At 39.6% G+C, this 61,905-nt stretch overlaps 2 protein-coding genes across 2 annotated transcripts; both read right to left on the bottom strand.

Moving 5' to 3' along the window:
• Nucleotides 1–5,722: 5,722 nt before the first annotated feature.
• Nucleotides 5,723–22,852, bottom strand: LOC137983125 (proto-oncogene tyrosine-protein kinase receptor Ret-like). Its single transcript, XM_068830308.1, has 13 exons — nt 22,786–22,852; nt 22,333–22,373; nt 21,615–21,711; nt 21,144–21,243; nt 19,825–20,020; nt 16,820–16,927; nt 13,858–14,048; nt 12,117–12,239; nt 11,396–11,466; nt 10,835–10,875; nt 9,533–9,629; nt 7,676–7,775; nt 5,723–6,470 (listed from the first exon to the last, which is right to left on the bottom strand). The coding sequence occupies exons 3-13, from the start codon at nt 21,665–21,667 to the stop codon at nt 6,408–6,410; spliced, it is 1,143 nt and encodes a 380-aa protein (XP_068686409.1). The 5' UTR covers nt 21,668–21,711; nt 22,333–22,373; nt 22,786–22,852; the 3' UTR covers nt 5,723–6,407.
• Nucleotides 22,853–23,299: 447 nt separating this feature from the next.
• On the bottom strand, nt 23,300–27,546 carry LOC137981942 (tyrosine-protein kinase SRK3-like). The gene is made up of 4 exons (XM_068828970.1): nt 27,443–27,546; nt 24,832–25,022; nt 23,731–23,859; nt 23,300–23,359 (listed from the first exon to the last, which is right to left on the bottom strand). Exons 1-4 carry the CDS (start codon nt 27,498–27,500, stop codon nt 23,300–23,302), a joined length of 438 nt encoding a protein of 145 aa, XP_068685071.1. The 5' UTR covers nt 27,501–27,546.
• Between the last annotated feature and the right edge of the window lie 34,359 nt (nt 27,547–61,905).

The following is a 61,905-nucleotide window of genomic DNA, read 5'->3' as shown; positions in this document are numbered from 1 at the left end:
CTGGCAACGAAAGCGGCTGTGCCGTGAACTTGGAATTGGTGGCCGTACCTTCGGTGAGCACGGAAACTTCATCCTGTACCGACGCCTCTACAACCTCCGTAGTGACCGGAGTTGGTACTTTGACCTGCCCCAGTGCCTGCTGGACAGCTTGGGTGACAGCGAGAGATATAGTTGCGGACAGAGCTTGCACGTCCACCGTCATTAGGTTCGGGGGAGACGTTGCAGTAACTGATTCTGCTGTTTCCTCGGTGAGCTCTGAAGCCCTTGGCCTTTTGGATTGCGATCGGGTGGTGGGTGCGGAACGCTTCTTGGGTGGCGATAAGAACATGTCAGTTAACTTCCTGAGACTATCAAGGTCTAAGTTAAGATTGCTCCGAGGGGCGGCACCATAAAAACGCGATGGCAATGTAGGAAAATTACGTAGCCAAGATAAAGGGTGTGAAAAGCCAAATTCGAAGGAAGATTAGAAATATAGAGCACGCACAGGCTACCGAGTGAATAGGGCACACCCTATAAGAAGTTAGGGCGGCCGGATAAGGATTGTACAGTCGTACGGCAACTGGGGGCAAAAAATTGCAAAAAATAGTGCTTAAACCACATAAAAACAAAATCATAATATTCTGGGTCCTGTCAGAACCAAACAACTAAAACAGTGTACAGCCAGTGTCATGATCAGATAAGCTGCAACGCTAAACAGTAAAATCAAAGGCTGACACGCAGCCAGTGTCGCACGCAAATACGCAACGACTAAACATTAAAATCAAAGGCTGACACGCAGCCAGTGCCGTGCGCAAATACGCAACGACCAAGCATTAAAATCAAAGGCTGACACGCAGCCAGTGCCGTGCGCAAATACGCAACGACTAAACATTAAAATCAAAGGCTGACACGCAGCCAGTGCCGTGCGCAAATACGCAACGACCAAACATTAAAATCAAAGGCTGACACGCAGCCAGTGCCGTGCGCAAATAAACCGCAACGACTAGAATAAAACGACAAAGGCTGACACAAACAGAATTGGGTTTGGTCCACAAATTAACATTACTGCATAACATTTGAGCGAAAGGAATAGTAGCAACAAAGAATTACTGGTTGCCATCGCTAGTAAAAACTCGAAGAGATTTAAGTACCGCTCCCCGAAGACTGCGGTATAACTTAAATTGCCCCCTACTATTTAAGTGAATGCCATCCGCAGAAAAGAAACTATTGCATGCCCTCCAAAAACCCCTATGGCCCCAGTATATGGCATAAGGGATAGGCTCCAAGACCACCCGGAGATATCGTGTTAAAATATCGACTCTTTGGTTGAAAGCCACAGCTGCACGTCGACGGATAGTCTGGCATACGCATACACCCCTTACGCCGTACGAATCATGCAGCAAGTGCACAAAATCCTCCAAGGCAGAGCCCACTTGCAAAGGAGGACAAGATGTTAAATCATTAGTGCCAAGTTGCACAATAACTATATCTGGGCGAAACGAGTGAAGGATGTGTAGATCGAACTTGACCGTTTTAGCGATTGTGCGCCCCCCAATTCCATGCCAGCTAATGAGGGCGGACGCCGACAAATGGAACGTTAAATCCAAATGCCCGGAGTCACTTTCAATGAAATCATGTAAGCGACGAATAAACGAATGGCCTAGAATTAAAACGCGAGGTGTACCCATATTAGACTACCCGTCGGAAGAGCTCCGGAATTAAGGGAAAAGAAATCAAAGTGAATGAACTCTAGAAATAATGCAAGACAAAATAACAAAGGAACTAAACGGAACTTGCCTGAAAGAACAATACAACTGAACGCTAAAAGGCAGAGAAGTTCTTCTTGCGATGATGGCAACGCCAGCCCTTTTATTAGTAAAAATATTTAATTAATGCTTAGTTTTGCAAACCAAAATGATGTCGTTTAAATCCAGATTGTTTTACAAATAAATGTAAGAAATTAAAGGGAACCTTCAACCAATCGTATTTGTCATATCAACATAACGAAGCGTTATTGGTTCTGCAGATGTTGAATCGTGTTGGCAGTTGTGTGAAAGAGGACGCAATAATGATCAAATGACTTGCAGAGTATTATGGGAAGGATACGACCCATAAGACTTTGTAAACTTACAAAATTTGGCTGCCATCTTGTTTTCAACATGTTCTGCGTTGCTATCTCCATGGAGACCCTATGTAATGCACGTGCGTGGCTCCAACAACGTTGGTAGAGCTGTGGAAACGGATCCAACATTTTTACGCTACGCTTCGGTGATGACGGAACAAAAGAAATGCTGCTGGGAGTTGTCGGCTGAAAAATTTGACCAGTTCCAAACTTTTGCGCAACAACTCCTAACAACGTGCAACAGGTTGTGCAAACAGACGCAACATGTATTAAACACCCAACAATGTTGGGAGTTCTTCGCCAGCAAAGTTGCACAGGCCTTTGGGGGCTAGTTCCAATCGATAACGTAAGAAGAAACAAAAACAATATTAAGTGAAGCTATGATCCTCGCTGCTGTGAACGCAATTTTAGCAATTGCGGAGAGAAGCCTGAAATTTTCAGGATTTCAACAGGGTTTCAACCTGCGACCTGGCGATGCCGGTGCGACGCTCTAACCAATTGAGCTATGAAGCCACTGTCGTTGGGAGCTGGTCATTTGGGGATTCATATATTCAGCACGGGAACATATGAACCCACAAATAACCAACTCTCACCGTCAGCTCTTACGTTGAACACTCAACAGGCGAATTTTTTTGTCGTAATTCAATTCAAAAGGAAGACTATTTATTTTAACTCCACTTTTTTTCATTTAACGGTCCGTTATTAGCTTGGTGCAGTTCCGACCGATAAGCTTCAGGAGAAAGTGACGTCATTTACTCGTTAGTTTACAAAAGTGTGAGAAGTCGGCTTAATTAGTATGCAGCACGAGAGTTTTTTGGCTTTCTGATTGTCTCATTCGTGTTCTGCATACTAATTAAGCCGCATTCACGCACTGCAATTTTAGGCTAGTGACGTCACTTAGCTTTCTTCTCGATCAAGCTCTCTGAGGGCTTTATATCTGACAAAACCACGCCAAGTAATGACGGACAATTGCCGTAAAAATGAATAGTTTTTCTCTTGAAATGACTGCATAACATCTCGCATTTCGAGTATTCAGCACAAGCATTTTCGAAATGTGAAGAAAAACGAAAAATGATTTTTGATCGTAGTAGCACTTTAAGGTGACCGGCGTTGAGTTACTTTTTTCTTGTTAATAGATATCTTTGCAGTGTTTCTGCCTTACAGAATCTCCCTTTCTTAATTTTTTTCCACATCCCAAATAGATTTCTAAAAAGAAAAGGAACAGTCGATTTTGGTTTTTTTCGTCAAATGACACTAATTTTACTGCTGTTAAAGAGTTTTGATAGCATTGTTTGGAGAATAATAATTATTTATCAATTTTTGTAGTCGATGACGAACAATGTGAGAAATGCTTTTCAAACCCTCAAGTCTAGACAACATAATATTTGTTTATAATACTCATCCGTATTCTTGTATTTCTTTGAGCGTAGAACTTAACTCCCCTCAGTTGCAACGGTTTCTGATGCTGGCTCTTTTGCATTGTTTCTCGCTAAGTTGAAGTTTTGAACGCATTGGTTTTCAGTCGATTACATTGTTGGCATTTCGAATACGATATCTTTTCACAGTTAACCTTTTCAAAATTGACTGGTAAGCTACCTTGCCTTCTTCAATGCGAAAACGATGGCTGGAAGTGAAGTTTTGATCCTGTTCAAATATGCGAAAGTAAAACACGTGAAGACATGCCTGCAAACTTAGTGCACGAGGGCACGTGCCAAGATTACAGCGTGCATAACAATAGCGATTTCAGATAGCCTGCGTAACGGGCGTTTCTGTTGTTGCGGAACGCAAGAGAACTCGAGCGGTTTTCCCGGGGGAAAGAAAGAACCCAAGAGGAATTGGAAACAATAATTATGCAAAAATTTGGAGGAACAAACAAAGGGTGTTATGGTATTTTCGAAAAATGGCTGATTTTGATCCATCTCGACGTTTCGCTCTAGTGTAAAGCACTTACTCCCTATTCCCAACAATGAAATAAGTGTAAGGCTTATCCTTTATTTTTTGGTTAGGGGAAGTGCAGCTGTTAATCTTTACTTGAGCTCGAGAAACCGACTTTAAGGGAGCCTTTGGGGCGTTAACTGTCTGTATTCCAAATACGACTGATGTAGGGAACATATCTGTTTACAAGCATGACTTTTGTTTTTTAAAATGTGCCAGCCACAGGAACAAAAGACCCCTTGTTTCGACGGCCAATGAGGCTCTTGTTGGCACATTAGGGAACTTTAGCAACGACAACAGCGACGGCAACGAGAAGGTCACAAATTTGCATATTTTAATAGTGGGCAAAAACAATAGCTTTGCACACCCTGAACTTGCTTTTTTCGCTTTTGTCCACTTCTTTGTCGTCGTCTGCAAAACAACAAGGTGAAATAGCCAGATTTGAGGTTTTTTGAAGAACGTCAACACTTGAGGATAAATTTTCATGTTCTCCCCTAAATTAACCGCCCTTCCGATCAGTGTCATTCTTGGGGAACTACCACACCTTGTCATATTAATGAGGCTCGAAATAATTTTTTTCTTCTTTCAAACAAATAAACATATTATGTCTTTAGATACAGTTAGGGTAATCATATCAAGACTAAATTTGGCCAGGGTATTAAGTACCCATCATAAATTTCTTACATTACATTTTCCTTAAAAATAACGTTACTATTGCAACGATATAAGGTATTTCTTTGAGCCTTATGGGACGGTGAAATCTTCCCAGCGTTACCAGATAGTGTTAGAAAACATTTCTAAAATACTTAAAATTCAACAAAATCTTTAGGCAAGTTTTTCAGAAAAATTAGGTCTTTTTTTGCAAAAAAAAAAAACAAGTAAAGTTGCAAAATAAGGAAAAACGAGGGGGGTTTCAAGATCATCATTTACGCATGCGTTACCCGCTCAATCGAGTCCGCGCGCGAGTGCAGCTGACCTGAGCATCTCTTAGAATTACTTGTGTGGCTTACGCGCGCGCGCTCAGCTGAAAACCCTTTCGAGCCTCCTTAAAAAGGATGAAATAATAACGAAGTGATAGCAATAACAGGAATTTATATTTTGAGATGACGTTCTCGTTGCCGTCGCCGTAATCGCTGCTTAAATTCCCTATTAATGACAATAAGTGACGTCAGCAATATCTTTCCTATTGAAGTTAGGTTGAAGAGCAAGGGGACACTTCGTGACGCTTATTGAAATCGTTGAGCATCTAATCACGTGCGTTTCTGGGCATAAATCACGTGTTCTAAAAACGCATGCGTTAAAAATGCGAAAGATTCTAAATGCAAGTTTGCTTACCAAAGAAAATGAACAAAACGAGACTTTTAACCTGTCCCGCGCATGCGTCTTTCAAAATTCGCAAGAGGATATTCTCGACCCCAGTGCTTACGCTGCTGACTCCGCGGTCATGCGCACAAGAGCTCTGGGATCGCGATTGATATTGCAACGTCAGTAAAGCGAAAAGCTAAAATAATTAAAACAAGACACGAATAAATTTATATGATTTACTTTAATTAATATGATGTGCATTCAGTTTAGTGACATCGTTCTTCAATCGGTGTCAATACTTTGTATAATAAACTAAGAGTTTTCAACTCTATATACTATTTAAATTTGAAACTTTATAAAATTCTATCTACTAGGTACAATTGCAACTTGGCAGAAAAGCAGACTATCTCTTGAGAGTCTTTGAACAATATATAATAACAATGACTACAGTATAATAATAAAAAAGGTACGAAAAGGAAAAATATTGAGAAACGAACAAAATGTGACATGAAGAGAGTTACACACACCTGAAAACTGGCCATGTGCTTTAAATTGGAACAAAAAACAAACAAACAAAAAAAAAACAAACAAAAAAATAATAATTGGGAAGGAACAGAGTTCATTTTACGGAAAATTGGTTTGGGAAATGGCCGCCATTTTTTTGCCTTGGGATACCAAAATGGTCGCTTTGACGTCCTGCGCTTACACTGTATTTAACAATTATTCGCCAAAGGCGAGGTGAATAATTGTTTTAGAATAATTACATTGGTGGTTATTTGAAAAGTGTGCATTTTCTTTAAAACAAATACTGTCTTCGTTTGTCACCTCGACAAAACGGCTCGCGGCCATTTTGAAAAACTGCGTAGGTGATTATCACGTAATAATCACCTCAAGGGTAACAAATCAGCGCAGAGGATTGTCAATAATCACACATGTGATTATACTAAAGTTCTTTACTATATGGCTCGCTATCTGTAGTCCCTTTGCGTGATCACTTATTCGAGATTCCGATTTGAGCTTACGAACAATCTGCAGGGTGAAATCCTCAACGCAAAGTTGTACTAATTCAATCAAGGTCCTCTACATTGCCATACAGATTGTCATCGTATACGTTCATGTAGATGATTTCCTGAAAGCAAAGATAAGAATAACTATCTTTAGATAAAGTTTCACAGCAAAATCTAACAACTGGGTTCGATTCCCAGATCCGGAGACATATGTGGGTTGAGTTTGTTTGTTCTCTACTCTGCTCCGAGAGGTTTCTCTCCGGGTACTCCGGTTTTCAACTCTTCTCAAAAACCAATATGATTTGTTAGGTATTAGTTTGATTTGATTCAATTTGTACACAACTCCACAAGCTATCCAGCTTTCAAGTGAAGCTATGATCCTCGCAGTTATGAACGAATTTTTTGCAATTGCGTAGAGAAGCCTGAAAAATTCAGGACTTCAACAGGGTTTGCATTTTTCAGGCTTCTCTACGTAATTGCAAAAAAATGCGAGGACCATAGCTTTACTTGATTTAATATCCGCACTTCATATATGATCCATTTCATACATCATTTCATCTTTTATTCAGCTTTATACATTATCGTTTAAAAAAAAACCATTATTATTACTATTATTATTATTAATATTATTATTATTATTATTATTATTATTATTATTATTACTAGTATTATAACTGATAAATTAAGTTCTAAACTGTTATGTCACAAGTGGCTTTACACCAAACATTGGTCTAGTAACCTCGATAGAAACTCACGAGCATCAATATTTATAATTTACCAAATGGATTTAAGCAGGACGTTTTATCCAATTTAAATTAACAATGACAATCTTTTGAAACCATCTAGTCCAAATAAATGAAAAAAAAAAGTCAACTTTTAGAGCGGTAAAAATACTTAAAAATAATTTTTGTGTTTATTTTCATTGGTGACAAAATAATCTATCTCTTCACAGTTTCTCGTGGCATTACACGACACTCAGGCTGTTCCAGTCCTCTGTAACCATGAATTCTAACTATCTGAAGATGATAGTAGGCAATGTTCCTCTCTTCACGTGACCTCTTCCCGACACGTAAATTATGTTAGTGTTACTAATAATTCTATTTCTAACAAGACCTTTTTAAAATCTTTAGAGGATGGCGAACTACCCCTTTAGCACCGGGGGATAGTCTGGATACAGCCGTGAAGCCACAAAGAAAATAAATAAATAAAACAAATAACAATAATAATGAAATAATAATACCGAAAGCCTTCATAAAATTATCTACCATAGTGATGTGATTTCCTTAAGGAGGTTGCTTTATTAAAAATGAAATTAAACGATTCTGACCTTATGACATCGCTGCAATCTCCTGATTGTAGAGCTGATGGCTTCGAAGGTTGGTCGATCATTTGGATCGTTTTGCCAACACTCGCACATGAGGGCATAGCTGAGGGAAGATCAAACCAGAAAATCCAGTTTTGCAATTAATTTGAGACAACAGTATCACTGTGTTCGTCTCATACCGAGTTAAAGAACGTCACAATTCGTTAATAGCTAACTGTGCATGTTGACTGCTTCGAGTGGAGTAAACTCGACGCTTTTATGCTTAACGTCGTCTGATTGCCATCTTACTACGATTCTCAATTAAGTAGGACACTAGGGAAGTTTGGTGTGAAAGTTTCAGCGTTAAATGTACCATGTTGTCAAGGGCAACTTGCTTCATTTCCAAGAGTAACTTTTAGGGCTTTGACGTCATCAGCAATGAGGCCCTCCAAAATCTAGTATTGGAAATGGTTAAATTCAAACTGGTTATCGTTACCAGTTAAATGATGTCAAACCCCGAAAAGTTATCCTTGGAAACGAAGCAAGTTGCCTGGAAAACATGGAACTTTAACGCCAAAACTTTGTCACCAAAGTTCCCTAGTGTCATACTCAACTGAAAATCGTATTATGAAATATGTCCAGGATTGACCCTGCTAAGACGGAAGCGGATTTCAATGAGCGTCACAAAGTGTCCTCTTCATCTTGCCCCCAACTTCAACATCGTTCTTGTCTTGGAATACAGACAATTAAAGTCACAAATTTTGCCCCATATACTACTCCTCAAGTAATATAAGAATAAAAAACAGCATTTACCCTAAGCTAAAAATAATGCTAACCTTTACCATTTCCTTATTGTTGAAAATAGGTAGCAAAGGCTTAGACTTAAAGGGACACTTCGTGTTGGATATCACAATTGGCTGTGCATCTAATTAGAGTCATTTCTGGACGTAAGAGCGTTCTACGGGGACTACAATTGTAGATTCCAAAAATAACGGGACCTACGGCTTAAGGTCCAGATTAAAGATTGTCAAAAAGAGCCATCAGTTGAAGAGACTTAACTACACGAACAGGAAGCCGTTGACACGCCGTTTAATTTAACTTTAAACACCATCGCGAGAAAAGTTGCACGAAACATTGCCCAATGCAAAACTGCTTTCAAAGGGCAAAAAGCTCGCAAACTCTTGTCCTGTTGCGCAGAGTAACAGCCAGTGTGCAACTTTTTTTGCGATGTTGCTTGGCAACTGAGGGCGCATTTTTCAATGGCTCCGTTGTTCGGGCTCTGGGAACGAGAAAAAAGCAAAGAGGGAGGCAAAGTATTTTGCCTTTAAAGCCCCGGCTAAACGTTCAAATATTGTTATAAAACATTTCTTGGATCAACAATGTTAGAACGTGTAGCATACATGTTTGATGACGTTTTTTCAAAATTATTGTTGAAAGAATGTTTTGATTTCACTCAAACATTTCCTCCAACATACAAGTAATGCTCAAGCGTGTAGCGGCCCTTTCAACAATGTTGTATTGCAAAGACCAATCACAGTTAAGGGCCCAGTCTCCAAAATACAAACAAAACAAACGCCATCATTAGGTTGCGTGACTAAAGCGACGTGTTTCCAACAATTTTATGTGTGTATCCAACATTGTTAGAAGCGTTCTTATAACAATGTTGATACGTGTTTTTCTAACAATGTTACAACGTGTAGGCAGGACTTAACAAGCGTAGATTCCGTTGCGTGAAAATTTGTACGAAAAATTGCAAAGCGTAACTGTGCGCCTTACTGGCCAAAGGATGGCAAAGATAACTATGCATCATCAAAAAGAGCAACACCAATCTCTTTTTGAACAAACACAAAAGCAAACGATCGAGATCAAACAGTCACTTACATTTCATCATCCAAGTGTACCGGTTGAGGCATTCGGTAATTTTCCCTCAACATATGGGGAATCCGACGACCTTGAATATCTGAATAAGGTTTACCACCTTAAAAGTAATGTGAAAACATCCATTGGCACTTTTTTTTTCACATTTTGTGGTTAACAGACTTTACCATTTTTACAAACGACTTGAAAACAAAACCTTCGTACGACGTTCAGACTCTAGGAATTGTTAAAATACTGGCTGCGCTTTCCTCCTAAATCCTGCCTGCCTGCTTGCCTATCTGCCCTCCCAATATTCAATTCCAGAATGGTCTGCACACATCTACAATGTTTCTCCAAGCTGCTATGCCATGACAGAGTTGACACGGCACCTCTGCTGAGAGGTGACTGTTACCTCATAAATCCTACACATTTCATATTTGAGGGATTTGAAGTGGCACGAGTAGGGTAAATACTCGCTCATATTTTATGTATCTAGGAAATCGTATGAACGCGAGTGCATTTTGGGATTTATGGGAATGAGTGATGTTTTGAATGATCTCAATCGAGTGAGATTTGAGAACTTTCAAAGCATCACGAGTGACCATAAATGCTATTTTTTATTCATTTAATATTCAACAAAATTACTTCATCTCTGTGTTTCCATAGCCACTTCAGTATTGCGCTATATAACCTCTATTGCAACCTATTCATGCATTCGTCATTGACCAATCAGAAACGGGATACTATGTTGAGTACATAATAAGGATAGATACAACATAAACACTTTGCAAGGGGCTTTGCCAGAATTGTCTGGGTCTAAAACTGTACCTTTTGCACTTTTGACCACCAAAATGGAGTTTAAAGTTGTTCCTTCTCAAAGGAGAATAGCGACCCTCGGATTGGAGTAGGAGAACGACTACGAGGTCTTTATACTGAGCACGCGGAGTACGTTTAAAGACCGAAATTTTTTGAATTGCGCGTGCTCAGAACTGAGATCTTGTACTCCAATCTAAAGGTCGCTAATGACATGCAAGACAAAACAGGGTACCACATCTTTACTATGGCTGTATTGAACTGTGTGTCGCTAAACGCCCAATGATATACATCATAAAGAGTAAGAAACTTTGCAAAGACAACTTCGCAGTAATGAAGTGCGACGGCTCTAGCTTTATCAATTCCTTCGGATATAACTAAACCAAGGCAAAAAGCCTAAAGGAAGTGTAACTACTTACAGATGCTTTTAAATTGAAACAAATGCGAAATCCAAGAATTAATATAATGGTAAGACAAAGACAGAACAAAGAAGTTACCATAACATCAACCTACCAATAGTGAAAATTTCGTAAAGGACAATACCATAGCTCCAACTGAAAATAGAGTCAAAACAGAATACAAGAATTATTCTAATCATGATTACTCTGATTTCATCGAGTCTTTTCACGGGAACACACGAGCTGAACAAATTGATCTGCTCCAAACTGAGACGCTTCACAGCTCAATTGGTGGAGCATTGCCACCGGCATCGCAGAGGTCAGGTGTCTTTAAGAGACAATTGCTTAAATTATCCATTGGATAAGAGCAAGGATCAATTCTCCATTCAGGTTTAAAAAAATGCTTGTCACAGCAATGGAATAGCTAATTTAGGGGGGTGGGGGCTTCTGACGAGGTGAGCGACCATAAGAAGATCTCAATCACTAAGATGGAGAGAATTGTTTTTGGCTGACGAAATTAGTTAACGTAACAATGGATTGAGATGGATGTGCACAGCTCACTTGACAACCTCGTAACCTTGTTCTGGTAACGAGGTTAACCTGTTGTCGCATATTCGTTCTGGGGTCGATGTCCTCCATTTGCCATGAGAACGAGTTTGATGTCTGGCATACTCACACATCACTTTGTGTTGTGCATATCCCATAAAGTAACGACTCTATTGCAGTCCACTTTACTGGTAACCGACCCTGCAAATGAAATTTCACTTGTTACAAATTGATGCGATAAATCATTGGCAAAGCTCTTTCAGAAGTCAGCTGGAAGATATTCTCTCTCTCGCATCACATTAACGCAAGCATTGTAGATCTGACCATTAAATTTATTTCAGCTCTGATTAAAGTTAAAGTTGACTTTTACTGCTGAAGTTTCAAAATTAATTGGGAAAAGTGTCTTCCAACCTCGTTCGATCAACCGTACTCGGGAATAGGAATACATGGAATAGAAGTTAGAAATCCTTCGTTTTTACGGAGATTCACACTAAAATTGTCAACCACCTGCTAAAATTTTCTTTCAAATTCAACTTTATTATCCTTGTTGCCTCACAACACCAAACATACCGATTAAATAATCACTCCACGTATTCTTATTCTGGAATAGGGTCAATCGAGCGCTCCTTAATGGAATAATTTTCAGCCTCAAAGACATCATTACGACCTCATACAATTTTCTGTCATACGACAGAAAATAAGACTGCGAAAATGGCCAAAAAATCTATTTGTACTTAGACAAATTTTAGATGACCGAATGATTAAAAAAATTGACGTTTTTGTAACTACAAAGCTTAAAGTGTACACTTCCCCTGCGAACAATCTGTGGTGACCAGAAACCTTACACATACCCTCGATCGTTTAAAATAGATATCATTTTGCTGCACGTCTCTTGCCATTCCAAAATCGGTGATTTTACATGTTTCTTCTTCTCCTACAAGCACATTCCTGGCTGCCAAATCTCGGTGAATTATCTACAGAGACAACAATTTGAAGTAATGATGCGTCAAAGATCCAATTTTGATATCCAACACAAAGTGCCCCTTGAAGTCTTAGCATTTGCTACATATCTCCAACAATAATGTTAGTGTCAGTCTTATTTTTAAATTGGGTTAAGTTGGGTGGCTCTTAACTACAGAAAGACAATGGTTGCTAAGAAAGATTTTTAGTCAAGGGTCCTACAAAAAGGTTTGCACTGAATGGTTCTTTGAAGTCACTTTTCCAATGGAAGTCTGACATCACTTCAATCAGAACGCGCATACGCAACTAGTCCCAGTCCTCTGTCGTGCGTTTCAGAGAAAAACATGCAAAAACTCACAGGAAACGAAACGACGAGGCGGTTTTTTCATCGGATGGAAACCATCCCATGATTTTTTTCGTAAACAGTAGCATGGAATTTCTATTTGCAGAAAAAATGGAAGTGATATTTTGAAAAGTGTAACAAAGGAGGGCCTTATGACGTCATAATTTTTTTGAAAAATAACCTTTTTAAAATCCATGGCACAGATTTTGTGTTAGAATGTTCTCGTACTGGGCATTTCTGTTTTGGTCGCGCGATTTACCAAATATGGTTGTGAGTCGAACCAGAAAAAGAAATGTTAAATAGAAAACACTTGGCAAAAAAGGATAACTGTAGAGTTAAAGGGACTCGAGAAATGACAATTTGGAGGAGTCCATAGCAACGGTTTTGGTAGTTAAGTGCCACCCCTCTTAAGAAGCAGAGTTAAGTGGACACTTTAATTTGTGAGGTCCATTGTCTGAATTCTCATCAACGATTATTTTTTTTTTTTTAATGTAGACGCACAAACTGATCGTACTGTCAAGGAACTGTAGCTCCTGAAATGATGGGGCGTTCCCTAATCTGTACTCGGTCGTTTTCATGTCTAGAATTCTTTGATCCGTATTGTTCTCTACGGTAAAACGTGTGGAAAAAAGGAAAATTGTTCTTTCAATTCCATCGCCATTCAACTTTGCCATTGTGTATTCATGTCTTGAAATGTCTTCAACAGAAAATGGCAAAATGTAAATAATCATAGTGTACGTTTGCTTTAATTCCTTGTTTGCATCCACGTGCTGAGATGGTCATGTCAAGGTACAAATAAATTACCAAGTTCTGCACGATGAGTCCTTCGAATGTTTTGTTTTGTACACCAAAATGGCTCATGTGACGAAACGATCAAAGCCAATCGTCAAGAGCGAATTAGTTAATAAATAATATAAAATACATTGAGGTCTCCTACACACTATCTACGTTTTCTGTTTTGTTAAAACGTATGAAACAGTTTTACATTGACAGCGACCTCGACCATCCAACCTAGAAACTGTGAAACGAAGAGGTAATTTCACTAGAAATTGCACATAGATTTGTTGTCTGAAAAGTTTCTTTAATACTCGGGAACTTTAGTAAAAGTTTTCCGTTCTGAGCACGCACACTTCGAAAAATGCTCAGTACGGGAACTTGTTCTGGAAGTCTACCTCGCCGGCCGATCTAAAAGTTCCTATTTATCAATTAAGTACTACGACTCTAATTATGCCATTGTAATGAGCAATCCCGCGTTTCGAAACAGAATATTCAACAGAATTTCTAGATACCTTCCTCGCTTCCAAATATGCCATACCATCAGCAATTTCCCCGGCAAATTTCAAAAGCTGCTCTGATGTAAGAGAACTGGTCGGTTTAATGTCAGGGTCGTTGAAATATTGGTCATCAAGACCTCGACTCCTCTTCAGAAATCCGAGCAAATCACCGTATGGAATATACTCGAACATTACCATGATTGGATCTGCAGAGTTTTAAAATAATTAAGATAAGTAAAAAGCCTTAGTAATGACATCTAGAACGTTTGAAACAGTTGTCGTTCAAGACCAAGTGTCTGTGGTGGGTCACAGGTAGTATTCAATATCTTTCCCAGAATCTGCTTTTCTTTCGGTCAGCACCAAGAACACGGACTCTGGCCACTTACTTCCAAATGCACAGTCGTGGTAAAGGTCCAAATTAGTAAGCGTTGACAACCACTGTTGCTTCAAATTTCTGAACATGGGTAGTCGAGGCGGAAGTCCGTGATTTGCGAACTTCCTTCCTTGGAAGTGGCCAAAGTCCGTGTTATTGGTGCTAAACAAAAGAAAAGCGGACTTTGGGGAGGAGACTGATGTTGTGCTCGGCATAGGTGTTTAAACAAAGGACGCAGAGACCAAATTAACGTAGCAGGGCTATTTGGCCAAGAGGAACACGTTTTGGGGGGGGAAATTTCACGCTAGTTATCAAACATAACTATATACTTATATGAAATGTTCGTAACTAGCTAGATGAAAGCACGATTTTGAAATCCACAACTAAGTGTCCTGCTAACTCTAAGCATTTTGCTACCTATTTCCAACAAGAAGTAAAGCCGCTTGTCGAATACACAATTTTTTTTTCTTGTGGGTAGAGTTTTAAGAAATTTACAATTTCTATATTAATAAGTATCAGGGATACAGTTTATTTTAAGGATATGATAAATGGAGCTGTTAATCTTTTCCAGAGAACCAGAGTTTAGGGGATATTCTTTGACGTTAACTGTCTGTATTCCGAGAAGGGAGCGATGTTCAAGTTGGGAAAAAGAGTGAGACTTCGTGATGGTTGTAAAAAATAGCGTACATGAGAAACCCATCACTAGGAGCGTACAACTTCAATGCATTTGTAGAACGGCGTTTTTACATACCAAGTTATTTTTAGATTGATTTTCCCTCGAAACCAGACCTTTCCAGCTAATCACAAGTCTTTCATGAGAAATTATCACCCATGGGATTTAAGAGTGGTCACTCGTGCAAGCTAAATCTTATTTAAGATCTCGTCGAAAAATAGCTTGATCTGTGAAAATGCCGTTACATAGACCTAGTATTGACCTAGTATTGGGCTAGTATTGGCCTAGTATTAGTATTGGAATTGCACGGTCCTCGTTACGGGATCCTGCGTGCATCTAATTAGGTGCATATCTGTTATCATCATCCGGAGTCCTACAAAAGCAACCAAATAAAAAATGCGTAGGACCTTAAACCTACCAGCCCCTTCCCGTTTACGTTATTTACGATTTCTAACAGGAAGTCATGACACTCAACTGTGCAGGCATTTATCCGTACGGCAATAAGGATAAGATAAGGTAGAAAGACGATACACCAAGGAGAAACAACGGAAGAAAGGGCCGCTGGGGTTGGTCGCAGCCCTCCGGGGGATCGTGGCAGGAAGAAGGCAAGATTACGACAAAAGGAAGTGATTTATCAACTCCGTGGGGGACAGAAAGATGATGATGACCATAAAGTGGGTGACGACGATGTGGATGATGGAAAAAGCTGATTGAATTTCTAGTTTACTAACATATAGGCACATTCCTTTGGAATGGCTGTATAAACAATTCATTTCTAGTTCCAGAATTGCTCTAAGCAACAAAAGAGGCTCGAAAAAACTATTTTGAATCGTTTTGGTCATCTGTAAGGGGCAATTATCCTCGCCCCCATGATGGTCACCGTCATCTTCTTCGCATTTGTTATCATTATCTTCGTCGTCAACCCGTCGGTGTAGGCATCTTTGTTACTCGTAGCAACAAGGAAACTTTTTAATTGTACTACTTTTCTAGAGATGATTTTCGTCATCATCGTTATTCGTCATTATAACCTTCTTTGTCATCATCATCGTCGTTTTCATCTTGGTCGTCGTCATTATCGTCATCGCCGTCGTCGTCTTCGTCGTCGTCACCATCATCATCAGGGACCTTAAGATCTAAGACGGCGTCGTCGACGAAAATGTCACCTCAAAATATCACTTTGCCTTATCATAAGTCTTTCGCGGTTATTCTATCTCGTTCACTTCTTACAGTTTGGGCGAAGTATCGTAAAAACAAATTGATACGTGCAGTTACAAAGTCAAAATAGAGAATGTAAGATTCTCTGTTGCATGCTCACGTTGTCGTCAAAACCTCAAATTTGGTAATTTCACGTCGTCCTCATGCAGAGTACCGCAAGAATCCGTGCTAAAATCCGTGCTGCACGTGCAGCACGATCATTTATGCTATTTTAACCAATGACATCATTGTTTTGTGCCGTTGTTGTTGCCGCCGCCGTCGTAAAATCTTAAGCTCCCTATTGTCGCTGTCGTCTTCGTCGTCGTAGTCGTGGTTGACGTCTTCGTCGTTATCATCATCGTTGTCGTCATAGTCGTCGTTGTCGTCGTCATCACATCACCCAAACAATTTTCGTCATCACTTATCATTAACATCATCATCATCATCATCATCATCATCACCATAATAGTCATTGACATCATCATCCTCTTCATCTAATTGAACTCTGATAATAATTCATTTGACTTCCTGGCCCGGGTTTCTCGAAGCATGGTTAGCGCTAACCACCGTTAAATACCATGGAAACCTATAGGTTTTGATACCTCTTTACCAACAGTTAGCGCCGCTAGCCAGACTGCGAGCAACCGGCCTCTGACCTGCTAATGTCCAAACATTCGTTGTCAAAGAAGGTGAGTTACCATGCCTAAATTCTAACTTCTTTCAACAACAAAGCTTACCTGACAGAGTCACAGCTCCCATCAATCGTATAATATTAGGATGTTGAAGCTGTTTCACAAGCTCATACTCCGCCAAGAGATCTTCTTTGTTGGACTCTGTTGCTTCGACTAACACAATAACAAAAGAGTCAGTCTTAGTTCACACCATATCATATCATACGGGCGAACTCGTAGAAATGAAAATCCAGGCCACAGATAACTTTATCCAACAGTTTTCATCTGTGTACAGATTTTGAGATTTGCTCACGCAAACCGTTTATTAATGATGGTAAAAGGACTAAGTGGAGTCAGGAATCATACCAGTGATTAACACAATGGGACGACCTGGTAGCGGGAGTCCGATTTGTTTAATCGCGAGTACGATTACAGACCAAATAGGATGACACGAAGTCTTGTTACCAATTAATCACAACCATTACAATTTCCGAGAAAACAAATGCATTCCTTTTTCACCGAATAATGTTACAAATTTTTCCATTTTACAAAATCCCCAGTCTGGTAGGGTAGGTGGTTGTTGCTATGGTTATTGCGATAAATTCTGTGATTGGTGGATTAAGCTGAGGGCACTTAATATGATTGGTGTCCGATTTTACCGTCCAATTACAACCGTCCACAATAATTACTGAAAAAACAAAGCAGTTAATGGACCAATCAAATTTGAGAAAATTGTAATGGTTATGAATAATTTGCACATATGTGGTACCCTCTGATACAGCAACAGTCAGATTCCCATTTATTGGCATAGTCGTCACAAACAGACCCAAACAATCAAAGCCTTATATTTACCAGAGGCTAAAACAAAAAAGAAGCGCATGAATTTCTAAGGCTTAACAAGAAGGCACTTTGTGACACTTTGTGATGTGTAGGGAAAGCGCCATGAATTTCATTATGCATGTGTATTGGACATTCAAGCCTATGTTACACTCGCAATTTTGTTGCGAAAAAAGCTCTCACATTTCGAAACAAAATTGATTGACATAAAAAGACAAGAATAAGCTAATAATAGGGAAAAAGTTTCTCACTGCCAAGGTTTTCATTTAAGGATGGCTTTAAAACGTTGACGGTGAGAAACTCCATCTCTATTATTAGCATATTGTTGTTGTTTTATGTCAATCAATTTCGGTAGTTCCCAGTCCGTACAGTATTTTTTTGAATTTAAATTTCGAAACAAGTTGCTTGATGGGTGGTGTTACACCAGGCAACGTTTCTTGCGACTTGACCAGTTTTCGATGATCACACGAGATTAAAGGAAAATAATAATAATGATAATAATAATGATAATGATAATGATAATGATAATAATACTGAAAGACAAGAAAAAGGTCAACAAATATCGTGATCTAGCCTTTGAAATCAAAACCCACTGGAAGCTGAAAAAGGTTACCATTACTCCAATAGGCCATTTCCGAGTTCATCATGTCTGCTTCCTCTTCAAGGAGAGTTTAGGTGCGAAGTTTTTGTTCATATGCAAAGTAGAACTAATTACCATCACAAATACTTCGCACTTAGACTCGCTTTGAAGAGAAGGCAGACATGAACTCGGAAATGGCCTATTGTTATAGGAGCATTGGGGACCTATACAGACAGACTGGAAAAATACCTAGAGGATATCTATGTTGGGCATGAGACCCACACAATGCAGAAGACCGTGCTGTTAGGCTCAGCCCGGATCCTGAGACACGTTTTGAATTGCCGAGGCTGCTTGTTGCAGCTTGCACCAGAACTTCCAGCATGATATTGCTGTGATCTTGGACACATAATAATAATAATAATAATAATAATAATAATAATAAGAAGAAGAAGAAGAAGAAGAAGAAGAAGAAGAAGAAGAAGAAGAAGAAGAAGAAGAAGAAGAAGAAGAAGAAGAAGAAGAAGAAGAAGAAGAAGAAGAAGAAGAAGAAGAAGAAGAAGAATGGAAAGAAAAGCCACTACATGGACAATTTGTAAGAGAGACTGAGGACCAGAGTAATGAGGAAACATGGAGCTGGCTGAAGCAAGGAAGTCTTAAGAGAAAGACAGAAGCACTAATAATTGCTGCCCAAGATCAAGCATTACGGACAAATTATATTAAAGCAACCATTCACAAATCCCAGATAGATGCTAAATGTGGAATGTGCAGAGACAAAAATGAAACTGTAAGTCACATCGTCAGCGGTTGTTCAAAATTGGCACAGAAAGAAGACAAGAAAAGACATGATAATGTGGCCAGGGCAATTCACTGGGATCTGTCGGGAAAATGCGGGTTCCACCGGAATGATACATGGTACAATCACATCCCTGAGAGCGTACAGGAAAATGAGAGCTACAAACTCCTTTGGGACTTCAGCATACGGACAGAACTTAACATCGAGGCTAGGAGGCCAGATCTAGTGCTTGTTGACAAAAGCAAGACGTGGCAATTCCAGAAGACAGTGGAGCAAATAAAAAGGAGGTCGAGAAGGTTGAAAAGTATCAAAATCTGGCCAGAGAATTGAGGAGGATGTGGGAAGTGAAAACCAAAGTCGTACCAATTGTATTGGGGGCTTTAGGAACAGTGCCGTTGCGACTGAAGGGCAACTTAAAGGGCATAGGAGTAGACACATCAATTACCTTAATCCAGAAGTCTGCATTGCTGGGATCAGCAAGGATACTAAGAAAAGTATTGGAAATGTAAAGGACAGGGAAAAGAAACATTTTGGTGTTCATTGGCAACTTGTTGTTGCCCGACACCACAAATTTATCAGCTGTTAAAAACTTAAGCTGAGCAGTATGACTATGAAATAATAATAATAATAATAATAATAATAATAATAATAATAATAATAATAATATACCAACAAGATTGTTGGGTGGAATGTCTGTGGCAGGGTATGTTACACTGGGCAATTTATCGTGCAACTTGTGCCGCAGCCAAATTTGCGATACAAGCAGCACGAAAAATTGCCTAGTGTAACATAGGCTTTATAAAAATGAGACCCCGCAAGAGGGCTATCTTTAACTCCATATATTTCCTCATTTTGTTTTACCTTTTGGAATTTTAATAGCCACAATTCCAAGGTCATCTACAAACGCCTTAGCGACAACGCCAAACGCCCCTTTGCCAATGTACTTCTGGATGTGCACTTTTTCGCGAGGGTATTCCCATTCAGGATTTTCTTCGTTTAAGGGCAACATATTGATGTACAAGTGTTGCACATTCTTATTTCGTCGTGGTTTATGTACCTGCAAAGATCGAAAACGGCGCGATAATACTTTTGAAATGACTTATCAACTTAACATTTTTTTAAAAATAACAGATATTCTATGGGAGTCTCCTGACTTTTTACGAGCAATCTTTGACTTTTTTGAGAAATCTTTGTTTTTAAAGAATTGGTATCTTGGTTTTCCTCTCTGCACAAAAACCAATATGATTTGAAAGTTAATTTGATTTCATTTGCTATTCAGCTTTAAACATTATCGTGTGAAAATAAAAATCTGTTATTGTTATTATTATTATTAGTATTGTTATTATTGTTATCATTATTATTATTATTATTATTATTATTATTATTATTATTATTATTACTGATAAACTAAATTCTAAATTGTTCTGTCCCAAGTGGCTTTAAGCCAAACCTTGGTCTAATAACTTCGATAGAAACTCAAGTGTATCAATATTTATAATTTATCAAATGGATTTAAGCAGGACGAGATATCCAGTTAAAATTTACAATGACAATCTTTAGAAACCATCTAGTCCAAATAAATGTAAAAAAGCCAACTCTTTCAAATTTCAATCTTAAGATGTTCGGGACAAAAACCACCGTTAGTACTTTAACATCTTTCTTGGTGACGAAATTAGAGCCGTGAAAAAACTTGTAAACAATTTTTATGTGTTTATTTTCAGTATTCGAATAAAATCGCTTGTTTTTATCATTAGATGTTTATTTTCAGTGGTGACAGAATTATCTATCTCTTCACAGTTTTTCGTGGTATTACGGCTGCTACAGTCCGCTGTAATGATGAATTCTACTCTTTAATTGAAAACCAACTATTTGAAGATGATAATCTGAAGTCAAAAGGCAATGTTCCCGACACATAAATTATGTTAGTGTTGCTAATAATACAATTTCGAATTCTGAAAAGAGCTTTTTGAAATCTTTAGAGGAAGGTTAACAACCCCTTTAGGACCGGGGAAGGTCTGGATACGGCCGTAAAGCCACAAAAAAAATAATAATAAAATAAATAAATAAATAAATAAATAAAAGGGAAATAATCCCGAAAGCCTTTACAGAATTATTTAACACAGTGATGCGATTTTCTTAAGGAGGTTGCTTTATTAAAAATGGAATTAAATGATTCTGACCTTGTGACATCGCTGCAATCTCCTGATTGTAGAGCTGATGGCTTCGAATGTTGGTCGATCATTTGCATCGTTTTGCCAACACTCGCACATCAGGGCATAGCTGAAGAAAGATCAAACCAAAAAGTCCAGTTTTTCAAGTAATTCGAGACAAGAGTAGCACGGTTGCTGTCTCATACCAACTTTGCATGTCGCCTGACTGCTTTAAGAGGAGTAACCTCAACGCTTTTATGTCAAACTACGTCTGTCAAGCCTTATATAAGACCGCGTACAAGTAACTCTCTCTACTTTTCAACCAATTCTACCAATAAAAGGTAATGCCAACTATGACCATACATTTTTATTTCAGCTCGGAGTGTTCCGTATTTTTGTAGTTACTGATATCCCGGGCCCTATCCTTTACACAGCCACGATATACCACTATAGAGTTAGACGAACACGAACATGAACAATCGAGATAAAGCAGTCACTTACATTTCATCATCCAAGTGTACCGGTTGAGACATTCGGTAGTTGTCCTTTAACATATAAGGAATCCGATGATCTTGAATATTTGGATAAGGATTACCACCTTAAACAGGGTGTGAAAACATCCATTGTCAATTTTTTGTTATCTTTGGTGGGTCACAGATTTTAACATTCTTTTAAACGACTTGAAAAATCGGCCAATCCGGATCCAGGTCATGACGTCACAGCACGATGTCCAAACTTCGTGGTCAATTACAACAACAGCTGATTTAGAACACACCTTCTTAGTTGTTTCCACTGACCAACCATGATCCATTTGACCTTAATTTTAGCATTCGTATGCAATCACACTTTTAAAACCGAAATGATACGTGATTGTCCATTATTAGTAGTAATTGAATCTGTTCATATTTTCCACTTTGTTAAACTCGGTTGTAAGTTTAGCAGTGTACACGCCTACACGACTCCCTAGCGCGTGTTTTAGCCTTTCGGTTTTGTAATTTGAATCCCACGAGTATATATTTGATTGAACACCCTCTTTTTGTAATGTACGAGGGGCGGGTTTATTAGATTTATTTCAGCAATGGTTGTCGCTCTATTAATTGCCAGTCTTTCAAGAGGATTTGCTTCAAGTTCGTCGTTAAATTGAAAGAAATACGAAATCCAAGACTATAATGGTAAGATACAGGCAGAGAACAAAGAAGTTACAAATACATCAACCTACCAATGGTGAAAATTTCGTAGAGGACAATACCATAGCTCCATCTGAAAACAGAGTCAAAACAGAATTACCAATACATCAAGAGTTACTCGAATTATACGGTAAAAAAATCTTGTCTCAGTAATGGTATAGCTAATTAAGGAGGAGCTTCTCGCCGCGGCGAGGTAAATGACCATCAAGCCTCGGTTGTTAAAAAAGGTGGATAACGCTGTCCACCGGATAAACCGATCGAGTTATGCAGAACTGAGGTATGAAAAACTTGGGCCAAAAGACCATAATCGTTCTGATTTAGCGAGATAAAAACGGACCTTTAAGATAGAATATATTGTTTTTGGCTGACCAAACTGGTCAGGTAACGAGGTCGAACAGTTGTGGCATACTCGTTCTGGGGACCAGGTTTATCACTAGGTTTTCTCAATTCGTCTTGAGAAAGAGGTTGATGTCTGCCATACTCACACATCACTTTGTGTTGTGCATATCCCACAAAGTAACGACTCTATTGCAGTCCACTTTACTTGTAACCGACCCTGCAAATGAAGTTTTACTTGTTACTAATTTATCCGATAAATCAGTGACAAAGCTCTTTTAAAAGTCAGCTTGAAGATTTTCTCCCTCACATCACATTAACGCAAGCATTGTAGACCTGACCATGAAAAAATATTTAAGCTCTGATTAAAGTTAAAAGTTGACTTGTACTGCTGTTGGGTGTGTAAATTGTTAATTTCAGTTTACAGTGTCCCCAATACTAACAGTGCTCCAGCGCTAGAACGACAAGACACTTAAATGAAGTTCCTTTCCTTTCCGTATTCGGATACAGGAATACGTGGAATAGAAATTAGAAATCCTTCATTTTTACGGAGATTCACGTTAAAATTGTCAAACATCTGCTGAAATTCTCTTGGAAACTTTATTATCCTTGTTGCTTCACAACATCAATCGTACCCTTTAAAAATCCTCACTCTACGTATTCTTATTCCGGAATAGGGTCAGGCGAACGCACCCTTAATGGAATATTTTTCAGCCTCAAAGACTGAAAAGACAAAATAAGACTGCGAAAATAGCCAACAAACTATTTTTGATCAGTTAATTTTTAGATGAGCCCAGGATAACAAAAATGTGACGTTTTCGTAACAGCAGAGCTTGAATTTTAAAATATAAAAAAAATGTCTGTTCTCAGAGCGCAATTAAAAGAATTAAAAGTGGGATATTTCGTTCGGATCCACCGAACTTCGTCAGCCACAATGCAGATTTGAATGTTAACAAGGGATATATAATGATCCCGAGGGAGCTAACATGGTGTCATGATTCCAGAGCAGGAAAACAGTATTTTCGATGATACAGATATTGAAGTGTTTACTTCCCTTGCGAGGAACTTCCGGTGACCAGAAACCTTCCACATACCTTCGACTTCGATCGTTTAAAATAGATATAATTTTGCTGCACGTCTCTTGCCATGCCAAAATCCGTGATTTTACATGTTTCTTCTTCTCCCACAAGCACATTCCTGGCTGCCAAGTCTCGGTGAATTATCTACAGAGTAAAAAATTTGAAGTGAAATATTTGTACAATTTTGATATTCAATCCCTTAAAGTTTACCCTTAACTCTTAGCATTTGATACATACTTCAAACGATAACGTTAGTGCTAGCGTTATTTTTAGGTGATGTAGCACCTCCAGTAACATATAATGTGATTGGCTAGCTACCCTAGCCAAAAGCAAACGACTACACAGTTGAAACAGTGACTTGAAAAACCAAACAATAGCAGGTTTTATGAGAACTTGCTAAAAAACTGTTATTTTTAGGTTTGGTTAAGGAGCAGAGCTTAGTGGTCACTTTTTTACGTCAATTGCTTGCATTCTCGGAAACGATTAATGTTAAATTTGGGGAGAAGAGGTAGGGGACACCTCGTGACGCAATCTGACGAAATCTGCTTGCATCTAATGACCTGCATGTCTGCCATTTTGTATTTATGTCTTGTAATGTTTTCCACAGAATATGGCAAAATGTCAATAATCATAGTCTACTTTCGCTTTAATTAAAGATTGTTTGCATCCGTGTGCAAGACAACCATTTCAAGGTAGAAATGAATTACCAAGGTCTGCACGATGAGTCCTTTGAGTGTTTTGTTTTGTACACCAAGAAGGCGGCCGTGACGACACGATTAAAGCGAAGAGAGTATAATAAATAGTAGTAGTATGATAAATAATATATAATACATTCAGGTCCCCCACACATTACTGCGTTTATGAAAATCTACTTTTTCTGTTTCGTTAAAACATATGAAATAGTTTAATTTTCATTCACAGCGACTTCGACTATCCACCCTAGAAACTGTGCAGCGAAGCTGTAGTTTTACGAGAAATTGTAAAGAGATTTGTTTCCTCATTAAAACTTTGAAAATTTACCTTAACAGTTATCAATTAAGTACTACGACTCCAATTTTGCCATTGTACTGAGCAATCCTGCGTTTTGAGACAATATTCAACAGAATTACTGAATACCTTATTCGCTTTCAAATATGCCATACCATCAGCAATTTCTCCAGCAAACTTCAAAAGCTGCTCTGATGTAAGAGAACTTTTCGGTTTAATGTCAGGGTCGTTGAAATATTGGTCATCAAGACCTCGACTCCTCTTCAGAAATCCGAGCAAATCACCGTATGGAATATACTCGAACATTACCATGATAGGATCTGCAGAATTTCAAAATATTAAGATGAGTAAAAACCCCAGTAATGATATCTAGAACTTTTGAAACAGTTGATGTTCAAGAACATGTGTCTGTGGTAGATACCAGGTAGTACTCAATGTCATCCTCAGAGTCCGCTTTTCTTTTGGTCAGCACCAAGAACATGGGGTGCTTTCCATTATGCCAAAGATTCCGGAAATCTCGGTCGGAAATCAAATGGAAAGGTCCGTTTCGGTTTCTTCCGACGGGAATATTAGGGATCACCACTGGAGGTGTCCACTTATTTCGGTTGGAATATTCCGACGAAATTCGCATTTGCATTTTTGACAAACCGGTTCTTTGCCCTAATTAGGGAATTCGGAAAAGGAATAAAAAGTGGCAAGAGCCATTCCTATTTGTTGGCCCGGTTTAATCGGAAAATGTCGTTCCATTTTCCTTCGGTATTCCGACTTATCTCTGACCGGTCGGTTTGGCATAATGGAAAGCACCCATGGATTCTGGCCACTTTCAACTTATGCACAGTCGTAGTGAAGGTCCATTTTTGTAACCGTTGACAACCACTGTTGTTAATAATTACTGAGTAGACAAGGCGGAAGTCTGTGATTTGCGGACGTTCTGCTTTGAAAATGGTTAGGGCCAGTGCTCTTTGTGCTGACCAAAAGAAAAGCGGACTCTGGGCACGAGCTTGAGGTAGTACTCGGCATAGGTGCTTAACCAAAGAGCGCGTGGACCAAATTAACACAGCAGGGCCATTTGGCCAAGAGGAACTCGTTTTGGGGGTTTTCGCGCTAGTTATCAAACATAACTATACACTTTTAGTATCACCCAACGAGTGGACTAATGTAAATCCTGCGCTTTAATGCGGGTCAATAGAGAAGTTAAGCATGACGTTTACGGCCAACGGCAAACGGGAAACGGCAGTTTCCTGCTTATCATAAAAGCATCAAAATTCTCTCATTTTAACGTGTCTCGTTCCTTTGAGAAGTTGCTTGATATCTGGAGCTAACAGGACTGAAATTAGCTAATATGAGGCAGGGTTCTTACATTTTTGGCAAAACCCTAATTTCACTCCGACGTTTCCCGTTTGGCGTAAACGTCATGCTTAAGCTCTCTAATAGTCCATTCGGCTTCGCCTCATGGGCTACTGACCCGTAGCCCTTGCGGGCAAAGGATCATGTTTGGTATCAAACACAAAGTGTCCCGTTAAATCTAAGCATTTGCTAACTATTTCCAACAATAAGGGAAGTCGTCCGTTCGTCGTTCACATCGATCGACGAGGTACGAATTTTGGACAGAGATCTGAACTGGTTGACGAGGGGAGTGCGGGAGACAGTTTTTATCAGATTTCACAAATGAATCCTACACGAGAGGGAGAGAGGTACAATCTCCTGGAGGTCTGAACGAGGCTGATTGGATCACGTGATTCTCATATGACACGTCACTTGAACAATTTTAGAATGATTCTTATTAGAGTAGTTTTAACAAATTTATAACTTTTACATTAGAGGTAAAGGTAAAGCCTCTTTATTTAACGTCGGTAGTTCCTTCAGTTACGAAACTGGTATCAGTGGGAGCCGACGGCGCGCCCTTTTTGAAAATATTACTATTTTGAATCGTTCGTTTTTCTCCTGGAAGAGGCAATTGTCATCGCCCCGATGATTGTCATCGTCATCTTGTTCGCATTTGTCATCATTATCGTCGTCGTCACCCCTCGGTGTAGGCAGCTTCGTTACTTGTAGCAACAAGGAAACTTGTAAATGGTACTACTTTTCTAGAGATCATTTTCATCATCATCGTTATCGTCATTATAACCTTCGTTGTCATCATCATTCTCTTCATCGGTTCGTCAGTATCATCATCGTTATCGTCGTCGTTGTTTTCGTTTTCGTCATCGTCATCGTCGTCGTCGTCGTGTTCTTAGTCGTCATCATCGTCGCTGTCGCCTTCGTCGTAGTCGCTGTCGCCTTCGTCTTCGTCATCGTCATCATTATCATCGTCGTCATCGTTGTGGTCTTCGTCGTCGTTCTCATCGTTATCTTCATCATCGTCGTTGTCGTCTTCTTCGTCGTCATCATCGTCGTTGTCGTCTTCGTAGGTCGTCGTCATTACACCGCCCAAACAAGTTTCGTCATCACTTATCATCATCATCATCATCATCATCATAGTCATTGACATCATCGTCCTCGTCATCTAATTAATTCATTTTACATTAGTTTAACATCCTGGCCCGGGTTGCTCGAAGCATGGTTAGCGCTAACTAGCGTTAAATACCATGGAACCCTATAGGTTTTGATACCTCTTCAACAACGGTTAGCGCTAAGCGGCCCCTGACCTGCTAATGTCCAAACATATTGTGTGTTGTGTCAAACAAGGTGAGTTGCTACGCCTAAAATCTAACTACTTTCAACAACGTACAAAGCTTACCTGACAGCGTCACAGCTCCCATCAGTCGTATAATATTGGGATGTTGAAGCCGCTTCATAAGTTTATACTCCGCCAAAAGAGCTTCCTTGTTGGACTGTATTGCTTTGGCTAACACAACAACGATAGGGCCAGGCTTAGTTCACACCATACGGGGAAAACTTGTAGAACTGAAAACCCAGGCCCCAGATAACTTTATCCGACAGTTTTAATCTGTGCACATATTTTAGTATTTGCTCACGTAACCGTTAATATGCACATATGTGGTACCCTCCGACCGATAAAGCGACAATCAGATTCACAATCCTCGATGTAGTCGTCACAAACAAAAATTAACCAGAGCCCTAACAAAAAGTAGAACATGAATTTCTTAGGCTCAATAAAAAGACACTTTGTGACATCATCATTATTCATGTGTATTGACAATTAAGCCTCTGTTATGCTCGGCAATGTTTCGCAATTTTCTTGCGAAAAAAAGTCCTCACATTTCGAAACAAGTTGCTTGATGGGTGTTACACTACATGTAGGCAACGTTTCTTGCAACTTGTCCGGTTTTCGATGATTACACGAGGTTAAAGGAACATAATAATAATAATAATAATAATAATAATAATAATAATAATAATAATAATATAAATATAATTAATAATAATAATACAACAAGTTTACCCAGGATGACTGGGTCAGTTTAGAGAAAAATGCTATCAATGCAGGTCCTGCATTTTCATTGGCTGGGGCCGCAAAACGTTGCGATACAAGTTGCAGGACAGATGTTACACTACACTCAAGGATCGAAAAACTTGTTGCAGCGTTGCGAGACGCGTTGCGCGCCCAAAGTACAATTGATTTCTACTTCTTGCAACGGTGGCGGCAGCAAGAATGTTGGGTGGAATGCTTGTGACAGGGTATGTTACACTGGGCAATTTGTGTTGCAACTTGTGCCGCAACAAAATTGAGAGACAAATTGCACGAAAAATTGCCTAGTGTAACATGCGTTTTATGAGTATGAAAGCCCTCAAAAGGGCTATCTCTCTCTCCTTTTTCCTCATTTTGTTTTACCTTTTGGAATTTTAATAGCCACAATTCCAAGGTCATCTACAAACGCCTTAGCGACAAGGCCAAACGCCCCTTTGCCAATGTACTTCTCGATGCGCACTGTTTCTCTAGGGTATTCCCACTCAGGATTTTCTTCGTTTAAGGGCGACATAGTGGTGTACATGAGTGGCACATTCTCTGTTCCTTGTGGTTCATGTACCTGCAAAGACCGGAAAAAGCACGACAATGCTTTTGAAAGGATTCATCAATCTCAGTAGAATTATTAAAAAATAATAGATATTTCATGTGAGACTTTTGACTTTATTTGAGGAAACGTGTTATCTTGATCCCAAGTGGTGAAGCGGAAAGAAGCGGTTCCTAAAGATTAGAAACTCGGGACATGACTTCAGTTTCCTTATTTTCTCTGCTACAACAAGTCCAGGGGCACAGTGCCCTAAATTAGCTATAACAGTAAATTCAAAGGAACTAGAAATTAACGATAATATTTAATTTAGAGAAGAGATCATGTTAATACAGCAAACGCCAGACCGAAATTTGCGTTTTTTCTGAACTAGCTTAATGATAAACTAGTTGCAAGGAAACGGGCGCACTTGTCCAGGAATACACTTTATAAGATGCACGCCCAATCAGAAAGTGTCCCATTAACCTTTGTTACATATTTCCAGCAATAAGGTAAGGGCGAAGGTTTGCGTTATTTGTGGCTTAGGGTAAATTTACTTGAAGAGTAGCATTTGGGGGGAACACTTTGTGACGTCATTTGTCTGTATTCTGAGACATGAATGATGTTGAAGTTAGGGAGTAGAATAAGGGGACACTTCGTGACGCTTATTGAAATCCGCGTGCATCTAATTAGCGTCAATCCTGGGCATATCGACAACCAAAAAATACCTCTTACTAAACGAGTTCGAGGCCCGTACTGTAAATTACCGCCCGAGAAAATGAGAAAACGAGGTTGGTAAGATATTAATAGTATCTTATTACATGAAATTTTCCCGACACTTTAGTTTCGCATTTTTTTTAAAGATCGCGCAATGAAAGTGACGCAAACATTAAGTGTCGCGAACATAACATGACGCGAAAATTAAGTTAATAACAAAATCATGTTTTTATCTATTCTGAGGCAATTTATAATCGGGAATAGAGGGGAAATCATTAATTATCAGTCTTCTTAATGTGTTTTTCATTTGTTGGTTTTTACCTAAATGATTAATGAAATGATTTTAAAGTGATTTTTTGTACATTCTCTGGACCGGAAGTAATTAATTAACGCATGTATTTTTTTGTAGCTTTCCTCAGTGTCGCTGTCGGTCATGATTCCCGGATTTTTAAAACAGAGATTCGTGAGTCGTAAAAGAGTTTAACGTATGATTCATGATTCCGATTCCATCCCGAAATTTACACAAAGGGTCATAGATATCATGTTCAATTGACTAAAATTGACGAAGAAGCGTCAAAACATGTTTATGCAACAGAAAACACATGAAAAACTTGCCAGAGAAAGTTTTATCGAAAACGCATATTTAGCGAGCCGTAACGTAGACCCTCTAATTTAGCCAATCACAGTGTGCGGATTATCTGAGAGATGTAATAATTTAGTTTACCATCCGGCTTCCCACCGGAGCATCACTCTAATGACACTCAATAATTGCAAACTACATTGATTTTGGCTCATTTTTCGATTTTAAGTTACATAAAACTAAAAAAATTCTGAAAAGAAAAAGAAATTTAGAGAATTTTCATGATTTCATGAAGAGCACCAGCCTGTTGTTCGCCGTTTCACGAAAAGAATGCTAAATCTCTCTAATGTAACTACAAATACCAATTTATAGTATACTGAGGAATAAGTTTTACCATGTTATTATGCATGTTAGCGTTTGCAGAACGTGGCGAATCATTAGACCTGTGAAGCAAACAAGACAATGTGAAACAGAACAAGTTATGCTGAGGAAAAGTAATTCACGACTGCCAGAAAAAAAGAAATTAATTATTCAAGTCTTCAAGAATATGTAATAGGGCGAATTTCAATCGAGTGTCGTAAAACCAAAACCAAAGTAATTGCTTTGGCCAATCAAAAAGGACGGAGACAATCCAGTAAACCAATCAAAACTCGAAGTAATTATACGTTGCCGACACAAAGCGTGGGAAAATGTTCACGCGCGAGCGACGATTGGTTTTGGTTTCACTTCTGATTGGTTGAAAAAATGGCGCGAGAACTTTGAACCAATCACTGAGTGAAGTAATCATAAACCAAAGTAATTATCTCACTACTTTCGACACTCAATTGCAAACCACTCTATTAACTCCAATAGTATTTAATGATATTCAGTCGAGTCTAAAGGCTTTGCATAAAGGGTTTTCACATGACGTCACGGCGGCCATGATGGTGTTACAAACTAATCCTCCGGGAATTAAACTGTATTTTTATGCAAATAGTTTCTTTTGTTTCAGCAATCCAATATGACTTCTGGTCACGTGAGGGAAAACGCTCTATTCGTGCACAAGTGCTGGGGACATTGCAAATCAACTTATGGTGTACCTAAACCAAAATATTTTTCGTCTACAATATTAATCTCCTCACCAAAAGCAAACTTGTTTTGCCATTCTTACCCCGAAATTTCGCTTTTTACTTGCCGGGTTATCAAAAATAGCAGTAATTTGGACTCATGACCATGATGTGAGGAATATGGGTCTATTCTCGATTTTACGTTTGCTTTGCAATGCAAAATTTCTTTGAAAAGAGGAATGCAAAGCGATAGGCCTTACAGGGCCTGTGGCACTCTATTGCGCATGTGCGGCTGTTTGATTTTTGACCCGACGGTTCTTTTTTCAAAGCCAGTATCAATGACGGAAATCCTATTTAATCGACACAGTGAGACGTGCCAAAGTTGTAATATCATTTCTAAACTTCAGTTTGGTAATATACGAAGGACTTTGACGGCATATTGTGTTAGTTTTTGGGATCTGTGTAAATAAAATTCATGTCCACGAAAGCCAGATCAGGCGAAGGGGCTCGGGTCGAAAGGTTCTTACACCTCGTAGCCGCCTTGCATCCAAACAAAGAAAAAAAACAAGTAATAGCAGATGGAAGGAGGCACATCGACAGCTTTATATAGCGAAAGATGTCTATGAAAGCTGGAAAAAAATAAACTGTATGTGCGTCGATTCCACTGGCACGGCCTTCGCACAACATCTTTTGTCCTTGGAGGTGAGACGAAGAATGGGTTAGTATTTACACTGAAAATTGGTTTCCCTTTAGCACTATAATTCTTAGTGTGTGTATTATTTTGCTATTCGTATTTTTTATGCGTCAGTTCAGTTGTCATATCATGGAATGATGGCTTTCAGTGTAGCAACTGGCTTCAGCTGTGAAACGTATCAGGAAGCGTCTGGATTTAGCTGTTGAAGCCCACGGTAAATGAGAATTTTTGTTTGTTAAAAAAGGAGGGCTGAACTTGTGTTTGAAAGATATATATGATATACATCACATATTATTGCACTGCAGGTATGACATCAAATGAAACCATGTGCGCTCATAACTGGGAGGCAACATGGTTTCATTTGATTTCATACCCGCAGTGCAATAATATATGATGTATTTCATATATATCTTTCACTCATCATCACTTATCACGGGAAATTGTGGACCCAGAAGTGACCAGCTCCCAACGTCAGTGGCTTCATAGCTCAGTTGGTTAGAGCATCGCACCGGTATCGCGAGGACGCGGGTTCAAACCCCGTTGAAGTCCTGAACATTTTCAGGCTTCTCGACGCATGCGGTGCAAGAAAAATTCATTGCCAAACTGGTGAATTCCAAAGTAAATTTCACTCGAAAAACCGATATCGTACTCACCGCTTCGTGATTCATGCGATATCGGTTTTTAGCGTGAAATTTACCGTGGAATTCACTAGTCAGGCAATGAATTTTTCTATAGAAGAAAGTAAAGAAAATGATTTAATTATTAAAGCAGCAATCTGAAACATCAAAACGCGGAGGATTCGAAACCTTTTATTTTCACTAACACTACGGGCGGTAAGAATAAATAACCAAGGAGCGCCGCCTTTAGGTTTGGCTAAATCTATATATTAGAGGTTTGAATTAAGTCAAAATCCCATACGTTCACTGTAAATTTAAGCCACTTCTGTCCCCTCCCCCCAAACCAATATGGCGTCAAAAACCGTGAAAAGGTCTATTTATGTTCATTCCGCAGATCAAATATATTTAAAGTTCATATATTCTAAATTCGTCTCAATAAACGACCGGCTGTATCTTTCGCACATTCTACACATACAAAGCGGAAACACCACATCCCCAAGGAAATAGTCAACTGAAAACTATTTTGTACACAACGTTCCCTAAAAATTTGCAACGGTGATGCTTCAATATCACTAATGTATTTTACACAACAGGCATTCCTTTTCTGGAAAGTCAAGAGGGCGTGCAAAATGGCTGCGCGAATAAGCCAAAAACTGGAGCCAGCGAGCGTCGGGGAACTGGGGATTGCTAGTATCGTGTTCCAGTGTGGCCGCTTTGAACGCTTTCGGATTGTTTGCTGCTTCTCGACTATTCAGAAAGGCAGTGCAAGCAGTCTTTGTATGTTTTCTGCTTCCTGTAGTAAAATAAGCGTCAAGTAACGAGTTAACTCACCGCGAGCGGAGGTCGTTAAACTCAACAGGTTGCATGGGTCTGGCTGTTGATACAAACAAGAGAGAGCCATCAATTAAGACAATGTAGAGAAATGACTGTTTTCTATACTTGCTATATTTCACATGTAAAGGAAGTGATACGTCCAATCAGCTTCGCGTACAGTATTCTTCACACGTGAAAAAGATAACCAATCATCGTCTAGAGAAGAATCACTTAGCCAATCGGAGCAAAGCAAGGCGCGAGTCTTGAAATCAGCGTCCACAAGAAGTTTGTAGGGAGCTTACGAAACGACGACGCCGACGGCAACGACGACGCTACAAAACAATAGGCTTAGTAAGCAAAAACAATGGCTCTGCACGCTCTGCACGTGCGTCTTACATTTTGGTACATTTCTTTACCGTCATATCCTAAATGACGACGCGAAATGACCGAATTCAAGGTTCTGTGGAGGACATTAGCACATGACGATGAATTTTCAGTTCTCTCTCTACTCTTCCAACCCACTCATACCAGTTTAATTCCTAGACAGTTACTACACATTTTTAACGCGAAACAACATGAAATAGTTTCGAAGTGATATGAATAACGCGAACTTGTATTTTTAAATGAAGTCCTCGTAGCCGTCGTCGTCCTCGTTTCGTAAGCTCCCTTGTGTTTCGAAAACGTGACTTGGGGTTCCCGTTTTGTTCATCTGGGTTTACCATTAGTTGCATGATTTTATCGAGACGAAATCAAAAAGGATGAACATTCAACAATTCTATATTTGCAACTTCACCCGTATTTTCTAGTTATTCTGAGTGGGAAGTAATATTTAAGCTTATATAGGCTCTTTGTCTTCTTGTAGCTGGACTGGAAAACCGGATTTGTTTTATTACGCTCGCTCACTTCGGCCAGTCTTGATTTTTTTGCTGTTCTGCATGTAAGGTCATGGCATCAGGGAAAAATATAAGTGACTCCAAGTATATGTTTAATTCTTGTTAGATATATAATAAACAAATTACAGCATAGAAATTGCTTTGTACGGATTTTTATTCACTCACTAGTTCGTTTTCCAGAGTATATTGGATCTCGTGAATAAAAACCCGTACGTCGCACTTTCTATGAAGTAATCTATATTTGTATAAGCCACTTTACAATGTCACATCAGATAGGTAGCGTTTTCTCCAAAGAGACCTTTGAAAGGAGAGAGCATGTCATGATTGATATAACTGCAGATCCCTAAAGCAGCTTTGAGAATACGCGGAGCGCAGAGACGCTGCGCAAAGACGACTTGACATGACGTTCTTTACAGTCTTACCTCTTCTTTTCTTGCGTCTACGGCAGTCGCATAACAATCTCATAAAGACGATCGCCAGAAAAAAGACACCTCCAACCCCAGCAATGCCAGCAATAACAGTATCTCTAAGGCCTGGAAAGAAAAGAGTGTTACAATGTCACAAGAGAAGAAAAGAAATATAAATTACAGGTTTTCACAAGGACATAAGGGAGTTCCCAGAAACATTTTGGCCCTACACTTAGCAATATATGAGCATATTCACGTTATACAATGCGGGCGAACTCATCTCTAAATGTTGTTGGTTTTAAAGTAATGACAAAAATGAACAGTTCACAGTTGTATGTTTACGTTTTTGTCCCGCGGCAAACGTTAAATTCAGTGATTTCACGTGGTTTTGTAGAGAACAACGAAGAAATGCACTGAAATCCGTGCCGCACGTGCAGAACGAATATTTTTTCTCTTTTAACCAATAATATTCATGTTCTGTTGTGTTGTCGTTGTCATAGCCGTTGTCAGTAGCAACTAAGGAATTTAAGATCGACGCAAACAAACAAAACTTTGCACTATCGTGACACTGTCGAGATCATCCCACCTCGTTCATGTAGTACAAAGTTGCAATTGGCGAACTATCCTTAGGTACGAGCGATTTCAGAGTAAAACAGATAATAAAAAGTCCGCATTTATATTCTCATGTTGTCGTTAAAACTTCAAATTTGGTGATTTCACGTGATTGATATTCAATAAACCACAAAAACATGCTCTAAAATTCGTGCCGCACGTTCAGCACGATTTTCTCTTTTGGCCAAAGATATTTTTGTTCAGTTGTGGTGTTGCCATTTCCATGGCCTGCGTCGTTCCTTAAACTCTCTGTAAAAAAATGTACTACGGCACAACGATAAACAAAATGCAAAAGCGAAAATTGTTGGGTGTCATTCACGTGATCGGACGCCATGTTTGGATGCCGTTTAATTGTTTAGTGACAACCTCATACGAAAATCAACAGCTATGTGCAGAAATGGGAGTAATTACTCTTAGCGTCACGAAGTATCTCCATGCTCTTCTTCCCAACTTCAACATCACTCGTTTCTAGGAATTACAGACAATTTATGTTACAATAGGTCCCCTAAGTCCGCTCATCGAGGAAAGAAAATCAGCTGCATTTACCCTATACTAAATACAGAAAAAGCTCTCCACGAGTGACGGCCATTTTGAGGACAGAAGAAAGTGGCCGTTGTGAATAGGTGGCTGCGTGTTGTGGGGAGGTAAGGGTGTCATATGTTTTTGGGAAAATACATGTTTATTCTTTCTGTGCTACGGAAAATTGGGGGTATTAAGTCCAGTGCTGTTGCGTGTTATTGTACAACTAACTTGACATTCAAAGTTAATTATGTGAATGATGTTACAGTAACTGCAATCTACAAGTACATGTAACCTGAATAATTATCGACGTTCGGTACGGATCAAGTTTAAAGTGCCACTACGATGAAAATTTTGCATGTCCTTTTTTCTTTAGATTTTGAAAATAGACGTACTAAATAGGTATCATGCCAATTTTTATCTCAAAATTCCCACGGAAAGTATGATTATTGTAACGTAGTTTTTCGGTTTTCACTGTCCGCCATTACTCGAACGGCAAATGACCGTGAGCGAGGAAAACGGTTGGGTCTAGCTGGATCGCCTGGAGTCTGACGTCATATGCGCAACGCTCAAAATAAACGCGGCTAATTTCCCATGCCGTCTATGAAATGTGAGAGATCGCCGAGTTGCTTTTTGCTAATATTATATACATTACTCCTTGATCGACTTGTTCGCTTTGTCAAACGCCCACGAAGCGATGCGCGTATGGCGTCACGAGCAAAGTCTTGCGTGAAGACTGCTTACAAAATAAACGCAGGCTTCTCCAATGTCGTCCGAGTAATGGTGGACAGATTTTTAGCGGTTTTTGGCTGGCTATTTCCCGACTTATCTCGCTTCTATCGTTCCAAGTGAAAATGCATTGTATTATTTTGAACATATTGACTTAATTGACGTTGAAAAAATTCAAAAAGAAAACCAAAAATTTTCGTCGTAGTAGCACTTTAAGGACTTTAAGAGCAGTACCAGTTTTCAATTAACTGTAGAAAAAATACGCGATTACAAATGCTACGCTTAGTAATTAGTTTGAAAATCTCTCGCCGGTTTAGAGCCATTTTCAATTGATTGTAGAAAGTAATAGGCGAATTGCTTTGATTATGGATTACTTCACTCAGTGATTGGTTTAAAGTTCTCGCCCCACTTTTTCAACCAATCAGAAGTGAAACCAAAACTAATCGTGGTTCGCGCGTGTACATTTTCCCGCGCTTTGTGTCGGCTATATGTAACTACTTCGAGTTTCGATTGGTTTAATGGATTGTCTCTGTCCTTTTTGATTGGCTAAAGTAATTACTTTGGTTTTGGTTTTACGACACTCGATTGAAACTTGCTCTATCAACCAATGAGAAGGAAAACCAAACCAATTCTCGGTTTTCACATGACGTCACGACCGCCATGTTGGTGCCCAAAACAAAGAAAAGGCGGCCATGTTGGTGCCCCGACCAAATCCTCCGGGAATTTAACTCTATTATTATGCAAACGCTTCCTTTTGTTTTCGTTGAAAAACATGGCTGTTGATCACGTGAGTGAAAACCAGCAATAGCTAATTGCACCCGCAAGTTTTCCCGCGCTTTGAAAAAGTTACATGGAATTGATACGAATTTGGATTGGTTCATTGTGTTGTTTGCATCTTCTGTAATTGGTAGAAGAAATTACTTTGGTATTTCTTTTATGACACTGAATTGAAAACCGCTCTGACTCTAAAAAGGATAAAATCTCATGAGTCGTTAATTCATCGGGCCGTTATTGACAGATAAATAACCTGTGGGTTTACCTTTGTGGTTGGGATCCTTCCAAGCCTGTCCTACCATGGAAATTTTGGAATTTTTTGCTAAAAAGAGAAAGAGCATAAAGCGGTTGATTTTTACTAGTAAAGCCTCAACAAACGTGTTGATAGTGCACTCAGTCTAATAAATTATGTAAGTGAACCTTGGCCCTAACCCTGCAAAATAAGGACACTTAATTAGGTACTTCCATGAAGTACTAGCCTGTACGTTCGACCCTTGATTTTACTTGGTCAAACGACTGCTTAACCTGGCTTATTGGCTGTGGCACCTGGCCAATGAATGGAATCGAGCCTGCTATTGACCTCGTTGTTGATTTAATGCAGATCCGTTTCCATTACAAAAATACAATTTAAGAAGGAAAACACACGATAACGACAATTAGGATTGTTGTTTGGAAACAAAAGAGAACAAACAAAAAAACACTAGTATCGATTGAATCTAAATTGCTCGAAAGAACCGTGCGCTTTTTTAGTTAATTATACAGTGAACCAATTTTTCTCGATCGATTCTCGAACATGGATTTATGTCTAAAAACTGTAATGTTCCATTCAGCTATAAAAAAAAAACTATCATTTATGTTTGAATACTCTTTTTGTCCAATCATTCGCTACGTTTTGTTTCAGGTTTTGGAAGTTGTTTTTATTCAGAAGAGGAAAAACTACTTTTGTCCCATATTTGTTTTGATTTTCTTGCTCTCAATCGAGCAAACGCGGTTGCCATAGCGATTTATTTGGGACTCCAAGGAGTACAATTCGGGGCAAAATTATGCTGCTTTCGTCTTCTCAGAAGCGTGTAATTATTCTGAGAGATTTAAAAACATAATAAGGCCTCTATTGTAAAGGCGAAAGCAGCAACCTCGATTGCATTCACAGGCCAGGTGACCGAGTTAGACATGTTCCCAAAGTATAAATGACTTGGTCACTTGTTTAAGATTGCGAAGAAACAATCGTCCACCAACTGAAGCTGGTATCTTAGAATGTTGCGTGTAAGCGAAATCCCTCACTAACAACTCTGCCTTCCATGTCTGCGAAATAATCTTGTTTTACAGTAGCCCATGTGTAGGAGCGAACAACTCTCATACTAAGCTTACGTCAGGCATGTTTGCAGACCAATCTATTTTTGGACTACCTTTGCCGCAAAACAACAAAGGCAGTTCCGGTTCGGTAACGCTATGACGTCAAGTTAGTTGCTGTGATTGGTCATCGGGCTCCTAAAGGAGTCTCTTTCGTGGGAAATTCAATCCAAAAAGAAATCGGTCTGTGAAAACGCCGTGACAGGAATATGTGGGAGTTGTCTCGCTCCTGTGTTTTATAAAACTGGCCAGCACTAGTCAAAAACTAGTGCCAAATTATTCTACATGATCGGACTAATTTTACACCTCAGCCAAAATCTGCTTTATTTTTTGACATGACATAGTTGATTTTCCAGTAAAGAATTCTTGTATTAAGAATGATTTGATTTGACTTGAACAGCTGTGCTTCAAACATCATCCACAGACAGCGCAGCCCAGCAAGTCTCCCCGAGAATTTTTGCGCAAAAAACCGGGTAAAGGCCGAGAAACAAAAATGAATGGCAAACTACATTACCAGATCAATTTAACTCCATATGAAATTAATCTATTCCAATTGCATTCCGCGTTGTGCAAATATAGAACCCAAAGTCTTCCTCACTTTTAGGCGAAACAAAAATTCTTGAAGAGCTGTTAATTCCTGAGCCAGGCGCGATATTTAAACCATGCGACCACGAAACCAAAGGGCTTGGCTTTCCATCAGCTTGGCAGGTAAAGTTGAATTTCAATAAAGCTACGTCTTGGATGTATTTTTAAGGTCAGTTCTATTTATTTTGGGTTTATCAAGGATTGAGAGCGCGATCACATCACTTTAAGAAAGAAATAAACCCAGTTCCTGTAGAAACATCTGCATCATAAGGGTTGAGTTCACACTTACGCATTTTTGGCCTTATTAAAGCGACGTTTACTAAGGAAAACTCAATTTGTTAGTGTCACCGTGCTTTTCCATTTTTTACCATCGTAAATCAGTACATTTGGTTTATCACGAGTTAATTTGGTTTACTGTATTGAATAATTCTTAAGTTTTTTTTAACCATGCCAAACAATCTTGTGGTACCTAAACCAATATACCAATTAGACTGGAGAGAACACATCCTCATGCCCCAATTAATCTATGTTAAATTAACTTTCGTGACATGCCGTGACAATTATTTTAGTGTCGTGCCCATGATCGCGCATCCAATGATTGAAGTAAAGGCCTTAGCAAACGGCTTCAACATTTGCTTCACCATCCTTTCGATTTTGTTGAATGACGATGTTGAAAGCGTTTGCCACCCCCTTTCCATGCACCGTGTTGAAACGTGTTGAAACGAGTTGAAACGATGTTGAATCGATGGCTTCAACATCCGTTCAACATTTCTTTTGTTCTCTGGAATGTTCGGAATGTTGAAGCTGAGTTGAAGTCATTTGCCCCGCTCTTTCAACATCGTTGAGCAAGCGCATGCGCAATTAAGAAAAGACGGTAGCAAAGCAAGACAATTTTGTGTGTGGCTGCGGTACGTCCGGGCCATAATATTTCGATCACCTGATCCTACAATGGAGGACTATGACACGCCAGACGATTTTAAAGTAGAGATTAACACTGCAACAAAGAAAAGAAAAGCACAGGAGGCGGACAAAACAAAGAAACCAAAATGGAAGTCTGGCGAGATAGAAACGCTCATAGATGGGCTGGAAAAGCGAAGCTGTCATAGGGACGTCTTCGGTAAAGACTACCACTGGGGCCTGAAACTAATTATCAGGCCACTCGCTAAGTTTTGTTGAATGAAATGTTGAAACGGTTTTCCCATCCCACCGTTCAACATCATTCAACAACCTTTCAACAGCGTTCAACAAAATCGAATGAATGTTGAAGCAAATGTCGAAGCCGTTTGCTAGGGCCTTAAACAGCCTTTGGATAAGGAAACGATGACATCAGCAAATAATCCCTAGTTACAAAGCAACATTCTGTTTTGTGTTCCAATACTTTTTCCGCTTATAAACTCTTACATTGCACGTGCAAATATCCAAATTTAGGATTACTGGATCCAGCACGTTGTATGCCTGGCACAAATATCGTCCATGTTGACTTCTTGAAACATTCAAAATATCTAAGGTTACGTTGTTTGAAATAATAGCACTTGAAGGGTTCGTCAGATTCCATTGAATCTGTGGGGGGATAACCAGTAACATTGCAGAACAAGCTTGTTCTAGAGAATTCGTTCACGGTGAGATTCATTGCCTAACAGGAAATCCCTGGACGATCTAAAATGGGTGCAAAAGGGCACAACAAGCAAAGCAAAATTTAAAATTAGGCGTTTAATGACTCCAGGGTACTTCTATTGTTAAACGATGGATGCAATGGAAAAGCGCAGTGAACTACACCGTGGCTCGGCGTGGAAAATTAAAACAAAAATTGGCAATGATGTACCTTTTTTCTCGAGCGAGTGATGAAATCTGCGTGATAGATGTTTAAAAATACTTTACAGAAATAGTGCACCGATAAGCAAGAGCGGGTATCTTAACTCGATCAAAAATTTCAACTTTTAACCAGACACAAATCATATTCCGTTTGTGCTTGGGTCGTCCGAAAAAAAAGAAAAAAACAGTACGGCGAACAAAAAGTGGTTAATGGGTTTCGATTTGGGCGTTTGGAAAACGTAATTCTGCAAAGGCTGTCTGGTGATCATATTTGAGAAAGACAAACAATGCTTAACTGCTTGCCCCAGGTATATCACATAGTAATATTTCTAAAACAGTTTATTTTACATATTTTTATCTGGCAGAACTATTTTTTGCACTGACTAAAGCTAACGACGCCGACTTTTATCACTCAGTCTTTTCGACGCTCCACGGTCCTTTTTCTCCTGAGCCCGGTTGTTTGAAAGCCGATTAACTTAATCCAGGATTAGCGTCAAAATTGCATTATGTTTTCAACTTTTTGGTGAAAGTTTCTTTTGCTTATTTTTGTTTTTTAAGATTGACTTCTTCTTCTAATGAAAATTTTTGCCGAATATCAGCGTTACACAGCATTTGGGAGTTGAGAAATTTAATCTGGGATTAGCGTTAATCGGCTTTTAAACAGCCGGGTCCTGGTGTTTCAGATTGCAACTTGTATTTGATGAAGAGTTACAAACAATAAGAGGAACAGGACTTTTCAAAGCTAAATCATTCCCGAGTTCTACTTTGAATGTGGACGGGGTTGAAGTACCTTACTTTGTAAGCTGATGTACCGTACTTTGTAACCTTAGAACGATAGAGGTATCCTCAGGGCAGCTGAAGTACCATCGCAAGTCTACTTTCATCCCCGTCTAATGCGTGTTTGAGCAGATAAAAGCACGATAATGCGTCAAGTAAGTTCGAGTTGATTTGCGCCTTTGTCACATTTGTGGCCTACTTTTAATCCCATTATAAACTTTGATATTGTAAAAGACTGTACTTACGCCATACACTTAAAGTTGCGTTAACCACTTCACTCCAGTTTGCTGATACATTTGTCACAGTGCAGGTGTAAAACCCTGTATCGGTTCTGCTAACACTCTTAAGAATCAATTGACTTGTATTAGACAGCACAGCTTCATCATTACGCCTGCTCCACGAGTATCTGAGTCCACTTATGTCGCTGCCATTGGTCTCGTATTTCGTGCAGTTGAAGAAGGCATCGTCCCCTTCCTTAACTGTTTGATTTCTTGGCGAAACAACGATTCCGCTCGCTGTTAGACAAGAACTCAAAATCACATACCAGATATGATGCGCAACGCAGGCCGTTATAGTAAATTGCACAATTCTCATCTTTTAAACTAACTGCTTCACAGGAAAGTAGCATTTAAAGATCTTCGCTTGCACTCAGCTCGCACTTATATATCAATAGCTCACGTAAGACCCAAAACCTAATATAACCTATTAAGTTCTAGTATTAAAGTACTCACGTCCCAAAGACCTCCAAGCGTAAATCATTTCAAGCGAATCGGTGGGTGAAAATCTATTTAGAGGGTGCTCAGTAGGCACCAATATCGATTTCAGTGAAAAACTGAAATTGGCGTTACGTCTGATGTCAACGAGCATCGTCTGACTCATGTGGTAAAAAATACAGAGAAACCCCTTTTTGCGACCACACATAACATCATGGTCATGTCAAAGTCTTATACACGGAACCCATTTTATCATGAAGGAATTCAAATCTCACAGAATCTCAACAGTTGCTGAGTGATTAATCATGATCCGCTGTTAAATGCCAACCGAAGTTTCAGTATTGCTTGTCAAAACAGCCGCCTTAACAATCTACCGCACAAAAGTCACCTTCAGTTAAAATATTGTGTTGTGTTTTGGGAGAATTGCGTTGTGTTTTGCAAATACTGAGTTCTGTTTTGATGACATCGCAGTCTGAATGTCTTTCTCTTCACCGTGTAATATCCTCAACGTATGGTGACAACAAAGAGCCTCATTAGGCTCTGTCCTCGTTTGTCAGAGTTTCCTGAATTACGTTTTATAGTACAAGGGTTTCTACCGCAATCACAATGTTATAAACATAACACTTAAGGTCTCGGTAAAGGAAAATGAGATGTCCGCGGAAAAATGAAATTGTCGTATTGCTGTATAGGGTCAAACTATATATCATAATAAAGCTAAAAGATTGAATTATTTAAATAAAGTTTTAGTTTTTTGGTACTTAATATTGCCTTTAGTTTTGAGGTCTCAAACTCATAACGACCGAGTGTGCTGCAGAAGCTCCTGCCCTTCACTTTATTGCAAAAATAACTGCACTTTGGTGCATTGTAGTCGCAGAAGAATGCACTCCAAAACCTTGTGTAGAATTTTTGATTTGTTAACAATTAAAGGAAATGGACGTTTTCACACTAGAGGACGAACAAATCGTCTGGAGGGACAAATCATCTGACATTTATTAGTCGAATTTGAATTCCAGACGGCCATATGCTGAAACGTTGTCTGTCTTAAATTCATACTACCAGGAGAATGTGAGCACAAATCAGTACATTTGAGCGCGAAAAAAACTAGCACTAGGTTCAAGTTGTGTTCTAAAAGCAAAATGGCCGCCACGCTGCACAAGTGTAGCAAACTTTTCCCCGGAAGAAAACGTCTGTTGGGCAAAGATTTCTGGTGTCGCGGGTCGATGGTACTCAAGTTCCAACTTCTTGAATCAGAAAACTTAGTAATACCAGTTTGTGCAGCAGTTGCTGCTTTAGGCGCCACCAGAGGCGGCGAGAAGGCTAAAAGCCCAAACGAAAAGAGGAATCAGCAATTGTGGGATGATGGTTTCAACACTTTCCTTACGGTTTTTCACTGCCTTCTTCTTGATTTCCGCCATGTTGAAACTTCCCATAATACCTCGCTCTGTGGCTAGTCCCATTTCCTCGCGGCGAGAAAATCAATCATTTGACCGTCTGATATGAATTATGTCGTACTGTCGTCGACTTGTTCGTCTCGACGGGCAGTTCGTCTTGGAAAAATCGTTTATCCAGACGGACAAATATCGGACGATTTGTTCGTCCCGTTTGCACATCAGACGATTTGTTCGTCTGAGACGATTTGTCCGTCCAGACGATTTGTTCGTCTTCTAGTGTGAAAACGGCCAATATCACGCATCAAAGTCGAAACTCTCATCTCATACTTAATTTTAGCAGAAAAAGTGACATAGGCGGACGTTAACCGGAAATGAACATTTCGCACGCTAGGATAGTAGTGTCTTTTAGATTTTTAACCTAATCATCTGTTATGGAGAAAAGACACCTAGGTTGAAACGTCGAATATTTCATGTGCCGAATCGAATGCAAATGAGAAAAATCAATTGTTTTCGCTCATTTGAATTAGATTCGGCACATGAAAAGATTGACGTTTGAACCGAGCCTTAGCAATATAAAGGTAGTAGTGACAAGACAAGTTAAAAGACAAATCAGCTCACTTGCGGTTGCCGTGGGTGGCTCAAAATGGTCGCGTGCTTAAACTTTATATAAAGATCACGTTAATTGTAATGCCAAATTATTCCTCAAAAGGCAGTATACAAAAACATTAACCACAGATGACAAAGAAAATTACTTCCTTGATAAATTCTTGTTAGAACAGAAATTCGTTATTTTACAATTTCCCCTTGTTCACAAAATTAATTTGTGCAGTTTTTGAAGACACAACTATCCAATGTTGCCTGATTTGACTTGACTAGTTTCAGTAACATTCGGAATGGGAATTTGACTTAAAATTTCATCGCTCACTTCACACTCCAAATCACCCAATCTCGAACTGTCTTCACTTTCACCATCTTCGCCTTTACATTGCTCTCGTTATAGTTTTCCCCGATGACTGGTGGACCTAAAATTTTGCTGACATTTCTTTCCTGCTCAACACTATTCCTTTCTTAATTAAACAGCGCATTGGACCGATGTCCTGTTCGTTCCCAAACTAACTTCTCATCTACCGAATATTGAAACAACCGAGTGGCGCAAGTTACCCTTAAACAGTGGGACGTCTTCCTCTTGAAACCAGCTTGACCGCACAACATAGCAGGCATAATCCTATTCAGAGTATTAATACCCACAGATCATTTTCGATAACCAAATACTGCTGAATTACGATTTGGTTTAAAAGTGAAGGGCTTGCACGTGTGCTGCTAAGCATTTGATATTCTCTAGATAGGTAGCATAACAATTTACGAGGCATGAAAAATGTTCATCATTCAAGTCATCACAGCACACGTTTTGCAACGCAAGGTGCACGCTTTAAATATTTGAGACCTCCATGATAAGTTTTCGATACGGTCTCATCAAAATTTACGCCATTCGACTCTACTCGAAAATTATTGTATCTTAAATCTCGGTGCTCCTTCGTACGGATACCAAAAAGCTTTATTTCTTGTTGAACTTTCCCAACACTCAAAAACACTCGCCTACGCCTAGTGTTTTTAAACCAGATAAAACACTGCTGCTCGTTTTTTAAACAGTACTTTGTTCACGGTGAGATTCATTGTCCTATAGGAAATCCCTGGGCGATCTGAAACAGGTGCCAAAGGTCACAACAAATAAAAAAAAAAAAAAAAAAATTATAATTGCCAAACGATGGAGGCAATGGAAAGGTTTCTTTTGCTTATTTTTGTTTTTTCAAGATTGACTTCTTCTAATGTAAAGTTTTGCCAAATATCAGCTGTACCGGCCGAAAAAACACTAGGAAAATACCATGTATGGCCTCTCACGCGAAAACATACACTTTCCATGTCCCCGGAATACCGTGTGGGAAAAAAAAAAACAAACAAACAAAAAACAAGAAAAACTGCCCACTCATTTTCCAGAAACGTGCACTCGTCAAACAGTACTTCGGTTCTTCCCTTAATTTTATGCCACTAATGCCAGTCTTCGTCATTAATTTAAAATAGACCTGCGATTTCCGGCTATTGCTTGTTTTATGCTCTCGTGCCGCGGAAAAACCTTGGAGCCAACATCTCCAGATTTGCAACTAACGTTGGAATGTTTTTATTATCTATATATGGGCTTATCTATGTCTCTTGAAATGGGAAATTTCACATGAACGACTTACATTCATGTGTAGCGTTCTTGTTTCGGCACATTGATTAAAGAACGAGTTAGAATCATGTGTAGCGTTCTTGGGAGCAACTTCAGAATACCCGGCCACTCACGCCCTCCTTAAATCTACGTATACTGCTACCGTGGCCCGCAGTTTGCAGGCGGCTAGGAGGTCAATATCTATTTACTAAGTGTTGAAGAGAAGTGCTAACGTGGTCCGCAGGAAGTTGCTCCCAAGAACGCTACACATGATTCTAACTCGTTCTTTAATCAATGTGCCGAAACAAGAACGCTACACATGAATGTAAGTCGTTCTTTAATCCATGTCGTTCTTTAGTCGTTCTTTAATCCATGAGCCGAAACAATAAGCCGAAACAATAATCCTTGAATCCAACACGTTCATGTGAAATTTCCCATTTCAAGAGGCATAGATAAGCCCATATATAGATAATAAAAACATTCCAACGTTAGTTGCAAATCTGGAGATGTTGGCTCCAAGGTTTTTCCGCGGCACGAGAGCATAAAACAAGCAATAGCCGGAAATCGCAGGTCTATTTTAAATTAATGACGAAGACTGGCATTAGTGACATAAAATTAAGGGAAGAACCGAAGTACTGTTTGACGAGTACACGTTTCTGGAAAATGAATGGGCAGTTTTTTTTTTGTTTTGTTTTTTTTTCCCACACGGTATTCCGGGGACATGGAAAGTGTATGTTTTCGCGTGAGAGGCCATACATGGTATTTTCCTAGTGTTTTTTCGGCCGGTACAGCTGATATTTGGCAAAACTTTACATTAGAAGAAGTCAATCTTGAAAAAACAAAAATAAGCAAAAGAAACCTTTCCATTGCCTCCATCGTTTGGCAATTATAAATTTTGTTTTTTTTTTTGTTTGTTGTGCCCTTTGGCACCTGTTTCAGATCGCCCAGGGATTTCCTATAGGACAATGAATCTCACGGTGAACGAAGTACTATTTAAAAAACGAGCAGAAGTGTTTTATGGCACAAAAACACTAGGCGTAGGCGAGTGTTTTTAGACCCGATAAAACACGTGCTGCTCTTATTTTTAACAGATTCAAACACTCGGGCCTCTTTAGGGATTTTCCTAAACGTGATATGAATGCACCAAAAGTTAATTACATACACACGGCAAAAGATTACTTGGATAGTTGTGTTCCAAGGGCTACTCGGTATGCCACAAAGTAGGCTTACAAAATTTTTGGCGATTGGGAAAGTTCAAGAAAAAGTAAAGACGCCAACTTGGAGGAAAGAGGATTCAAAGTTTAAATTTGACAGTATTCAAAATTTAGAAACGAGTGTTGATGAGATGAGCGCTGAATCTTTGGATTTTTGGCTGACAAAGTTTGTCGCGGAGGTGTGTAAGGAGAACGGAGAGCGGTATCCCCCAAGAAGTTTGAATAGTATTTACTGTGGATTACAGCGTTACTTGGAAGACAGCAATGGACGCGACGCTATTAAATTTTTAAACAAGAATGAGGCAAGGTAAGGAAAAAGAACTTTTTTGGAATCTAATATCAGGCGCAGAGAACTCGTTACTAAATATTTGTGCTACATTTTAGATTGAGTACGTTTCGACGAACTTTGGATGCAAAATTGAGGGAGTGTTGTGCAAATGGCGTGGCTAATAAAACGAAGAAAGAAGACAAAGAAGCGATTACAGCGGAAGAAGAAAAGTCAATCCTTTGGAGAAAAATCTGCTCAGTTGTCATAGTGCTAAGTCATTAATGCACACAATTTATTTTTAGTACAACGGTATCCGTGCGCAGGAGCACCGAGATTTAAGATACAATAATTTTCGAGTAGAGTCGAATGGCGTAAATTTTGATGAGACCGTATCGAAAACTTGTCATGGAGGTCTCAAATATCTAAAGCGTGCACCACGCGTTGTAAAACGTGTGCTGTGATGATTTGAATGATGAACATTTTCCATGCCTTGTAAATATGCTACCTATCTAGAGAATATCAAATGCTTAGCAGAACGCGTGCAAGCATTTTCCTTTAAACCAAATCCTAATTCAGCAGTATTTGGTTATCGAAAATCATCTGTGGGTATTAATACTCTGAATAGGATTTTGCCTGATATGTTGTGCGGTCAAGCTGGTTTAAAGAGGAAGACGTCCCACTCAAGTTAAGGGTAACTTGCGCCACTCGTTTGTTTCAATATTCGGTAGATGAGAAGTTAGTTCGGGAACGAACAGTACATCGCTCCAATACGCTGTTTAATTAAGAAAGGAATAGTGTTGAACAGGAAAGAAATGTCAGCAAAATTTTAGGCCCACCAGTCATCGGGGAAAACTATAACGAGAGTACTGTTAAGACGAATTTCTTGAAGGTAAAGACATTTCGGGATTGGGTGAGTTGGAGTGTGAAGTGAGCGATGAAGTTTTAAGTCAAATTCCCATTTCGAATGTTATTGAAACTAGTCAAGTCAAATGAGGCAACATTGGATAGTTGTGTCTTCAAAAACTGCACAATTAATTTTATGAACAAGGGGAAATTGTAAAATAACGAATTTCTGCTCTAACAAGAATTTATCAGGAAAATAAACTTTTTTGTCATCCGTGGTTAATGTTTTCGTATACTGCCTTTTGGGGAATAATTTGGCACTACAGTTAACGTCATCTTCATATAAAGATCTCTAGTCATCTTTATATAAAGATCACGATAATCATATTTTCATTAATAACTCAGTGGTAACTTCATTGTTTATGTGTTGTACCACGATTTCCCCTGAGACAGAAATCAAGACCCTCTCTGCGGGCTTTTCAGAATGATCAGTTTCAGTTTCAGGACAAAATGTCAGAAAGTGATTCGTTTATTGTTTTGTGCGAATAGATCTCGCGATTCCGGTGCGACGCTCTAACCAACTGAGCTATGAAGCCACTGACCGTTAGAGCGTCGCACCGGAATCGCGAGGTCACGGGTTCAAACCCCGTTGAAGTCCTGAATTTTTCAGACTTCTCTACGCAATTGCAAAAATTGCGCTCATAACTGCGAAGATCATAGCTTCACTTGATTTCATATCCGCAGTTCATATATGATTCACTTCATATACCATTTCATCATTGATTTATTCCTCACGGGACCATTAGAACCCACAAATGACCAGCTCCCAACGTCAGTGGCTTCATAGCTCAGTTGGTTAGAGCGTCGCACCGGAATCGCGAGGTCACGGGTTCAAACCCCGTTGAAGTCCTGAATTTTTCGGACTTCTCTACACAATTGCAAAAATTGCGCTCATAACTGCGAAGATCATAGCTTCACTTGATTTCATATCAGCAGTTCATATATGATTCACTTAATATACCATTTCATCATTGATTCATTCCTCACGGGACCATTAGAACCCACAAATGACCAGCTCCCAACGTCAGTGGCTTCATAGCTCAGTTGGTTAGAGGGTCGCACCAGAATCGCGAGGTCACGGGTTCAAACCCCGTTGAAGTCCTGAATTTTTCAGACTTCTCTACGCCATTGCAAAAATTGCGCTCATAACTGCGAAGATCATAGCTTCACTTGATTTCATATGCGCAGTTCATATATGATTCACTTCATATACCAGTTCATCATAGATCTCTTTAGCTTGTACGTTTTGTTTTCCAATTTCAGACCACGTAATGTTCTCAAGGGAAATTCCCTTTTGTTTTTTCGTAAGTTATGCGTACATATTCACATGCATAGGACGACATTTGAAAGAAAGTTTTCCGGGCTAGAGTAACATCACGTGGTCTGAAATGGGAAAACAAAATGTACAAGCTAAAGAGGTCTATTATCGTCAAAAGCTGAAATTTGTAGATTTCATGTTGTTCTTTTCGTAGTTCCCAAACTTTAACTTTAGATTATCGAACTCATATACAGCTGTTTCGAGAAAGGTTGTCAAAAAAAGGGTGTTATAGGCGGGCGACCATTTTGAGCCACTCACGGCAACCGGCAGTGAGCTATTTTGTCTTTTAACTTTTCTTGTCACTACTACCTTTATATTGCTAAGGCCCGGTTCAAACGTCAAACTTTTCATGTGCCGAATCTAATGCAAATGAGCGAAAACAATTGATTTTTCTCATTTGCATTCGATTCGGCACGTGAAATGTTCGACGCTTCAACTTGGCCCAAGTGTCTTTTCTCCATAACAGATGATTAGGTTAAAAATCTAAAGAGGCAGGCAGTGTGGCCCAGTGGTTAGGGCGCTTGCCTTGAGATCCGGAGATCCCGGGTTCAAGACCCGCTTTGACCACTCGTTGAATTTGATCGTGGTAGTCCCTGGTTCAACTTCCCAGCCGCACTTGTAAATAGCCAACTGGTTTGCCTCCAGCCAGTTGGGATTCTTAACAGTTGTTGTTGTTCTGTTCTGTCGTTTCGTTGTGTTTCATTGGCCCTGAAAAGCCCCTATGGGGAGCGGTCAATTAAGTATGTATTGTATTGTATCCTAGCGTGCGAAATGTTCATTTCCGGTTAACGTCCGCCTATGTCACTTTTTCTGCTAAAATTAAGTATGAGATGAGAGTTTCGACTTTGATGCGTGATATTGGCCGTTTTCACACTAGAAGACGTACAAATCGTCTGGACGGACAAATCGTCTGAGACGAACAAATCGTCTCATGTGCAAACGGGACGAACAAATCGCCTGATATTTGTCCGTCTGGAGAGACGATTTTTCCAAGACGAATTCCCCGTCGAGACGAACAAGTCGACGACAGTACGACATAAATTCAATTCAGACGGTCAAATGATTGATTTTCTCGCCGCAAGGAAATGGGACTAGCAACAGAGCGAGGTATTATGGGAAGTTTCAACATGGCGGAAATCAAGAAGAAGTCAGCGAAAAACCGTAAGGAAAGTGTTGAAACCATCATCCCACCATTGCTGATTCCTCTTTTCGTTTGGGCTTTTAACCTTCTCGTCGCCTCTGGTGGCGCCTAAAGCAGCAACTGCTGCACAAACTGAGGCCATGTTAGGGGGGGTGCCCATGTCCTCCGTCTGAATTTCACAGCCTAGCTATTTCGCAATTTCGGAACATTCTTGTGTCGCCTGTCGGAATTTCATTAATAAATTTTAGCTTGTTGCCCCTCTGACAATCCCCATTCGCTGGAACAACGCCAACGGAACATACGGCCTCTATCTTTAGTACTTTTAAGCCCAGGGTTTTGAGACCTTTTATAATGTTTAATACCTATTCAGACTACTTGGAATAGTTGTTGAAGTCAATGAAATTCCATGTAGTAAACTATACAAGTGAATAAAGGCCTTATCTGGCAAAGCAATCGAGCTATAATAGCGTTTCTACAATTCTGGTAGTGCAAGAGTCTAATGTTTCTTCCGAGTTCAACTCTGATTCTACCTCGACATCAGTCCGAGTCACTAAGGAGTTACATGAGAAGCATGTGCATGCTTATCAAGTCATTGCAGTGTTTGCTTTCGAGCCAGTCGACACGATTCACAGTGATTCCAACCCTTTAGACAGTGCTTTGAAGGACTAGTCACCGAACGTGAGTACTTTGCCTTGTCCTTTCTTCGTTTTCCACTAACCTTTATTTTCCCCCAGAAATCCTTTATTTAAATGGCGGACGAGCTAACCCCATCCTCTGTGGTCCCAATCTGCCCACCGGGTGCTACAACTGACCCACTGGGTCATAAACCCAGTCTAGAAGAGACGCTGGCGAACCTAAGCCAAAATATGGGTCACATGGCGGACATGATGGGAAAAATGTATGATCGCCTTAACGAAAACGACGACGTATTGAGCCAGCGCCCACCGGGCCCGCGCGAGAAACGGCAACATCGAAGGCCTCCTACTGACTCCGAGTCAGACCCCGAAGAGGAGGATAGACCTCATGGGAAATCGAGGCGTACAGATGACGACGCTTTAAGCGTTCACGCGTCCAATTCGGACGACGAAGTCAATGATCTGTTAAATGGTAGTAACCCACCGGGTTCAAACAACGTCAGCGACAAAGCTGATAATGAGGATGCGCTTCTCAAAGAGCTAGAAGCTGCACTGCACGATGCCGATAAAAAGGGCCCAAAAATTCAGCAGCAGCTCGCAGAAATCGGTGTTAAGCGTTGGGGTAAAAAACTGAACGCTAAAAAAGTTAGCAGCATTCTTGCCAAGCACGTGCAACCAGAAAATTGTGAACAATTAAACATTCCGCGGGTAAACCCCGAGATATGGGCGACCCTAAACGCCTTTAAGCGCAAGCCTGACTTGCTCTTCGCTAACATGCAACAATCGTTTCAAAAGGCTACCTTCGCCTTGTTATCCACGTGTAATAAGCTTTTGGCGGTGAAATCTCAAGTAGAAACTAAGGAAATGCTCACAGACAGCGTTGACGCCATTGCCCTTGTTGGGCATGTGGCGTCAGAACTATCTGCCTTGAGGCGTGAACACCTCAAGCCGTCTTTAAGGCCCGAATTTCACGCGATATGCGCGAAGAACGCCACTACAACTTCGAATCTCCGAGTATTTGGGGACGACCTGGCAAACAAATTCGTGATGCCAAAGAGACGAATCGCCTTAGAAAAACCGTCGCCGGTCCATCCCAACAGTTTGACCACCATAAAGGCTACCGGCGACACAGCTCATGGTCAAACAAAGCATCACAGAAACACCACAAAGGTCGTTCACGGCCGCCTTTTTTGGGGACAGGCCACTGCTCGGCGGGGAAAAAGAAACTCTACCCAGACAGGACCGTGACAGACAAGAAATAAGTGCTTCACTGGCAAACATTAAGTTAGCGGTGAGTAAATTTCTACTATTTATAGAGTTAAATTTAAAAAAATACCTTATCGCTCGTTGTGACGCATTTGCGGCCGGATGCATAGGGCATTTCTTAGGGGCGTGGAAGGAAATAACTTCTCATAAGGAAATTATTTCCACTGTAATGGGAATGAAAATTGTTTTTGATGCACCTCCTCAACAACATTTTCTACCCACATGTAAGAGGCCCACCAGTGAGGAAGCTGTTATCGATCTAGAAGTGGATTGTTTCTATCGAAAAGTGTCATTGAGCCCACCGGGCACAGTCATGGAGAAATAATTTCTGATGTATTCGTGCGCGTTAAAAAAGATGGTGGTCACAGAATGATTAAGAATCTTAACAAATATGCCAACTAACTCCATTTTAAGATGGACACTCTCAACACCATCATTAAACTAGTTGACAAAGATTGTTTCATGGCTTCAATTGACTTGAAGGACGCATACTATTCCGTGCCCATCGCCAGATCGGACAGGAAATACTTACGATTTTTTTGGAGGAGGCAACTTTATCATGTGGTCCCAGGAAGTTTACCAAACTTCTTAAACCCGCACTAACAGAGTTACATCTCAAGGGTCATATCTCCATCGGTTATATAGACGACCTGTACTTACAGGGGAAGACATATGATGCCTGTGTGCATAATGTTATAGACACCGTAATTCAAATTGATGCCTTGGGACTCGTAACCCACCCAGAAAAATGCATCTTTAACCCAACCCAACAACTAGAAATTCTGAGTTTCGTTCTGAACTAAGTTAATATGACAATTACATTAACTCAGGAAAAAGCCCTGACACTCCAAACTGCGTGCACATCGTTGCTTAACACGGCTTCTCCTACTATAAGGGAAGTAGCACGAGTGCTCGGAAAGATGGTTTCATCTTTTCCTGGGGTCATGTACGGGGCTCTATACTATCGCCACAGTAAATACGATAAAATTCGCGCACTGCGAAACAACCGATGGAATTTTGACAGGCGCATGTCTTTATCGGCAAATGCTAAATTGGAGCTTGAGTGGCGGATAGCTAACGTGATGACAGCGGAAAATGTAATGACCCGGGATCAGCCATCATGCGAGCTGATAACGGATGCTTCAAACACTACTCTACTCGGCCTTCAGTCTTCTCTACGATCTTTAAGAGAAAAATGCAAAGACAATCAATGGGCCAGCGTCTGTGAAAGCTTCCTTGAAAGACACTCTAAAACCAAAAAGGTCAATAATGTGGTCTATAAAATAGTGGTTTCGATGAAGCAGGTATGGCCTACTCACGCAGAGTCAAGAAAAATGGATTGCTGATTGCAAACTCCAAGGAGACGACCTGATTGATTGGACAGCGGTCTATTTATCACCATTTAAATGTACTAAAGTAATCAGGCTAATTATTTTTCAGTTTGAACTTTTGTAGCGTCGGCTTGCTACAAACTCTCTTCTTATAAGAAAACAGGAATAAAAAAAAATGATCTGTGTACTTTCTGCAAATCTGAAATGCAAAGTTTAATCCATCTTTCTGGTACTGGAGAGCCATGTCGCAATATTGGCAAGGATTTAGGCAGTAGATGATAATCAATCAAGAATTCGTAGAAAATGAACTTACACTTGAAATGGTATTGGACTTAAAACCTTCTCTTTTCAACAAAAAAGACTTCCTGCCATGCTCATATCGCCTGGATATGCAAAACACAGGAAAAGCCTCTTAAAATGGGAAATTTCACATCTTTTGCATCAACCTTTGTTTTGCCTCCTTTTAATGTTCCCCATGCCTTTGTAAATGTAGTTAGCCCTACCAATATAGCGCGGTAAACGTTTGTTTATTAATATCTTAAATATTGTCTGGCACAAAGAATTATACTTATATTGGAGTTTGTTAGTAAGTTAACACGAAGACGCACTATGAAAGGGCTCATGCTTTTGTTCGAATTCATTCAAGCACGACTGATTAATTATCCAAGATGGTGATCAACAAACAGCAACACAGAGACGGAAGCCCGAAAAGATATTTCTAGCGCAAGAAAAAGGTACTCAGGATTAAAAAAAAGAACGCAGATGATATTTTAACACATGACGGGCAAATTGCCATAAGGGGCTGTTTATTGCACAAATTATCAAAGAGCTCTTGGTTGCGTCCATGGCTGATTGATAAATCATTTGCAGGTGCCTAAGGCACCACGCCTTTTATTCTGCGTCTTCGTGTTTAAGGTTATTTAATGTACTGTTAAAAAAAAATAAAAATAAAAATAGATAAATAAAATAAATTTCACATGCATGCCTGGGCGGTGTGAGTTGGTGAGATCAAATATGGACTGACAGCGGCTACGGGGCTACGCCGGGCTACGGAGCTACGGGGCTACGGGGCTACGGAGCTACGTGGCTAAAGCGCTACGGGGCTACTTGTCTACGTGGCTACGTGGCTACGTGGCTAAGGAACGATGAGGGTTTTCATACAAACAAGATTGAGAGTCATTGGCGGCAAATGAAAGCAAGGCTTCCAACACACGGTTGCAAAAAAGAACATTATTCATCGTATTTAGGGGAATTCAAATGGAGATATATCCACAGTAGAGAAGATTTGTGGAAAGCATTTTAAAAGACATTAAAAAAAAATACAAATTTGAATAATTAGACAATGCGAGTAATGAAGTAACGACGTTACAGTATCGAAAGAACATTCAAGACGCTTAGATTTGAATTGCATTATTTGCACGTATGGTAGGTTATCATGATACGAAACAGTTTTGATTATGCCTCAAGTAGTAGTGAGTTTTGTTTATTTGAAATACTTTCAAACTGCTCATGTCTTACTAATGAAGGTATATTCATGTGTTAGCGAGTTTGTTTCGGCACATGAATTAAAGCACGAGTTAGAGTCGAGTTATGTTAATCTGAAAGTGTCTGCCAGTTTGATTCGGCAAATTGATTAAAGAACGAGTTAGATTCATGTGTAGCGTGCTTGTTTCGGCTCAAGGATCGATTGTTTCGGCTCATGGATTAAAGAACGACTTATATTCATGTGTAGCGTTCTTGTTTCGGCACATTGATTAAAGAACGAGTTAGAATCATGTGTAGCGTTCTTGGGAGCAACTTCAGAATACCCGGCCACTCACGCCCTCCTTAAATCTACGTATACTGCTACCGTGGCCCGCAGTTTGCAGGCGGCTAGGAAGTCAATATCTATTCACTAAGTGTTGAAGTGAAGTGCTACCGTGGTCCGCAGGGATCATTCGTAGCAGCTGGGCACAGAGCCATATATAAGAATAACGCAAAAAATAAATAAAAACCCCCTTAAGCTTATGTAAATCATCTCACTTACATAGCGACTACATGTACATGTGACAACCCCTTTAACGTAATACAACCTTCGGACGTGAGTATTTACAACCCATCAACGTAAGGATTTATAATCCGCTAACGAAAGAATACATAAATACACACAGGATTAATAGCCCCTGGACGCAAGATTTTATAACCCCCAGACGTAAGGAGTTACAACCCCCAAACGTAAGGATTTATAACCCCAAAACGTACGGTTTCACCCTTGGACGTAAAGTTTTATAACCCCTGGACGTAAGGATTTATAACCCCTGGACAATAATTAAAACTATAATGAAACCGACGACATCGATATGCCCAAAACACCAGAGGGAATACCTCAAAACGATGACCTCGATTTGCTATACAACAGCAAATATGAAATGGAGGATTCTGCAGATGAAAAGAGTCCCCCAACATCACAAAGTCCCCCAGCATCACAAATGGACCCAAGGCACGAAAGCTACTACCAGAAGAAACAAGAGAACAGCCTGTCTAAAACGTCTGCTGAAAACCAAAGACCAAGCAGGAAACGTAAATATATGGACTTAGCCTCTTTAGAGACTAACATAAGAAAATCTAAGGATTCCATTGGGAAACTTGAAGAACACTTAAACAAGAAAACCTGTCCCAAATCCTTCCAATACTCGGCAAGGGCTAACATCCCGCCGGATGACACTTTTCTCAAGGAAATAAAACAGATCAAGGCTTCGTCAGCGCACTCACGCGCTACCACAAAAGGCGGTTAGAAAGCCAAGAAAACAAATTTAAAAAAGCAAAGCTCTTCAGAAGCAGTAGCAAAACTGCCAACACTCATGTAAATAAGTCGTCGCGAGAACAGTCGCATTCGGCGATCACAGAAAACATTGTAAATTATTATGCAACGACGCCAACTTTTGCAAGACTTTGAAGAATTCGCGAGACGAATGCGTCTACAGTACATATTCCACACAAAAAATACAGAACCGCACCCATTTCACGTTAAATCAGACTGGGTACCACCGGTTCAAAAGTCAGTTGCCCTCGAAAGCTACTTGGAAAGTGTCAAAATCCAACTTGCAGAGATCAAACCGGCATCAAACCCTAAAAACAATCTGTCACACAACGAATACAAAGCCCTTACAGAGCTTGTTAACAACACTGAAATCATTCTCAAAAAGGCAGACAAAGGAACAACAACTGTCATAATGAACTAGTGTGATAAAATACAAGAAGCTCAAACTCATCTCAACAATGGAGAACATTATAAACCTCTCAAAAACGCCATGGCGGAAGAAACATTACAAAGAGTTAAAGAGCGTGTCACACGTCTTCACCAGAATAACTATATTGATGACATGACTAAAAGATGGTTTTCTCAAACACGCAATCCCCCTAGAATCCCAATATTCTACACGCTTACTAAAATCCACAAACAAACTCCGGTCGGTAGACCAATTTTTTCGGGCTGAGAAGGCCCTAAAGAAAGATTATCATCGTTTGTGGACAAATTAGTACAGCCGATTGCACAGACACAGAAATGGTATCTTAAGGATACAACACACTTCATAAACTTTATAGAGAAGACAAAGGTCCCTCTAAATACTATTTTGGTGTCTATGGATGTAACAAGCTTGTATACAAACATACCGCAAGAGGTATGCAAAGCATACGAAAAATTTCACAACTACAACCCTCCCATCCCATCCCACCATCTTAAAGAAATGCTTTGCCTTATCCTTAAAGAGAATTCATTCCAATTTATTGGAAAAAACTACCTCCAGACCCATGGAACCGCAATGGGTACTAAAATGGCACTTGCATTTGCCAACATCTTCATGGCGGAAATAGAAACAAAATTGATAAACCAAAGCAACACAAAACCAATAAAGTGGAAACGGTATATTGACGACATGTTCTCATTGTGGTATTCCAACATACAGGAAATAAACCTGTTCATAAAACAAGCTAACAACTTCCACCCTACAATCAAATTCACGGCTGAAATCTCAGAGATAGAAATAACATTTCTCGACACAATCAAATCTAAAGGAGAAAGATTCAAAAACGAATCGATCCTTGACATCCGAACACATTACAAGCCGACTGAAACCATTCAGTACACACATTTTACCTCGAGCCACCCACCAGGCGTGAAAAAAGGTTTTATTAAGGGTGAAGTCCTTAGACTCCTCAGAACAAACTCTTCTGGAACAGCCTTTAATCACAGTATCACCAATTTTAAATCGCGCCTCATTGCGCGCGGCTATCCTTACAAGTTGATACAAACAACGTTATCAGAAGTCAGCTTCGCCGGAAGACAGTCGGCACTCCAAAAGAAAGCAAAAGCACGGAAACAAATCTCGCCATTTGTCACAACATACCACCCATCGGTGGGTAACCTTAAAAATATACTCATGCTAAACTGGGACTTAATACAAAATCAGCCTTTGCTGAACACTTTCTTCAAGAATCCGCCTATCCTATCGTACAGAAGAGGTAAATCTCTTTCAGAGAGGCTATTTAAAGCAAAGCTATGAAGGCTACATTCATTTACAGTTAAATCATGCAGGGAGTCCGTATAGACCTGTCACTTACTGAAGGCTACATTCATCTACAGTTAAATCACACAGGAAGTCCGTGCAGGCCTGTCACTAATCTTTATTTACACTTTTCACGAGATCATGTGAAGAATAAAGCACTCGTTTGCTCATTAAACCTAAGCACTCGTTGCAGTGATTATAGGCCTAACCACTGTCGTTAGCTTTCATTTTGCGGTTCGGTCAACTATACTTTTCACGAGATCATGTGAAGAATAAAGCACTCGTTTACTGATTAAGCCTAAGCGCTCGTTGCAGTGATTAGGCCTACGAATTCTCGTAAAATTGTAGCTTTCATTTTGCGGTTCGGTCAACTACACTTTTCACGAGATCATGTGAAGAATAAAGCACTCGTTTATTGATTAAGCCTAAGCGCTCGTTGCAGTGATTAGGCCTAAGAACTCTCGTAAAATTTTAGCTTTCATTTTGCGGTTCGATTAACTAAACTTTTCATCGACCACGGGACTGCAGACCACGGTACCACTCCATTTTAACACTTAGTTCATAGTTCATCGACTGCGGGACTGCGGACCACGGTAGCACTTCACTTCAACACTTAGTAAATACATATTGACTTTCTAGCCGCCTGCAGACTGCGGGCTACGGTAGCAGTATACGTAGATTTAAGGAGGGCGTGAGTGGCCGGGTATTCTGAAGTTGCTCCCAAGAACGCTACACATGATTCTAACTCGTTCTTTAATCAATGTGCCGAAACAAGAACGCTACACATGAATATAAGTCGTTATTTAATCCATGAGCCGAAACAATCGATCCTTGAGCCGAAACAAGCCCGCTACACATGAATCTAACTCGATCTTTAATCAATGGCCGAATCAAACTGGCAGACACTTTCACATTAACATAACTCGAATCTAACTCGTGCTTTAATTCATGTGCCGAAACAAACTCGCTAACACATGAATATACCTTCATTAGTAAGACATGAGCAGTTTGAAAGTATTTCAAATAAACAAAACTCACTACTACATGAGGCATAATCAAAACTGTTTCGTATCATGGTAACCTACCATACGTGCAAATAATGCAATTCAAATCTAAGCGTCTTGAATCTTCGTTCGATACTGTAACGTCGTTATATCATTACTCGCATTGTCTAATTATTCAAATTTGTAAATTTTTAATGGTTTTAATGTCTTTTAAAATGCTTTCCACAAATCTTCTCTACTGTGGATATATCTCCATTTGAATTCCCCTAAATACGATGAATAATGTTCTTTTTTGCAACCGTGTGTTGGAAGCCTTGCTTTCATTTGCCTCCAATGACTCTCAATCTTGTTTGTATGAAAACCCTCTTCGTTCCCTAGCCACGTAGCCACGTAGCCACGTAGACAAGTAGCCCGGTAGCCCTGTAGCCACGTAGCTCCGTAGCCGCTGTCAATCCATATTTGATCTCACCAACTCACACCACCCAGGCATGCATGTGAATTTTATTTCATTTATTTATTTTTATTTTTATTTTTTGTAACACTACATTAAAAAAAACACGAAGACGCACTATAAAAGGCGTGGTGCCTTAGGCATATGCAAATGATTTATCAATCAACCATGGACGCAACCAAGAGCTCTCTGATAATTTGTGCAATAAAAAGCCCCTTATGGCAATGTGCCTGTAGTATGTGTTAAAAATATCATCTGCGTTCTTTTTTTTAATCCTGAGTACCTTTTTCTTGCGCTAGAAATATCTTTTCGGGCTTCCGTCTCTGTGTTGCTGTTTGTTGATCACCATCTTGGATAATTGATCAGTCGTGCTTGAATGAATTTGAACAAAAGCATGAGCCCTTTCATAGTGCGTCTTCGTGTTTAACTTACTAACAAACTCCAATATAAGTATAATTCTTTGTGCCAGACAATATTTAAGATATTAATAAACAAACGTTTACCGCGCTATATTGGTAGGGCTAACTACATTTACAAAGGCATGGGGAACATTAAAAGGAGGCAAAACAAAGGTTGATGCAAAAGATGTGAAATTTCCCATTTCAAGAGGCTTTTCCTGTGTTTTGCATATCCAGGCGATATGAGCATGGCAGGAAGTCTTTTTTGTTGAAAATAGAAGGTTTTAAGTCCAATACCATTTCAGGTGTAAGTTCATTTTCTACGAATTCTTGATTGATTATCATCTACTGCCTAAATCCTTGCCAATATTGCGACATGACTCTGCAGTACCAGAAAAGATGGATTAAACTTTGCATTTCAGATTTGCAAAAAAATTTACAGATCAGTTTTTTTTATTCGTATTTTCTTATAAGAAGAGAGTTTGTAGCAAGCCGACGATACAAAAGTTCCTGATGCCTGATTACTTTAGTACATTTAAGTGGTGATAAATAGACCGCTGTCCAATCAATCAGGTCGTCTCCTTGGAGTTTGCAATCAGCAATCCATTTTTCTTGACTCTGCATGAGTAGGCCATACCTGCTTCATCGAAACCAGTATTTTATAGACGACATTATTGACCTTTTTGGTTTTAGAGTGTCTTTCAAGGAAGCTTTCACAGACGCCGGGCCATTGATTGTCTCTGCATTTTTCTCTTAACGATTGTAGAGAAGACTGAAGGTCAAGTAGAGTAAGAAAATTTGCTTTTATGTTAAAGCGGTGTTTCAGTTCATGAAAGGAAAGAAAAACATTTCGATCTTTAAGTAGGTCTGCGACAATTGGAATACCTTTAGAGTACAATGATTGGTAGAAAACGGGTTTATTGTCTATTCGTATAAAAGAATTGTGCCATAGAGGCAAAGAAAGGAAGTGGTCTAGAGAATTCGCATTTCGTTCGTAACTTATTTCAGACCATAGATATCAAATTTCCGTGGTAAATGTGCCTGTTGTAGTTACGTATTTGTACATATCCTGCTTATTCACAAAGAATTTCAGACAAAGAATCGATTGCTTCATCATCATTTCCGTACCATCTACCCCGCATCAACAAAAATATATAAAGTGAAACCGCGAACTCTTGCAAGATAAGCACATATATAGATAATAAAACATTCCAACGTTAGTTGCAAATCTGGAGATGTTGGCTCCAAGAGTTTTCCGCGGCACGAGAGCATAAAACAAGCAACAGCCGGAAATCGCAGGTCTATTTTAAATTCATGACGAAGACTGGCATTAGTGACATAAAATTAAGGGAAGAACCGAAGTACTGTTTAACGAGTGCACGTTTCTGGAAAATGAGTGGGCAGGTTTTTTTTGTATTTCTTTGTATTTTTTTTTCCCACACGGTATTCCGGGGACATGGAAAGTGTATGTTTTCGGGTGAGAGGCCATACATGGTACTTTCCTAGTATTTTTTCGGCCGGTACAGCTGATATTTGGCA

This window comes from Montipora foliosa, chromosome 13 (assembly GCF_036669935.1).
Source record: "Montipora foliosa isolate CH-2021 chromosome 13, ASM3666993v2, whole genome shotgun sequence".
NCBI classification, from domain to species: domain Eukaryota; kingdom Metazoa; phylum Cnidaria; class Anthozoa; order Scleractinia; family Acroporidae; genus Montipora; species Montipora foliosa.
This window is presented reverse-complemented; position numbering and strand designations above follow the sequence as displayed.

Coding starts and splice junctions, on each gene's coding strand:
- LOC137983125 (XM_068830308.1), bottom strand. CDS start 21,667: ATGTTAAAGGACAACTACCGAATGTCTCAACCGGTACACTTGGATGAT. Junction 9,630..10,834: donor TTACGAAATTTTCACTATTG/GTAGGTTGATGT, acceptor ATTACTTTTAAG/GTGGTAAACCTTATTCAGAT. Junction 7,776..9,532: donor GTACACTTGGATGATGAAAT/GTAAGTGACTGT, acceptor ATCTTCCCTCAG/CTATGCCCTCATGTGCGAGT.
- LOC137981942 (XM_068828970.1), bottom strand. CDS start 27,500: ATGAAGCGGCTTCAACATCCCAATATTATACGACTGATGGGAGCTGTG. Junction 25,023..27,442: donor GGGAGCTGTGACGCTGTCAG/GTAAGCTTTGTA, acceptor GAAATTCTGCAG/ATCCTATCATGGTAATGTTC. Junction 23,860..24,831: donor CATATTTGAAAGCGAATAAG/GTATTCAGTAAT, acceptor TTTACTCTGTAG/ATAATTCACCGAGACTTGGC.